A 72,089-nucleotide genomic window follows, 5' to 3' on the forward strand; every position below is an offset into this window, starting at 1 on the left:
CCTCAAATAAACTATTGTTATGTAGAAAGTCACATAACTGATTAGAGACTGCTTTCTCAAGGATCTTAGATAGAAATGGAAGGTTAGATATAGGTCTATAATTGGCTAAAACACCTGAATCAAGAGTAGGCTTTTTAAGAAGAGGTTTAATTACAGCTACTTTAAAGGACTGTGGGACATAGCCTGTTACTAAAGACAGATTGATCATATCTAGTAAAGAAGTGCTCACTAAGGGTAAGGCTTCCTTAAGCAGCCTAGTTGGGATGGGGTCTAAGAGACAGGTTGATGGTTTAGCTGAACAAATCATTGAAGTTAGTTCAGACAAGTCTACTGGAGAAAAACAGTCCAAATATATGTCAGGATTTACTGCCGTTACCAAGGTTCCTGTGTTTGGGGAGAGAACGGTGCCTGTTGAGGGCAGGAGGTGGTTAATTTTGTCTCTAATAGTTAGAATTTTATCATTAAAGAAGCTCATAAAGTCGTTACTACTGAGAGCTATAGGAATACATGGATCAGTAGAGTTATGACTCTTTGTCAGCCTGGCCAAAGTGCTGAAAAGGAACCTAGGGCAGTTTTTATTCTCTTCTATTAATGCTGAGTAATAGGCAGCTCTGGCATTACAGAGGGCCTTCCTTTATGTTTTAAGACTATCTTGCCAGACTAAGCGAGAATCTTCTACTTTGGTGGAACGCCAAGTCCTTTCCAATTTTCGCGATGTTTGCTTTAATTTGCGGGTTTGGGAGTTATACCATGGAGCTAACCTCTTACGTTTTATTATCTTCTTTTTTAAGGGGGCGATGGAGTTGAGTGTTTGTCTTAGTGAGACATGTGGAGTATTCTGTTGTCTTTGCTCCAAAGGTTTTTGTACAGAGTTTTGGTGTTTCCTGTCACTGTGGGCTGCAGAGCACAGTAGTACACAGCAGAGTCAGACACTGCAGCAGAGGAGATCTGCAGTAGAATGAAGAAACTAAACAGCCTCTCTGCTGCACAGCCCTTCTCCTCAGCATCAAGCTGATTGGGATTTTACTTCCTCAAACATTTCTGCTCTGCAGACAGAAATAATCTCATTGGTTGAGTTGAACCTCAGTGGGCGGGGCCAGGAAATCACCTCTATAGGTTGTTGAACCATCAATGACATCATGAACTTCATCACAGTTTAACACGGCTTTCAGTTCTGTTAAGTTTGAGTTGAACACTGAGATCCATCAGCCTCCTGACAAACTCATCATATTTACTTGGAGCTCCTGACAGTTATCTCAGGCCAAACACTCACTCCAACTGTTTAAAATGTCAGAAAATGTCTTTCTGTGTGCATGAAAAAGAACAGCTTGCCTGAACTAAAACTTGTTACTGATTATGTTTGTTATATTTCTGTTTCATGGAAGCAGCAGGAGACGTTCTGTTGTTCAGGAGGACTGTGTGGAAAAAGCAGTGCTGGACCAGCACAAAGGGGAGATTCTGTTAAAACAGTTTCCCACCGTGAAACTAGAGGCCTCAGTGTTATACGATACAGCAAACACTCCCTCAGTGTTTGGAATAGATCTGCAGCCATTAATCAACCAGTCAATCAACAGGAAATTAATCAGCACGTATTTTCATAATCAAATAATAATTTCAGCCATTTTTTCAATAGAAGTACCAAATATTTGATGGTTGCAGCTTCTTAAATGTGAGGATCTGAAGCTTTTCTGTGTCATACATGATCATACACTGGATTTCTTTGGTTGTCAGACTGCTAATCAGACCAAACAGGACATGTGAAGACGTCAACATAGTCTTAAAGATGTAGGGTAAAGTCCCTGCATGTTTTGAAGGCAGACAGCACAATCCTCAAGCAACAGACCAACTCTGTCTTCAACCCCCCAGGAATGCTGGCCAATAATATATAAGTGAGAGTCCCAAACTCCTCACTGACCAGATCATCTAAACCACCTCCTGCAAACAGAAAGGATCAGATAATGAACCCCCATCTCTTGCATGGTCACCAAACCAGACCACTGACCCAAACCAGCTTTGATCCTTCAAGCTACAAGAGCCAGCAAGATGGAGAGACCAATTCACACCCCAATGTGAACTGATGGTACCATCTGGATAAAAGACCCCCACCATTGGAATCTAGAATCATGAGTTGAGGGTCAAGCCGAGGAGAGCATGAGAGCATAAACCAGGAGCTCTCTTCCAATGGGAACCTTTCAAGTTCGGACCAGCCGATTTACTCATCATTACAAGATCCAGACTCCAGCTCCTCACCCCAGCACATCAGACTCGATTCTCCGTAAGAAGCCACCCCAGAGAGCAAGCAAGTATTCGTCAAAACCTTCACCAACTTGCTTAAACCCTGCTGCTTTCATGATTTCTCATTTCAATTGGCAATTCAGAACTCAGTTGTGGTACCATTGATTTGACTCACTGCTTCTCAGGTAACAGTCATCTCATCTGTTTATCAGGTCTCTCATACCAACTACACAATAGATAACTCTGCATCATGCATTTCAATCATTCACTAGCCATAGCCTTGTGTACCAGTTTCTCTTTCCCTCTTGTGTCTTGTCTGTAAAATGTTGTAGTGTTTAGTACTATTATTAGTAATAAATGTGAATGTAACTAAAGTGAACTTGTTTCTGTTGTCTTGTGCTTGCATGTCAGTCACTTAACCTTAAAAGACCTTATACTCTTGCAAAATCATAATTAAGATTAATAACAATCATAATTCTAATTGACCTTTCTTGTGTGGGCAACAAGGAGGACTATTTCCCTGTTATTATACCTACTCTAATATGAGTGTAGCCCGTCTACCCTCTATATTATGTAGATGGGGCCCTGAGTTCTTTATCCTAATTTCCTTTGTTATATTATCTCTGATTAATTTAATGTTTTTTGCTTGGGTCACTTTGGAAATCCTATACCTCTTGAATATACCTTATTGTAAGACCACAGTGTAACAAACAATTGAGTGTACTAACCCTTTAACACAGTACAATACCACACTCTAATATAAGCTGGTATAGAGTATGAAGGCTATATAGCTTTTAACCTCTGAAATAGTAAACACACTCAGAACCATTTAAAATTAGAAGTAATAATTTCCTCCTTTAATTTTAAAGCTAAATTAAATGAAAATAATATTAAATTAAATACCAGGAGTGTTCACTGCTTTTGTTTCACAAGTTTCACATGTAAAACCAGTTCAAGTGTTGGTGCCTACCTCAACTGGTACCTTCGAAAAGATGGAGAATGACCCAAACTCCTGATTTATCAGGCTACAAATCATCGGTCTGGAGTTTCAGACCATTTTAGTAGAAGTGGATATGAGACTGACTACACTTTGACCATCAGTAGAGTTCAGACTGAAGATACAGGAGTTTAATACTGTCAGGAGTTTATTACAGGAAATTCAGGATTTTACTACATTCAGCAGTGTGACAGTTTTCTGTTCACACAGTGATACAATATCATACAAAAACCTCCCTTAGCTGGAGAGGAACTGATCTGACTCAAGCTGCACAGAGATTTAATCACTAGAGGTTTGATTAAATTACAGTTTATGGTAGAACACCAACACTAAAAACTCATTAAACTTTCAGCATGATGATATTGTTCATGTTTTACATCAATGTACATTTAAAGTTACTCTTTGTGGAATTTTTATAATGCAAGTTATCAAAACATTACAGTGTTAGTAACCGAACACAATCAATAAATTAATACATTTGGGGGTAAAACTTAAAAGAAGTAAAAGCTTCTCTTTTCATCTTTGTTCTACTTTTAAAAAAGTCAGAAGCTTTATTATCTCAAACTGATTCATGCTCTCTTAAACTGCATAGTAATATTTGTAACTTTTTTAGTGTGTTTGTAGTTCATATTGTGATTCATTTTGGAGAATAATAATCGCAACACGTAATCTCAACAAACTAATACAGTAGAATCCAGTGGCGGGCAAGGCCTGGAGCATTATTTCTTTGTAAAATCATCACCTGAAATCCTTGTGACCTTAACCTTTAACCAAATTCTGTGTGCGTGGATGAAATATATCTGTTTTCAGTAGTTATAGTAACATACAGTATAACAGCAGTTATATTTTTAATAATATGGACACAACTGATTTGATGTATAGATCTGCATAGTTTTAACATATAAAGCACATCAATATTACTGCAAGAAATAAAAAAGATAATGTGAAGACTGCTGACAGAGAGAGAGACTGTGCTATCTTCTTCTCTCAGTCTGTCGCTGAAGTGGAACTTACTTATGACTTGGTTTAAATCTCAGATCAGAGACATTTTATATCACATGATGCTGATGATACCCTGATTTCTCTATCTAATGTTGAAAATGAAAAAAATATGTCCCTCTTCAAGAAGATCCATGTTTTTAACCAGATATTTAGTGGTGACAGATACCCTAGATTGGTGGATTACAGTTGCATCAATAGAGATGATACTGCTACATGAAGAACATATTCCATGGTACACAATGGAATTAAAAGGTGATCTGGGAAAAAGACTGACTTGTTTCTATCGTGGATGTGTATATTAACTGAGTTAATGCTCCTAATGGATTCTATATATGGAATAGAAAAAAGGTCAAACGACATGTCACTCTTATTGTAAAATACACCTTGACAGTTGCATTTTTGATGAAACTTTATTGTTTTAAAATTTTGAAACATTCAACATTACAGCAAACCAGAACACTTAAATGTTGAAACATGCAACGAGAGAAAGAAACAGACAAAGTGCAGACTGAAAGCAGTAGCAGAGTAAAACCAGTAGCAGAGTCCCAGTGAGTCAGGTCAGGACTGGGAACACTGGTCTCTCCTCAGTGTCTCTGAGACTGGAGTCTGGGAGCCCTGGGTGGCCTCACAGGTCACAGAGCCCACCTTCCTCCACTGGTCTGCAGGGAGCCTCAGGGTGCTGCTCTAGCTGTAGCGGCCGTCCTTCTGCAGCACCCCGGGGCTCCTGCTCTCCTCCCTGCTGCTGCTGCTGCTGCTGCTGCCGTCCACCTTCCAGGCCAGACTCCAGTCTGAGGGGTAGCCCTTGTTGGCCAGACATATGAGCGTGGCCTTCCCCTGCTGCAGCTCCTCGCTGGAGGGCGGCAGCACCGTCAGGGTGGGGGTGACTCGACCCACTGCAGGGAGAGAGATTGATCACATTTCTGCTCTACAGTGTTTCACTTCCCTCTTTGAGCTCAGTAACCATGGCAACAGAGAGGCATCACTGCTGAACCATGACAACAGACAGGTTTCAGTACTAAAGATAAAAAGTTGAAAGCGCTCTGTCTTACTCCGATGTATCATTTTCAACAACTAAACTAATTGTTTACATCTTCATCATTTCAGAAATTGCCTGTTAGCAAGAGTGTAAAACTTTAGTTTCACTATATTAACGTTTGCACAAGATACACATGTTTGCTGTCCTCATGTAAGCAGGTATCTCTACTGAATAACAAGGTTTCATTACTGGAAATATAAAAATGAGCATTTTGAACAACTTTAATTGTGTTTTTAAATCCAGTTTAATTCTAATAATCCAGAATATGATTCATCTCCTACAGTGGGATTATATTTACTGTCAGTTCTGAAATTAATCTTTCATTAGTGTGAAAGTAAGACTGAGTAAAATCAATACAACATTTACAGAAACTGTAATTACTCATTAAGCAGGTTGGAAGATTTCTTCATGTAAAATGTATAAATTGGTTGTTTAAAACTTTACAGAATGTTTCTCAGACAGAATAGTAACAGTCACTCCTTTACAAAAGATTATCTTAAATCATAATACTGTTTAAAATACTAAAAGATACTTTTAACCAATTAAATAATGAGAATTTACAAACTGTCAAAACCTTTTTGTATAAAAGTTTTTAGTCTCTTTGAATGGATTTAAGGAGAGAAGAAAAAGACGTCTTCATAACTTCAACAATGTTCAAATATAAATTGTTAAATACTGAACATGTTACATTTATTAATTAAAATATATATAATAAGATTGATCAAGTTCATGGAGAAAGAAAATGTACTTACAGTCAACATCCAGTCTGGTTCCTCCACCGAACGTGTACCACAGTGATACAAACTCATGGAGATGTTGTACAAAAACCTCTCAGTGTGGAGAGACACGGCTCCCTGACTTTGACACAAACAAACTCAACACGATTAGTCTGTTTGTAACATTTATAAGATCATTTAAAAACAACAACAACTAAGTGCCACAAATGTAATAAATGTGTCATTTTATTTATACAGTATAGTAATTTTAAATGAAATTGAGTTTCATTCTTTGAGCAATAAATTTAAATATATAACAAAATACATACTGAAGAAAAGCCCAAACCACATAAAAATAAGCACTGACACATCCTAATCAATACTCTGATAAGTTGATTGATCTACATTGTTGACATGAATTTTAATTCAACGTCATAATAGTTAATTACTAAAAGGAACATTTAAATACATATTTTGGTTAACATTTTAAAGTTAAAGTATTCTTCTTTTATCTTTTCTTCATTTCAAGCTGTTCACATATGAGGGTTTTTTTTCAATGCAATTCAATTTTATTTATATAGCGCCAAATCACAACAAAAGTCATCTCAGAGCACTTTCACATGGAGCAGGTCTAGACCGAACTCTTTAATTTACAGAGACCCAACAATTCCCCCCATGAGCAGCACTTGGCGACAGCGGTGAGGAAAAACTCCCCTTTAACGGGAAGAAACCTCAAGCAGAACCGGCTCTAGGTGGGCGCCATCTGCCCTGACCGGTTCGGTTGAGAGAGAACAGCAACAGCAACAACAACAACAACAACAACAACAACAACAGATACATGACTAGCAGCAACAAACAGCAACCACAGGAGGAACAGCTGGTGAAGGACAGGAGAAGGACGTCAACACGTCAGCATGGTTTATGGGGTTTCCTGCGGATGAGAAAGCACAAAGAACTGCAGGTTAGAGGTCAAGTTAGTAACATGCATTAATGGTAAAAGAATACATACAGATGGAGAAGAGGAGAGAGGAGCTCAGTGCATCATGGGAAGTCCCCCGGCAGTCTAGGCCTATAGCAGCATAACTAAGGGCTGATCCAAGGCGAGCCTGGTCGGCTCTAACTACAAGCTTTATCAGAAAGGAAAGTTTTAAGCCTACTCTTAAACATAGAGAGGGTGGTGGTAGCAAATATTCAAACGAGAACTTTGAAGGCCGAAGTGGAGAAGGGTTCCATGTGAACAGCAGTTGAACATGTGAGACAATAATGTTTAAAGATCAGTTTATTGAAGCTGCTCTGAGTTACTCCATGATTAAAGTGATGAAATTAGAGACACGGCTCTCTGACGTTGAAACAAACAAACTCAACAAAATTAGCCTTTAATATTAAAAGAAACATCCACCGAGTGCCACAGATTCACAAAGGTATACTTTTATTTCATAAATTTTACTGTTAAATTAATTTTATACTAAATTCTGTAGAAATAAACTTTCATACACAATCCAAGTCCCTGTTGGAGTCAGTCAGAGCATTTCCATAGAGAGACACTTTGCATCAGCGGCACCATGCTCCAGTGCTCTGGGAGAGTTTATAGTCCTGAGAGTTGAACACTGGATGACTGACAGCTGTCCTTCATCACAACAGAAGCCACAGAAATCCTCCTCATCAACAACATGACTTTGATCTCCGTCCTCATCTGGACTCTCCTCTGCTGCTGCTTCACAGGTAAAGTCCAGAGAATCAAACTCCTCTCCTCTATGAACATCCGTCCCTCTGAAATGAAGCCCACAAAACCATCAAAACCATCACGCTGCTTTATGTTTTTGTCTCTGTATCCTCAGAGTCCAGAGGCCAGATCACAGTGACTCAGCCTGCAGCAGTGACATCTGCTCTGGGAGGCTCCGCAACCATCAGCTGTAGGACCAGTCAGGATGTTGATAGTGGGTTTGTCTTAGCCTGGTACCAACAGAGAGATGGAGAAACTCCTAAACTGCTCATTTATTTCGCTGATGAACGACCATCAGGGATTCCAGATCGTTTTACAGGCAGTGGAAGAAAATCTGACTTCACTCTGACCATCAGTGGAGTTCAGGCTGAAGATGCAGCAGTTTATTACTGTCAGAGTCGCCATGAAATCAACAGTCAGTATGTGTTCACACAGTGAAAAAGCGTCGTACAAAAACCTCCCTCAGTCAGACTGAACAGAAACTGACTGATACAGTTCACTGAACACACACACACACACACACACACACACACACACACACACACACTTTATTAAGTGTGTCAAAACTAAAACTATATTCAAACAATGAAATAAAGGACTCACACAAACAGTTTTATTTATAAGGAGATTCCTCTGAAATCAGTGAAGTTTACCATCACAGCTTCTTAGCATCAACTCAGCAATGATCCCATGTTTGTCATTAATTATGAGTTCAGTGTTTCCTCTTTGAAAAGAGAGAATATACCAGTCTGCTACTGTTGGTGAGCCATGGCTCAGTATGGCTGATGACCTTTAACCAAAACCATCAAAACAGGTGATATACTGTGGTTATTACATATGTAACAACAGCTCACATGTTGTAACAAGATCATTAAGGAACAGAAACATGTCAGGTATTTGGGCAGGAAAAAATCAAGGTGGTTAAGCTGTTTCCTTAATATCAAATATTTTATTTGTTCAATCAATCAATCAATCAATCAATTTTTATTTATATAGCGCCATATCACAACAGAAGTCATCTCAAGGCACTTTTCACATAGAGCAGGTCAAGACCGTACTCTTTAATATACAGAGACCCAACAATTCCCCCATGAGCAGCACTTGGTGACAGCGGTAAGGAAAAACTCCCCTTTAACGGGTAGAAACCTCAAGCAGACCCCGACTCTTGGTGGGCGGCCATCTGCTTTGACCGGTTGGGTTGAGAGAGAGAAAGAGAGAGGGAAAGGGGGAGGGGGGACAGAAGAAAAACAATCACAACAACAACAACAAGCACAAGCAGCAACAGCCAGGGAAGGATGCCATCAGGACTGTGAAGGACCGCGAAGGTTCGGCCCGGGAGTCAGGTTTTTCTGTGAGATGAGAAAGCACAAAAAACTCCGGGGAAGAAGCAAAGTTAGTGACATGCATTGATGTTACATGAATGCATACAGATGGAGAGGAGGAGGAGGAGAGAGGAGCTCAGTGCATCATGGGAAGTCCCCCAGTAGTCTAGGCCTATAGCAGCATAACTAAGGGCTGATCCAAGGCGAGCCTGGTAGGCCCTAACTATAAGCTTTATCAAAAAGGAAAGTTTTAAGCCTACTCTTAAACATAGAGAGGGTGTCTGCACCCCGGACTGAATCCGGTAGATGGTTCCATAGACGAGGAGCCAGTTCAACCACTGCATCTGTACTAACAACTTAAAATATCCAGAATATCAAAATTATTTTATTTCCAGATTATAATTATACATGGACTTCCTCTTTCTGCACCACTCTCTACATTTTGGCATCATTACATTAGAAACATCACAAAATTTCAGGTGTTGTTTCAGTCACACCATTGAAAAATCTATCTGTATGCCGATGACATTTTATTATATTTCACAAAATCCTACATTCTCTCTGGTCATAATAATAATAATGATCAGATCTAAGAGGGAAACAATGTTGGTATCTCTTGTTTTTATGGCAGGAGCTGAAATTAAGGAGGGCTTTTAAGAAGAACTCTAATGGAAACAAAATTATCTTAGACAGTCATTTTTGTGTTATTAGCAGTTTTTTCCCTTTTTCCTTTCAGACACACATGAAAAGGTCAGAGGTCTAGTGTGGGGGGAACATGGGGAGGCAGGCCATATGCACTACATTTGTACAATGATTGTACCTACTGTATATGTACATAGTGTAACTTTAGAGATCACACTCGTGTTTTGTTATTTTTACATATTTGTTATGATTATGTCCTGCATTCTATGTCAGATCTTCATTTTTTATTCTTTAGACTTTTGTCAATTTATTGACAGGATTCAGGATATCAGCTTAATGCACATTTGCCCTTTATGAAACTGAAATAATAATAAATTACATCAAGGTCAAAGGATACCTGGGTGATTTTCCATGAAATGATCAAACCAGTTTAGAAAACTAAAATATGAGCAAACAAAGTCCTATATCTGTTTAAAACATAACAAATACAAATTTTAATTTTCTCTTTGAATAAGATAATACCCTTTCAGACATTAAAACATATTATTGCACATTTTAACATCTCAAAACCAGGGATAATTCAATAAGAACTTTAATGCAGCACATAAATAAAAACACATCAGAGGTGTTCTTTTGGTATTCTTAAAGAAACATGCAACAAACATACTGACATGGAAACCTTTGGTGTAAAAGAAGAACCAGGTGATATCACCTTTTGCTGACAATACTCTGCACTTTGTTTCTAATCCTCAAAACTCTATTAATGTAAACTACATTTTGAAAGGATTTTAAAATTATGGGATCCTTTCATCCTTCCATTAACACCATGTTTTACATAATGATTTATGATACCACTGCTAAACAGACACACTGTCAGTTGAGACTCAAAGACTTCATAGATATGTAACAATACTTTATATAATCCCAAGATTAAGATCAAGAAAGAGTTATAATCCTGCATGTATTGTTGGTGTCAAACATCCACAGAAAAATATTTGATTTCAAGAGAGAAAATGTTTATTGTTTCAAGCATCTAAGTCATCAGTACTACAGTAATGCAGTTGTTACAGTTTGAAGTTACACAATGTTACACTGTTCTGATTAGAGATCAGAGTGAGAGCAGTAGCAGAGTAAAACCAGTAGCAGAGTCCCAGTGAGTCAGGTCAGGACTGGGAACACTGGTCTCTCCTCAGTGTCTCTGAGACTGGAGTCTGGGAGCCCTGGGTGGCCTCACAGGTCACAGAGCCCACCTTCCTCCACTGGTCTGCAGGGAGCCTCAGGGTGCTGCTCCAGCTGTAGCGGCCGTCCTTCTGCAGCACCCCGGGGCTCCTGCTCTCCTCCCCGCTGCTGCTGCCGCTGCTGCCGTCCACCTTCCAGGCCAGACTCCAGTCTGAGGGGAAGCCCTTGTTGGCCAGACATATGAGCGTGGCCTTCCCCTGCTGCAGCTCCTCGCTGGAGGGGGGCAGCACCGTCAGGGTGGGACGGACATCACCTAGGAGACACCAATCAGATTAGAGGACAGCTGTCAATCCAACACCAGACACTTGGACACCTTTACTGTGAGAGGGTGGAGCCATATGAGGACTCTTTCTGTGCTGATATGCATGAGAGGTTTCTCAGAGGGAAGTGAAACAGTGTGTCAGTGAGTGACTGGTGGAGCAGAAAAAACATCTGACAGAAACTCCTTTAAGTCGTTTATATGACTGTTTAATGTATTTTATTTTACACTATACATTATATATAAATAAGGACATAAAGTTTGAATATATAATTCAGACATCTATGATTTAGTTTGAACTTATAACAACATATTTACTTTCAAAACTATCAAAAGATCAACAGTTAATCAGATTCATCAGTCTGTTAAAGGCTGAAATTAAAATCATTTTTAAAGTAGGACTGTTGTTTTTTACTCTGTCCTGCAGTTCAAGCTGTTCACATTTAACAAATTAACTTGAACATTTCAAAAAAAGTTCAGTAAAGCTGCTTCGAGTTCAACTTTAAGGAAACACAAGAGGAACAAACAATAAAACTGAGACTTTAAAGTGTTTTAGATCAGCACAGTGGAAACTTATATCTACTACAAATGTTCAGACGTAGAAATTATAAACTTAACTGATGATACAGTATTTAATATTTTAGCAGAAACTTACTTCCAACATCCAGTCTGGTTCCTCCACCGAACGTGAACCACAGTGATACAAACTCATTGAGCCGCCGTACAAAAACCTCTCAGTGTAGAGAGACACGGCTCTCTGACTTTGACACAAACAAACTCACCAAAATGAAGTAAAATTACTGAAATAACCCGAAAACTTACAAGAACACAGAGCCGCCAATTTATGAATATGTGATTTTATTTTGTATATAATGATTTTAAAACTCAAGTTATATTATCTTTTTGTGGTAATACATTTGAATATAACAAAATACATTCTAAAAAAAAAAAACAGTCGTCAATACACATGAAGTCCAAACCACATAAAAATAATCACTGACACATCCTAATCAATACTGTGATAAGTTGATTGATCCATTGATGAAACAGCATCATCAGAGTAATCCAAGTCCCTGTTGGAGTCAGTCAGAGCATTTCCATAGAGAGACACTTTGCATCAGCGGCACCATGCTCCAGTGCTCTGGGAGAGTTTATAATCCTGAGAGTTGAACACTGGATGACTGACAGCTGTCCTTCATCACAACAGAAGCCACAGAAATCCTCCTCATCAACAACATGACTTTGATCTCCGTCCTCATCTGGACTCTCCTCTGCTGCTGCTTCACAAGTAAAGTCCAGAGAATCAAACTCCTCTCCTCTATGAACATCCGTCCCTCTGAAATGAAGCCCACAAAACCATCAAAACCATGACGCTGCTTTATGTTTTTGTCTCTGTATCCTCAGAGTCCAGAGGCCAGATCACAGTGACTCAGCCTGCAGCAGTGACATCTGCTCTGGGAGCCTCCACAACCATCAGCTGTAGGACCAGTCAGGATGTTTTTAGTTGGACTCAAAGTGGGAGCACCTACCACGCTTTAGCCTGGTACCAACAGAGAGATGGAGAAACTCCTAAACTGCTCATTTATGCTGCTAATCAGCGAGAATCAGGGATTCCAGATCGTTTTACAGGCAGTGGATCAAACTCTGACTTCACTCTGACCATCAGTGGAGTTCAGGCTGAAGATGCAGCAGTTTATTACTGTAAGAGTCTCCATGAAATCAACAGTCAGCGCGTGAAAAAGCGTCATACAAAAACCTCCCTCAGTCAGACTGAACAGAAACTGACTGATACAGTTCACTGAACACACACACACACACACACACACACACACACACACACACACACACACACACTTTATTAAATGTGTCAAAACTAAAACTATATTCAAACAATGAAATAAAGGACTCACACAAACAGTTTTATTTATAAGGAGATTCCTCTGAAATCAGTGAAGTTTACCATCACAGCTTCTTAGCATCAACTCAACAATGATCCCATGTTTGTCATTAATTATGAGCTCAGTGTTTCCTCTTTGAAAAGAGAGAATATACCAGTCTGCTACTGTTGGTGAGCCATGGCTCAGTATGGCTGATGACCTTTAACCAAAACCATCAAAACAGGTGATATACTGTGGTTATTACATATGTAACAACAGCTCACATGTTGTAACAAGATCATTAAGGAACAGAAACATGTCAGGTATTTGGGCGGGAAAAAAATCAAGGTGGTTAAGCTGTTTCCTTGATATCAAATATTTTATTTGTGCAGGTTTTGAGACACACAGCTCTGAGATTTGTCAGCCCAACAAAGGAAGCGGGAGTCATTTTCACAGACCTATCTGCATGGAAAGATATCACATGAAAGAGCCGACCAGCAGTGTGTTTGAGAAGGAAAAAAACTTAACTAAACATTGACATACATTAGTATTAAACTGTATCATCCTTATGATGGTATGGTATATATGGCTGTGAAGTCAGAAGGAGGAGGATGGAGTGGATGGCAGGCGTACAACATGCAGGACTCTGGCAGCAGAGACCCGGGTTTGCATCCTGAGTCCCGTGTGTAGTTGGGTTTAGGCAACAAATCAGGGTGGGGGCGACTCCACCCACTGCAGGGAGAGAGACTGATCATATTTCTGCTCTTCAGTGTTTCACTTCCCTCTTTGAGCTCAGTAACCATGGCAACAGAGAGGCATCACTGCTGAACCATGACAACAGACAGGTTTCAGTACTAAAGATAAAAACCAAACTAATAGTTTACATCTTCATCATTTCAAAAATCACCCGTTAGCAAGAGTGTAAAACTTTAGTTTCACTATATTAAAATTAAAAATCTCTGGACCAAACCTTCAGGTTGTGTGAACCAGAGGGCTATTGCACAAAAGCAGAATTCAGAAATCCAGGATAACTGAAAAAGTGAGGCTTGACCTGGTCTAATCAGTGCATCCAGGCTTAACCCGTGGCACATTTGCCAAGCCAGGATGAGGAGGTGCGACTATGTCAAGCCAGGTGTAAGTAATTCCGATAAGTTCGCGTTCACGGCTTTCTTGAACAGACCACAAGGTCGATCACAGATTTACTGATGCAGAAATGGAGAAGACGTGTGACTCATACTTCTCCCCAAATGAGCAACAGTTTATAATGGAAACTTATGAGGAGGTGAAACATATTATAAGTGAAAAGGCAATATGGCCGCTGTAATTAAACAGAGAGAAAAAGCTTGGTAGACAATAGCAGACCGACTGAATGTGTAAGTAGTCCACTAATATACACTTATTAACCACTACTCCACTGAAACCGTCATAATTACAATTCAACGAGTTGTCATTTTCACAAATTAACAGTTGTACACTTTGCCTTAAAAGTGATCAGTGGAAGTTAATGTTACTCAGGAAATGTACCATGAAGACTAATTACAAACCACAATGCAAGAATATGTACTACAACCATATGTGCAAATCTCTGTCTCTATATCTCTATATCTCTCTATCAATGTTCATACAGAACAAACATGACTGGACAGAAGAGGATTTGGCAACAAGTAAAACTTAAATGAAAGAACATTTTGCAGGCTGGTTAGTGGCTTGATTGCTGATGATAATGTACAAATGAGTTGTATAAATTACTTAGAACGTGCCTGCTCACATTTTATTGTCTGAACTGATTTTAGGGGGGTGTTGGCCCATGGTGTTATGTGGACTGTCTTACTTTGGCTCGCCTTGCAGCATGTGGTAACACACTCTCTCTTCTGGAGCCACCAGACGATAATCTGGTGAGTATTATTCATTAAAGGTGTAGGTTTGGCACATCCTGTCAATACAAGTTCTATTGGATATGACGGGGGGGGGGGGGGGGGGCACTTCTGCAGCAGATGACGAGGAGTCTGTGTCACTGGACTCCAGAGGGCTTGAGGTATCATGTCAATCTTGTGGAAATACTTTAGTCCATAATGGATAAGAAGTCAGTGATGTAGTGCTCCATAAAAAAATATCACATTTGTAACAGGACCCAGATGTTTTACAGCCAGATAGCCAGCATGGCAACGTAGTAAGTATTGCCTAAAGGAAATCCACATTATGCACAATTCCTGCTGTGCTAATTGATAGGTGTTTTACAGAATTCACAAACTGTCAGATGTCTATACACCAAACACCTAGAGAGACAAATAGAGCTGGCAGATGTGAAGATAAAAGTCCACAAGAAAAAACTGCAGGATATGGACCTTGATATGGAGATCAAACGAAAGACACTCAGGAAACTGGACCCGGAAATCCTGAAACTAGAAAGGGAAGTGATTTCAATGCACACTGTAAGCATGACTGTAACACAGTGTATTAATCATTGTTGTTCTCTCTCCCAAGCTCCAAGCTGACAAGTGATGACTGCAAAATAAAAAGGTCAAAACACATTGTGGTGTCCTCCCAGTTTCATGAATGTACAGTACACTATATAGTTATCGGTCCAGTGAAGTGAGACTATAATTTGGGAAGATTATACAATTATGAAACCTAACAACAAACTGTGTGCTACCAATTCCAAATAAAATATATGTACACAGGGAAGAGTGACATACACTGTCCTTTATTAGTAAGGGATAGGCCTCATCAGCATTTCTAATCATCTCAAGATGTGCAATAATATACGTATTCATCAAACCTCTGACAGCAATATGAACAATAGGCCTAACAGTGATGACTATCACATGAATAATTATAAAAATGATAATGTTTACAATTAAAATAACAGTGGATCTACTTCACTGAATGGCAATGTATCTGTGGTATTTTAAAGCAGGATAATAAAAATGAAGAAAAATATATACAGAAGAACATGGAATAACTGTAAAACACACTTATTACCGATCGGAGTGACAGCTGACTGGTCAGATAGAGCCAGGATTAATCAAGCCTGGCCGTTAGCCTGGTCTGGAGCAGGCTAGCTGCACAGAATAAATCTCCATGGTAACTTATGTGCCTCTGCTTTTGTGCAACTGAGTCACGGCTAAATTCAGCCAGGATAACTGAAAAATCCTGGCTTAATCCCCTATCTGGGTTTTGTGCAACAGCCACCAGTTTCAGTTTGAAGGATAAACAGCAGCAGAGAGAGAGGACACCTTTAGTGGATGTTTCTCAAGCATTTGTTGTTTGATATCCTTAAAGTTTAACAGTGTGTGACTCCCTCTAGTGGATGTTGTGGAGTATTCTGTTGTCTTTGCTGCAAAGGTTTTTGTACAGAGTTTTGGTGTTTCCTGTCACTGTGGGCTGCAGAGCACAGTAGTACACAGCAGAGTCAGACACTGCAGCAGAGGAGATCTGCAGAGGAACTGATTTGGAATCCAGTGTAGATGAAAATCTTTTTTTAAACTCATCTGGTGTGTTCCCTTCATCCAGGTTAACTCGGCTCAGGATGAATTTGGGGCTGTTGTTTCCATCCTGTTTGTACCAGAACAAAGTGGGACCTGTGTTACTGGTCTTAAATGTACAAGCAAGTGTAACTGTGTCTCCTTCAGCAGCAATGACATCTCCTGTTGGCTGGGTCACGCTGTCTTGTCCTTTACACTCTGGGGAAGAACAGAACATGCAGAGGAAGAGATGAATCAATAAAGATGATTGATTAAAGGAGAACAATCAGCAGCTTTAAAGACTTACCTAGCAGACACTGAGACATCTAGAATAGTCTGTTTCTACTGACTGCTGTCTGTCAGACTGAACTACACCTTATTCTCTAAAAAAGTTATAAATGGAGGCAGAAATAACTTGTTTCCTTTATGATGGACATTAAAAGCACTTATAGATCAGTTCTGTGTTAAAAACTGTTGAGAAAGGAAACACATTCTGCTTTCTGTCTTACCAAAGAAAAGAGCAGCAAGAATAATCCACAGCCAATGTTCCATCTCTACAACAAGGTTTAAATCAACAGGAGAAACTATCTGATGTTCAACATTCAGTCTGAGAATTGTTCTCTTCACAGCAGCAGTTATTATTGACAGAATGGTTGAACACAGTGCAGAAGTAGTGCACCGCCTACTTGATAATGTGGCCCTCTAGTGGAGGTAAAAAGTTCAGTACAACAGTGAGGAAAAAAGGCTTCCAGCAGCTTGTCAGTGTGTCAGCTTGTGTTTTTGTACAGAGACTGTGGGTTTGCTGTCACTGTGGGCCTCACAGCACAGTAGTACAGAGCAGAGTCAGACACTGCAGCAGAGGAGATCTGCAGTTTGACTCCATGCTTGTCTTCAAACAGTCCAGTAAAGAATCTTGTTTCTGACTTCAGAGAGTCTGCTGGTCTTGTTTTGTTCAGTCCTGAGATGTACATGAGGAACTCTGGTGGTTTTCCTGGATATTGTCGATACCAGAAGAAATGATCATCATAATCAGCTTGTCTGGAGTATTTGTAGGACAGAGTAACAGTGCTGCCTTCTACACTGTTCTCTTCATTGTTGACTGGAGTGAGTTCTTGACAGCTGACACCTAAAGGAAGAGATAACTCTGTTATAACATGTTGTCAAAGACTCATAACATGAATACATACAACTTCATGCTCAGTTTTCAATCAAACATCAATAGAAGTAAATATTAAGTGTGTCACCTACCTGTTAGTGTGATCAGAAACAAAATTGAAAACAGACTTAATTGCATTGACACCATCTTGAAGATAAGAAGAAACTGTCTGTGTTGTTTAGTATGAAACACCACAGTGAAAGTTTGTGTCTTTCTGTACTTCAGTGACAGTTTTGCTCCTCCCTTAATCTCCTCCTCCCTGCTCTCACAGCTCTGACTAATAATGTGTTCAATGTGCTTTTCATATCACATTATACTGATTAGCTCATAGCTAATAGCATCACACTGATTGACAGCTGACAGTTTTACCACATGGAGTTAATGACTGTGTTGTATATTGATTGAGTCCTTTAGGATAAAACAGCAGTGAGGAGAAAGTGGACCCTTGGTGGGAGCCTCTCAGCTGTTAGTGTTTTTGTCAGAAGCCCACAAAGATAAACCCGTTACTATGTCATCGTTCTCCAGACTAAATGTATTAAACTGCTGAATAATTAGAGACTCAAAACTCATCATGCACGAAGCAAACAAGGAATCTCACATGAGACATTGTGGGACACTTTAATTAATATTCATGTTGACATAAATCTTGGTATACATATGAACTACATTTTAATATAAAAATAGTACATTTATATAATAAATATATATTCTGACTATTGAACTGTATGTAGAGTATTTTAACTAACATGCATATCCTGCACCATGGTAACACACTGTGAACCAGTCCTTCCACTGAACACACAGACAAAACTGATATCTATTCTACATCTAACTGCAGGTGAGACGCAAACAAGTTGAACTCCCAAAGAGTCAAAGTAACAGAGTGTTACTGAGCTTAGTGAGTGTAATGTAATTAGTGAGAGTAAAGTTGTAATCCCTTACACTTCAAGGTAGTGAAAAACAGTCATCACATTCCTATAACATGAAACATGAAACTCACCTCAACAACCACAAATATGTAGCACCCACCTGGGTGATGCACAGCAGCCATTTTCACCAGAACGCTCACCACACATCATCTTGAGGTGGAGAGGAAGGGAATCATTGAGCCAGTTACACTGGGGGATGATCAGGTGGCCCGATGGAGAGAGTCAGGTTGGGAATTTTACCAGGAAACTGGGGTCACATGGGAGCTTTAACGACCACAGTGAGTCAGGACTTCAGTTTAACGTCTCATCTGAAGGACGGTGTCTCCTACAGCACAGTGTCCTGTTACTGCACTGGGGTAGCAGGATTTATTAGAACCAGAGGGAAGACTGGCCCCTACTGGCCCACCAACACCACTTCCAGCAGCAACTTAGCTTTTCCAGGAGGTCTCCCATTGAAGTACTAACCAAACCCACGCCTGCTTAGCTTCAGTCATTCAGCAGAAACAGGGTACATGTTGGTATGGCTGCTGAATGCTCAGTCTTACTGCCCAAAACTTATAAATACACACATGTAATATTAATAACCTGATCAGATATCAAATAAACCATGTTGGATTTCCAAAAAGTCTTCCAGATTAAACACCAGAATACATCGGTCCATGCCCTCCAGAATGACACATAAGTATTTTTTTAAAGTCACTATAAGGACAAAATTGTTGTTTCAAAAATCAAACCTTTTTATGATGTGACCACACGATGGTTAAGGTTTGATTAGGTTAGGGCACTAAAACAACTTGGATAGGGAAACGTTGTACTTTGTTTTAAAAAATACTAGTTGGTAAAATACTCTGACTCTTTTAAACCTGCTGCTGCCTCTTTATTTGTCTTTGAATGAATTAATGTTTTACATCTGCTGCAGACTCACTTTCTTCCTGAACATAGAAAAGGTTCATTTTCGTGAACCTGCTGCTGCTCCTTTAATATTTCTATTATAAACTGAGAATGAATATTTGAAAAACTGATTTTTTGTTTTCTTTTTAGAATTTATTTCCTCTTGAATATAAATTGATAATTTTGTGTCTTTTGGTGCTCTGCAGCTGTCAGAGGTCAGATGTAAAGATGGTGGAGTTGTTGTGGAAGCTTCAGTTTTAATGAATCAGCTGATTCTAAAGCTTCAGCTGTTAAAGTGATTCTGTTGAGTTTTTCATGTGTGAAGATATAAACGAGCAGTGATTTCAGAGTTTTAATGCTTCAGTGTGTATTTGGGGTGAAGCTCAACATGTTGTCAAGGATAGTGAACAATGGAAGGAGCTGATTGTGACCTGATGGCCAACAGGGAACAAAGAGGATGAAGTCAGTCAGTCAGTGTCCATTTATAAATACCTGAAGACAACATGAAGTCAGTGACCATATCTCATTCACATTCATAGTTCAAACAGTGGAGGCAGCAGACACCCTTGTTGAATGTCTAATGGAAACAGCTCATGATAAAAACTGACAGTATGAAACAAACATTCTCATATTTTCATTACATTCACTTTTTAACCCGACCAGTAACTTCAGGTTTTTGTTCAACACACAGTTTTATGTCACTTTATGTTTGATGGTGTCTTGTGTTTGAAGCATCATCCAGCTGGTTTGTCATTGATGTGGATTTGCTGCTCATGTGAATCCTCCCACAGTGTTTCATTAGCAGCTGTAACCACAGTGACTCTGATAAAACAGGAATTAGCAGAATCCATCTGATATGAAGCTGTGGTTTGAATACCACTTCCCTCCTCTTTGAAGAGTAGTCAGATATCTGTGTTCAGGTTTTTGTACAGCCTCTTCTACACTTTCTATCACTGTGTGTCTAGAGCACAGTAGTAGAGAGTTGTGTCTGCCAGGGTTAGACTCTGTATGGTCAGCTCAGTTGATGTAGCTAATATTTGGTATTTACGTTGTATAAACTGAGGTGCCTGAAGGTCAGAATGATGTTTGTACCAGTAAAGGTCAGCACCCACTGCACTTGTCTTATAGGTACATGTGAATGTGACAGATTCTCCTTCTCTTCCACTGACTTCATCTTTTACAGGAGAGATTGTGTCTCCAGCTATTAGTCCTGGAAAAAGTAGAGAAAATGAAGCCATTAGACTAACATTGTTCATGAGGCTGAGAGGAGAAGACAGTGGAAAATGTCAACTGTACAGTGTTACTCTGTGGACACAAACTGATCAACTGTTCATTTGACTGATTTCTATAGAAATCATCTTCCAAGGTGTTACCTAGTGAAGGAAACATGTTGTATTAAAGTTCTGTTCCAGAGTCAAATATCCATCATTTGGAAAATATCACACAATGACAAAAACATACGTACCTACAAGAGCTGAAAACAGTAAAATGACAGCCAGTGTTTCCATGGTTACACAAGTGAAATGCTGTAAGTGAATGTTGAGATTGAATAAGTGTTGAGTGGTTTTGTGAGTTGTGTTTGGTCTGATGTTCACAGCTGGAATCAAACAGCTCTCTGCCATGCAGCCACCTCTGCAGTCAGTAGGAGGAGACTCATATGTCAAATGACATTCATTTGTAAAACTCTTCATCACAACTGTGTCTCATGAGGGAAAAGAATCTAGACTGTTTGATAAGAAACCACTGAAGTTTAACAGTGTGTGACTCCCTCTAGTGGATGTTGTGGAGTATTCTGTTGTCTTTGCTCCAAAGGTTTTTGTACAGAGTTTTGGTGTTTACTGTCACTGTGGGCTGCAGAGCACAGTAGTACACAGCAGAGTCAGACACTGCAGCAGAGGAGATCTGCAGAGGAACTGATTTGTCCTTAATCTCAGCGTCAAATCTTTCTTCATGGAACTCTGCAGCATTATCTCCTCCACCAGAGTAACGTTGCAAAATATACTTTGGGAAATCATTTACTTCTTGTTTGTACCAGAACAAAGTGGGACTTCCACTGGTCTCAAATGTACAAGCAAGTGTAACTGTGTCTCCTTCAGCAGCAATGACATCTCCTGTTGGCTGGGTCACGCTGTCTTGTCCTTTACACTCTGGGGAAGAACAGAACATGCAGAGGAAGAGATGAATCAATAAAGATGATTGATTAAAGGAGAACAATCAGCAGCTTTAAAGAGTTACCTAGAAGACACTGAGACATCTAGAATAGTCTGTTTCTACTGACTGCTGTCTGTCAGACTGAACCACATCTTTTTTTCTAAAAAAGTTATAAATGGAGGCAGAAATAACTTGTTTCCTCTATGATGGACATTAAAAGCACTTATAGATCAGTTCTGTGTTAAAAACTGTTGAGAAAGGAAACACATTCTGCTTTCTGTCTTACCAAAGAAAAGAGCAGCAAGAATAATCCACAGCCAATGTTCCATCTCTACAACAAGGTTTAAATCAACAGGAGAAACTATCTGATGTTCAACATTCAGTCTGAGAATTGTTCTCTTCACAGCAGCAGTTATTATTGACAGAATGGTTGAACACAGTGCAGAAGTAGTGCACCGCCTACTTGATAATGTGGCCCTCTAGTGGAGGTAAAAAGTTCAGTACAACAGTGTGGAAAAAAGGCTTCCAGCAGCTTGTCAGTGTGTCAGCTTGTGTTTTTGTACAGAGACTGTGGGTTTGCTGTCACTACTGTTTGTGGTTTGTGTATTGAACTCTGCTGAATATGGAAGTTCGTCTCTCTTCTATAGTTCAGTAACAGCTTAGCTCCTCCCTGAATCTCTCCGTCTCCTCTTAGATCTGTATTTTCACTTCTCTCAGTTACTCTTCCTCCTGGTTAACAGACTGGAAGCAGCTTTTTGTATCAGCTGGATGTGGGAAGTGTTATTTATTTATTCTTACATACAGGAAGTTACAGAAATATCCCTAAACATGAGACATCACTGTACAACATTATTCTAGTTAATGATCTGATAACTGATGGTCTGAGCTGATCTCACTCTGTGTTACTGGATATGATAAGGTGATCCTAAACGGAGACCTGAATATCCATTTTAATAAAAGAAATGATTCTAAAACTATAGAGCTCATAAATATACTAGACAGTTTTGCACTAACTCAGCATATAACTGGTCCGACTCACCAGCATGGTAATACTCTAGACTCAGTGATAGCAACTGGGTTAAACATCGATAATGTTTCAGTAACTGAATTACCTCTCTGACCATCTGTTAGTATGACTTTTATCTGACCCTATATACTTTGCTGATTTTGGGTGTTGGACATGTGACATAAACATTCCAGAGTCTGCATGTCACCTTAGGTAATATGGTATAGCCCTTCGGGGGGCCCTTATAAATACAAACAATGGGTCCATGGTCAAGTTTGGAACTGTTCCAGATGTGGTATGTTGTGACACATAATATGTTGTGAGGTAGCTGTCAATCATTTGACGGATGGCTCCCAACTGAATTAGTGCCCATGGAAAACATGTTATTCATGTGATAAGATACAGATGTGTAACCCTACATAAGCTATGCACCAACAGTGGTACGTTGCCCAGACCATCTTTGTACATGGAATGGACCCGATGGCCATCGTCTAATAAACGTCTTCTAAATAAGAACTTCGTCAGCTCTTCCTTTGAACGATATCATCACACATCCTTCCTTTCATCAATCAAAAGCAAGAGATCAAAAGCATTTTTAAGATGATAAAGCTGAAGCTAAATTTTCTGATCTTATGAGATCATTTGAGCCACACAGTCATGACTGCTCTCTAAATGACATGGTAGAAAATCTCAATGGTGCACTGTCATCTGTGTTAAATACTGTTGCTTCACTAAAAGTCAAAAAGAGGTCGACCAACAGAATCTCCCCATGGTTAAGCAATAATTATGTTAATGAGATCAAGAGAAACTGCCTATAACAAAGCTGTACGCACGGCAAGAAAGGAGTACTTCTCTAAAATTATTACAGAGAACGCTGGAAACTCTAGAGTACTGATCTCCACTATTGATCAGCTGCTCAACACTGCCCCCCACCCCCCCACCCCTCCACAGTCTTCACCAGCAGAGTGTGAGGAGCTCACACTGTTATACAACAACAAAATAACCTCAAATAGAGCTGCTGGTGTAAACACAGATGATCTCAGCAAACACTGTAATGTAACCATGGGAAGATTTACATGTATCACATGAAGTGATCTTTGCAAAACTGTCACTGAGTGTAAGTCCTCCACCTCCTGCACTGATCCTATACCTACTGCAGTTTTTAAGCGGGTGTTTAATAGTGTCTCAAGTCATGTCCTGAACATTATAAATACATCTCTTAGAACAGGCATCTTCCCAGATACCTTCAAAACAGCTGTTGTAAAACCTTTATTAAAAAAACTAAACCTAGATAGTAATCTACTGACTAACTATAGACCGATATCCAACCTTCCGTCAGGGCCGCTGCTAACCATTTGGAGGCCCTAAGCATAATTGGTCATGGGGGCCCAGTTTTCTCTTCCTCCGTTTTTCAGCTTTTTTTCAGAGATTCATGTTGTCTCTTACTTGCCATTATGCCTCATTCAGGGACAGAGCTAGACTCTCAGCACAGAGGGGACGAAGCATTCTCAAGGGGCCTTTCTAAAACAGTCATTTTAAAATGCGCAAATGTAAAATAGCTGATATATCCTATTCATAGTCACAAATTGTTATTGAGCCATGCAAGCCTATGTCTCAGGAAACATACAGTGAAGCCACTTTGAGACATCTACGGATCATTTTGTACTGTAATACTTGGTGATTGTAACTGATATAATGCACCATACTGCCAATTCATGCTTTTTCCTTGTATTAATAAATCTATTCAGACTCTATACCTGTATTCTAATTTGTCTGTTGTTTGAATCGTCACTACAAGAAATCCAGACTGTTTGATAAGAAACCACTGAAGTGATGACTGCAAAATAAAAAGGTCAAAACACATTGTGGTGTCCTCCCAGTTTCATGAATGTACAGTACACTATATAGTTATCGGTCCAGTGAAGTGAGACTATAATTTGGGAGGATTATACAATTATGAAACCTAACAACAAACTGTGTGCTACCAATTCCAAATAAAATATATGTACACAGGGAAGAGTGACATACGCTGTCCTTTATTAGTAAGGGATAGGCCTCATCAGCATTTCTAATCATCTCAAGATGTGCAATAATATACGTATTCATCAAACCTCTGACAGCAATATGAACAGTCGGCCTAACAGTGATGACTATCACATGAATAATTATAAAAATGATAATGGTTACAATTAAAATAACAGTGGATCTACTTCACTGAATGGCAATGTATCTGTGGTATTTTAAAGCAGGATAATAAAAATGAAGAAAAATATATACAGAAGAACATGGAATAACTGTAAAACACACTTATTACCGATCGGAGTGACAGCTGACTGGTCAGATAGAGCCAGGATTAATCAAGCCTGGCCGTTAGCCTGGTCTGGAGCAGGCTAGCTGCACAGAATAAATCTCCATGGTAACTTATGTGCCTCTGCTTTTGTGCAACTGAGTCACGGCTAAATTCAGCCAGGATAACTGAAAAATCCTGGCTTAATCCCCTATCTGGGTTTTGTGCAACAGCCACCAGTTTCAGTTTGAAGGATAAACAGCAGCAGAGAGAGAGAGAGAGAGAGAGAGAGAGAGAGAGAGAGAGAGAGAGAGAGAGAGAGAGAGAGAGAGAGAGAGAGAGAGGACACCTTTAGTGGATGTTCCTCAAACATTTGTTGTTTGATATCCTTAAAGTTTAACAGTGTGTGACTCCCTCTAGTGGATGTTGTGGAGTATTCTGTTGTCTTTGCTCCAAAGGTTTTTGTACAGAGTTTTGGTGTTTCCTGTCACTGTGGGCTGCAGAGCACAGTAGTACACAGCAGAGTCAGACAGCTGCAGCTTCTGGATCTTCAGAGGAACTGATCTTAAGTTGGAATCCAGTGTGGATGAAAATCTTTCCTTAAACTCATCTGGTGTGTTTCCCTCGTCCAGTTTAACTCGGCTCAGGATGAATTTGGGGCTGTTGTTTCCATCCTGTTTGTACCAAAAGAGATATTCATATGTGCCACTGCTGTTATATTGACAGTCAAGTGTTACTGCCTTTCCTTCAGCAGCAGTCACATCTCCTTTTGGTTGCAGCACGTTGTCTTTTTGTGCTCTGCATTCTGTAAAACAGCAACAAACAGTATCAGTGAGCTGTTAAAGAATCATGTCAATGTTGGATTGATATGACAGAAACAGAGCTGTGTTCATACCAAGGCACATAGCAGCCAGCAACACTGAGATGAACAGAGACGTCATATCTGCAGTGTTGAGTAACTCTGAGCTACAGCGAGTATAAAGAAGACTCTGATCTCTGTTTAGTCTTCATCAACACTAAGTTGGTGGATTTAAAGGAGGAGTCTGATCACAGTGACAGAGCTCATTCACAGCCCTGTGTTATTCCTCCTACTGACAACTTTACACTAAACACATGTTTGTGCCTCTCTCCTTTCCTAGCATAGCTTGTCTTGTATGTAGTCATCACTGGAGATTTAATGTTTCCTGTTTTACATCTGGTGCAGACTCACTTTGATCCTCAACATATAAAAGGAGATAATATTCCTGAACCTGCTGCTGCTCCTTTAATGATTTTCATCTTAAAAGCTGTAATAACATGAACAATGTTTGACCGTCTATATTCTTTTTAGAATTTGTTTCCTCTTTAATCTTTTGAATATAAATGAGCAGTTTAGTGTCTTTTGGTCCTCTGCAGGTCAAATGTAAAGATGGTGGAGTTGTTGTGGAAGCTTCAGTTTTTATGAATCAGCTGATTCTAAACTTGGTAAAAGCTTCAGCTGTTAAACTGTAATCCTGTTGGGTTTGTCATGTCTGAAAATATAAATTACCAGTAATTGCATACTTTCAATGCTTTAGGCAGTCAGTTCCTGTTCATTATTATGGTGTCTTGTGTTTGAACCAGCTGCTGAAATTACAGGAATTTAAATGAACGTTTAAACATGTGTCGTCTGTATTGACCCCTGAGGTACACCACAAGAATTCACTTCTTCTGAAAGAACAGCTGAGAAACTGGTATCACAGAGAAAATAATAAAACCAATCAGAAGTTGAGTCTTTGATGTCAACACATTTATGCAGATGATTGAATATATGTCAAATGAAACAAGAAAATTAAACTAAACCTTAAATCTGCGATTGCAAACGATGAAAAATTCAGTCTATACTCCCTTGTATGAAAATCAAATATTTATAGAAGAATGTTTAACATCAACGGACAACTTAACAAGATTAGATTTCATTTGATCAACAAGATTTCAGAGGAGTTACAGGATCTCAACAGCACTTAACATGTAATAAACCAGCTGCAATAATGACTGGATGTTAATGGAATATATAATCTCATATGATCAGAAAAACAATAGAAATTGGTGCCATGTTTAATACAAATTTGATCCAAGACAACATGTTGATTAAAAGTGAGAGGACCTAGGATTGAACCCTGTGGTACACCACAAGAAATCACAGTCTGAGAGAACAGAGAAACTTGTTTTAATGTGTGTGATCTGTCAATAATGGAGTTCAATAATAACAAAATAAAATGTTGACACACTATTATATATGATAACCATGTTATTCTGATATTCAATATTTAATTTTTTTACTCAAATATATTGTTCACATTACTAATAATGTTACATATGTAGCAGTTGTAGAGTGGTCGCTGGCAGGGTGAAGAATACCAGTCACACCGGGAACCAGGATCTGCATGTTTATTCCATGGGAGCAGCACGGAGCACAGTCAGTACTCAGACACACAGTGGCAGCTCTCTCTCAATCCCCAGCACACAAAAGCTGTCCAACTTTTGCTGGGAGTTTGTGGCTACGTCACTCATGTGTCTTTTGTGTGTCGTTAATTAAAGCCCCCCCTGCTACAACAGGTAACCCGGAACTATGAAGATTCACTCACTCATTCAATAAATTATATCAATACATAGAAATTTACATTGCATAGATTTTGAGAATGTTCACCAAAAAAATAAAAAAAATAGAAAATAGAAATAAAATGAACAATGAATGGACTCAGCTACACATAGTTGGAAAGTCATGGATAAGAGTGTCTCATGAAAATAATTGATTCACAGAGTTGAACTTGAGCTCTATTAGATATCAGAGGATTTGCTGTTACACTCAGTTACAATGAAATATTGTTTATATAAATCACACATTTTATCTGTTATGCTTCATTTTCTGTTGTTTTAATCACCACTACAAGAAATCTAGACTTTGATAAGAAACCACTGAAGTTTAACAGTGTGTGACTCCCTCTAGTGGATGTTGTGGAGTATTCTGTTGTCTTTGCTCCAAAGGTTTTTGTACAGAGTTTTGGTGTTTCCTGTCACTGTGGGCTGCAGAGCACAGTAGTACACAGCAGAGTCAGACAGCTGCAGCTTCTGGATCTTCAGAGGAACTGATGTCCCGTTGATTTTAGCATCAATCCGTTCTTCAGCTGCAGTATTAGCTGCTGTTCCAGACATTAAACGTCTCAGCATAAACTTTGGGGAATCATTTACTTCTTGTTTGTACCAGAACAAAGTAGAACCTGAGTAACTGGTCTTAAATGTACAAGCAAGTATAACTGTGTCTCCTTCAGCAGCAATGACATCTCCTGTTGGCTGGGTCACGCTGTCTTGTCCTTTACACTCTGGGGAAGAACAGAACATGCAGAGGAAGAGATGAATCAATAAAGATGACTGATTAAAGGAGAACAATCAGCAGCTTTAAAGAGTTACCTAGCCAGAGAGTCAGAATCAGGATGTTTCTCAGCCAGTGTTTCATGTCTGCAGTGAGAGGGGAGGAGAGAGAGGAAGAACATTGATACTCTGATGGATCTGGGCCTTCACATCATTGGCCCTTCCTCTTTATCATCTGTTGAGGAACTCTCAACATTTACATCACATTTACATTTCAGCTGTTCAGCTGACGCTCTTATCCAGAGCAGCTCATCATGAGGAGATTCAACCTGTTAACTAACCTAACCAACCTAAACATCAGAAGTGTATAGTGCTTTCAGGTCTAACAGCTGCTAAGAAAATGATTGCAGTATGTTGGAGGCCCCCAAACACTCTGACCATCAGACAATGAGTTCTCTCTTTTCTTGATGTTATAATGATAAAAACGATATAAACGGGGATAAAGAGGTGAATTTGAATATGAGGCTCTCAGCTGCTGAGACATTGAAAGGCCTGTTGTGATTCCTGTATCTGTCATGATCTTCTGCTGCCTGCTGTGTATTGATCCACACTCACTGTGGTCATCCTTGATCATCCAATGAGTCCACACTAACTGTTCCACTGGTCCTGGGTTTATTTATTTATTATTTATTTATTGTTATGTGGGGGCAGACAGGGTTGGGGGAAGCTCTGCTGTGGGGTGATATGTTTCATTGTTACTTCAAAGGAGATGTTACATTATGTTCAATGGCTGAACATTATTAGTGTTTGTACTCTTGTTAAGAAATATTTTAAAAAAGATTTGATAAAAAAAATAAAGATTTCATTTGATCAGTGAATCATGTCATCAGTGTCCACCTGATGGCGCTGTTGTTCAATAAAAGGAGGAGTTGAAGTGTGTAAATGTTCTGGTACTTCTCCACCTCAGCGCAGCCTTTGATACAGTTGACCATGAAATTCTTCTTAAGAGCTTTGAACACTGTTTAGGCCTTAGAGGCACTGTTCTTAACTGGTTTTCTTCTTACCTTACTGGTAGATCTTTCTCTGTTTCTGTTGGTAACTTTGAATCAGATGAAGTCAGCGTTCCATATGGAGTCCCTCAAGGGTCAGTTCCTGGTCCTCTACTGTTTAATCTGTATATGCTCCCACTTGGGTCCATCATTCAACAATACAACATATCATATCAGTCCTATGCTGACGACACACAGTTATACATATCTGTTTCTGCCAACCACCTTAACCCAGTGAATGATCTCATCCAGTGCTTTACTGATGTCAAATATTGGATGGCCAAAAATTTCTTACAACTAAATGAGGACAAAACAGAGATTCTTTTAGCAGGTCTGAAGGCTTTGAGGCACCAGATTCACTCTTTGTTAACTCCCCTGTTGGTAAAACCCTGTGAGCATGTCAAAAACTTGGGTGTGATTTTGGACGCTGATCTTAACTTTCAGAAGCACGTATCCGATATCTCTAAGACTGCTTTTTATCATCTTAGAAATATATCCAAAGTTAGATCTTTCCTATCACAGTCAGATTCTGAAAAGTTGGTTCATGCATTAATTTCCAGTCAACTAGATTATTGTAATGGACTCTTTGCTGGACTGGCAAAGCAAGCGTGTAATAAACTCCAGCTTATTCAGAATGCTGCAGCCAGAGTATTAACCAAAACCAAAAGCTGTGAACAGAAAGAATTGATTTTAAAATACTTCTTATTGTTTTTAAAGCTATGAACAGTCTAGCTCCCTCCTACGTCATTGACATGCTCTCTGAATACACAGCAGACAGACCCCTGAGATCATCAAGTAAAGGTCTCCTCACTATACCAAGAATAAACTCTCAAGCTGACCTGTCACGTCTTCAGCTTGTACAAAATGCAGCAGCGAGGCTATTAACTAGGACTGGCCGCAGATCCCACATCACTCCTGTTTTAGCCTCACTGCATCGGCTGCCAGTGAAGCTCAGGATTGATTTCAAGATTCTCTTCATCACTTACAAGGCCTTACACAGTTTAGCTCCTGCCTATGTATCCGAGCTACTAAGCCCGTATACTACCATGCGGTCAGTTAGGTCTTCCAACCAAAACCTGTTGGCCGTACCACGTGCCAAACTAAAAACCAAAGGTGACTGTGCTTTTGCTGCCCTGGCACCCAGACTTTGGAACAATCTCCCCACTTCCATCAGATCAGCTGAATCTGTTGACTGTTTCAAAAAAACACCTAAAAACCTCCTTTTTTAAAATGGTTTTCTCATAACATTTGATCAATTCAAGTGTGTGCTCTGGGTGATGACTGTATGCTTGCTGTGTTCGTATGTGTGAGATGTCTGTATGTGTTCTTGAATGTGTCTTTCAAGGTTTTTGTGTCCTATTTTCTTTGTGTCCCAACGTCACTGTAAAGCACTTTGTAACCTGTGTTAAAAAGGTGCTATATAAATAAAGTTTTACTTACTTACTTAATCAGCTCATGGTGCCTTCAGTCATTATGGTCCTACTCTCTGGAATTCTCTACCACATGAACTCAGGTCTGTTACAACAGTGTCTTCCTTTAAAAGCAGACTAAAAACATCTTTTTTCACAAGCTTTTAGTTAGTTTAAAGGGTAAAACCTTCATTTTATAATCAGTATTATTATTGTTATTTCTTTTTAATAATGATAATAATAATACCTTCTCACCCTATTCTCTTATTGCAATACCTTCTTACCTTCTAAGTTTATATGTTGACTTATGTGTTTTTATATATGTAACATCTCCTTATTTTATGTTTTATCTTATATTTTATATATGTAATGTTAATGTAATATTATAGGTTTTTATCATTTATGATCTTTACTTTCTTTTGTTTTGTTTTGCTTTTGTTTTTAAGCACAATGAGTTTATGCCTGTTGTGTGAAATGTGCTATATACATAACAGTTTATTTAATTTGACTTGACTCGTAGTTCAAACAGTGGAGGCAGCAGACACCCTTGTTGAATGTCTAATGGAAACAGCTCATGATAAAAACTGACAGTATGAAACAAACATTCTCATATTTTCATTACATTCACTTTTTAACCCGACCAGTAACTTCAGGTTTTTGTTCAACACACAGTTTTATGTCACTTTATGTTTGATGGTGTCTTGTGTTTGAAGCATCATCCAGCTGGTTTGTCATTGATGTGGATTTGCTGCTCATGTGAATCCTCCCACAGTGTTTCATTAGCAGCTGTAACCACAGTGACTCTGATAAAACAGGAATTAGCAGAATCCATCTGATATGAAGCTGTGGTTTGAATACTACTTCCCTCCTCTTTGAAGAGTAGTCAGATATCTGTGTTCAGGTTTTTGTACAGCCTCTTCTACACTTTCTATCACTGTGTGTCTAGAGCACAGTAGTAGAGAGCTGAGTCTGCCAGGGTTAGACTCTGTATGGTCAGCTCAGTTGTTGTAGCTGATGTTTGGGATTTATATCGTTTATCAGGAATATATTCACCACCCACTGATCCTTTCCAGAGTATAAACTGAGGTGCCTGAAGGTCAGAATGATGTTTGTACCAGTAAAGCAAAGGAAAAGTATCAGTTGTATCATAGGTACATGTGAGTGTGACAGATCCTCCTTCTCTTCCACTGACTTCATCTTGTTCAGGAGAGATTGTGTCTCCAGCTATTAGTCCTGGAAAAAGTAGAGAAAATGAAGCCATTAGACTAACATTGTTCATGAGGCTGAGAGGAGAAGACAGTGGAAAATGTCAACTGTACAGTGTTACTCTGTGGACACAAACTGATCAACTGTTCATTTGACTGATTTCTATAGAAATCATCTTCCAAGGTGTTACCTAGTGAAGGAAACATGTTGTATTAAAGTTCTGTTCCAGAGTCAAATATCCATCATTTGGAAAATATCACACAATGACAAAAACATACGTACCTACAAGAGCTGAAAACAGTGAAATGACAGCCAGTGTTTCCATGGTTACACAAGTGAAATGCTGTAAGTGAATGTTGAGTTTGAATAAGTGTTGAGTGGTTTTGTGAGTTGTGTTTGGTCTGATGTTCACAGCTGGAATCAAACAGCTCTCTGCCATGCAGCCACCTCTGCAGTCAGTAGGAGGAGACTCATATGTCAAATGACATTCATTTATAAAACTCTTCATCACAACTGTGTCTCATGAGGGAAAAGAATCTAGACTGTTTGATAAGAAACCACTGAAGTTTAACAGTGTGTGACTCCCTCTAGTGGATGTTGTGGAGTATTCTGTTGTCTTTGCTCCAAAGGTTTTTGTACAGAGTTTTGGTGTTTCCTGTCACTGTGGGCTGCAGAGCACAGTAGTACACAGCAGAGTCAGACACTGCAGCAGAGGAGATCTGCAGATGAAATGTCTTTCTTTCTGTGTCATGTTTCAAAGACAACCCTTCTTTCTCTGAATAATCCGTGATGAGCAGCTGTGGAGACAAACTGGACTTCTGTTGATACCAGTAGAGTCTGTTAACAGAACCAGAATAGTTGCAGGAGAGAGTCACATTGTCTCCTTCCAAAGCCAGCATTACATCTTTAAATGGTTTCAGTAAATCCTCAGAGGATCCTGAAAACAACAAATATATATTTCACCATGAAATTTGTATTTTTAAAATGATAAAATATATTTAAACTGAGTAAAAAAAGAATAAATAAATCTTAAAAAAATTGACAGTAGTATATTGAATGATGTCTATCATCTCTTGTTACATGCTGATTGGTGTCCTGAGTACTTACCAGTATGAAAAGTGAGCATCATCATCCAAATGAAATGAAGTAACATTATTTGACTTGTAGTGAATGAACAATAGAAAGAACACAGTATCTCTTCAGTTCCAAATGAAGCCTTTCATATTCAGTTGTGTAGCTCCTCCTCTTGCTGTGGTCTGTTTACATTCAGGCTGATGAAAGCTTTAGAAATGACAGTGATGCTGCAGTCATCATCATCCAAGAAGGTCAGACTGAAGGAGGAATCTGCAGAAAATTCACCACAATCAATCTGTAGAGAAACAACTTTCTGACAAGTTGAAAAGTCAAAACTGCAAACTGTACAGAAAGTCTAACTGATATTTCTATTCTCAGTTACACTTCCTCTACCTTCAACTCTGGAAACTCTGATGATCCACACAAACATCCAGCAAACAATCAAACACATGTTTTGACTGTTTTTATCTCTTGTTTTCTATCTTTTCTTTTAATTCATTTATTCTTAAGCATTTTCATTTTAGTAAAACAACCAATATTTTACTGTGTTTATTAAAAAATATTCAGGATTTTCTGTCATGGACTCACGGTTTGGGACTCTTTGTGTTTTTTGTGTTTTACTATGTTACACTTATGTTGCCTGGTCCTTTGGGTCATTTGGTTTAGCTTGTTGAAAGACTTTCTTGCATTCTTGGTTGGATTGTGGTGTTGTGGACCTGGGTTTATGTGTTCTGAGACGGTTTGGTTTATGCTGGGTTGTGGTTTGAGTGTTGTGTGTTCTGGTTTTGGTTTGCTCTGTGTTTCCCTTGTGTGTTCCTCCTCTCATCTGCCCTGCTCTGTGTTTCTCCAGCCAATCAGCTCCCTGTTTATTCTCCTGTTTTGTCACCTCACTCCCCTCTCCTGAGCTTCTCCACCCATCTCCCCACCTGCACCTCATCTCCTCGTTAGTTCAGTTAGTTTTTAAGTCCTGGTTTTCTGTTCAGTCTTTGTTGGATCCTTTGTTTGTTCTGTATTGTTGAGTCTCTTCTATTCCAGTTGTGTCTTGTATTCTGTTAAGCTCGACCAGTTTTGTTTTTTGCCTACACGAGCCTCAAAATAAAGAAGGTTTTGCACTCTTTTGCGCCTGAGTTCATATAGAAATATGACAACACAACAATATAACTGGGTCCTGTTGGAATGTCAGATTTTCATGTGCAGCATCATTTGTGTTTCTTCATGAAGCTTTAATGTTCTCCAGCTCGTCCTCCTGCTGTGGTCTGCTGAGAGTGTTGCTGATAGAAGGTCACAGTTATTCTAGTTAAGTATTAAACAATACCTGAAGACAACATGAGGTCAATGACCATATCTCATTCACACTCGTAGTTCAAACAGTGGAGGCAGCAGACACCCTTGTTGAATGTCTAATGGAAACAGCTCATGATAAAAACTGACAGTATGAAACAAACATTCTCATATTTTCATTACATTCACTTTTCAACCTGATGAGTAACTTCAGGTTTGTTTTTCAACACAATTTTACGTCACTTTATGTTTGATGGTGTTTTTCAGAGTAAAATGAAAACGGCTAAAGTCATACCCATATATAAGGCTGGAGATAGACACATACTCTCAAATTACAGACCTGTTTCTTTGCTTTCACAATTATCTAAAATATTGGAAAAAATATTTTATTCGAGATTAGACGACTTGATCACAAAACACAATATACTGTGTGATCAATAATATGGATTTAGAAACAATAAGACTACTTCATATGCACTCATGGACATTGTGGAGGAGATAACAACTGCTATAGAAAATAAAGAATATGCTGTAGGAGTATTCCTAGATCTGAAAAAAGCATTTCACACAGTTGACCATGACTTATTATTAATGAAACTTCAAAAATACGGAATTAGAGGAGTAGCACTTTCTTGGCTAACCAGTTACCTAGAGAATAGGAGTCAATATTTCCAAATTAATCGTGTTAAATCACAACCACTGAAGGTTAAGTGTGGGGTTCCCCAAGGCTCAGTGTTGGGACCATTGCTGTTTATTTTCTACATTAATAATATATGTGAGGTTTCCAGAACACTTTTATTTGTAGATGTTACAAACTTACTCTGCTGTGGGGATAACTTGGAACAACTTTTGGATACAGTAGGAAATGAACTGAAGAAACTGAAGACTTGGTTTGATTCAAATAAAATAACACTAAATTTATGCAAAGCAAAATTTATAATATTTGGGAATCGTTCAACTAACTCATGCAAGAAACTCATGATAAATGATGTACAAATCAATTTCTTGGAGTAAAAATAGACAATAAATTATTATGGAAGCCACAAATAAATTATATTAAAGCAAAAATATCAAAGTCAGCTGAAATATTATACAAAGTCAAAGATCTCCTAAATCAACCATCACTATACACCTTGTACTGTTCCTTCATACTCTCATACATTACCTACTGTGTGGACGTGTGGGGGAACACATACAAAACAAACACAGATCCAATTGTCATCCTCCAATAAAGAGCCATAAGAATCGTAAATAAAACCACTAACAGAGGACCAACAAACCAACAAACTCTTCATCAAACTAAATGCACTGAAATTGAAGGACCTGGTTGATTTCAAAACTATTCAAATCATGTACAGAGTAAAAAATATCAGCAGTTACCAAACAAACATTATCCAAAGGCTGTTTCAAATGAGGGAAAGTAAATATGATTTCAGAGGAAGATGTATGTTCAAAAAACAATTAGTGAAGACAAATGCAAAACTTCACTGTATCACAACAAAGAGAGTTAATCTATAGAGCAACTGTAGTGAAGAAATGACAACATGTGCAACATTAAGTAAGTTTAAACAAATCTTTATATATAACTTATTGAACAGATAAAGAATGAATGAACAAAGAGGTGGAACAATATGATTTAGTACAGAGTGTCTTTTTGACTTGTGTTGTTTTTATTTGTTGTTATTGTTTCTATGCAAGTTATATTTATTTTCTTGTGTTGTTCTGAATGTTTTTTTGGCTTTGACTTGATCAATAAAGTCAATTAAAAAATAAAAAATAAAATGAAATAAAAAAGACGTAGGACTAGAAAAGTTCTCTACTACATCCTACACCCTTTTCGAACATTGAAAGGTTATTATTTGTGTGGTTTACTGAAAGTTTGCTGTTATTTTTGTCATTGATGTGGATTTGCTGCTCATGTGAATCCTCCCACAGTGTTTCATTAGCAACTGTAACCACAGTGACTCTGATAAAACAGGAATTAGCAGAATCCATCTGATATGAAGCTGTGGTTTGAATACCACTTCCCTCCTCTTTGAAGAGTAGTCAGATATCTGTGTTCAGGTTTTTGTACAGCCTCTTCTACACTTTCTATCACTGTGTGTCTAGAGCACAGTAGTAGAGAGCTGTGTCTGCCAGGGTTAGACTCTGTATGGTCAGCTCAGTTGATGTAGCTGATGTTTTGGATTTATATCGTTTATCAGGAATATATTCATCACTGAGTATAAACTGAGGTGCCTGAAGGTCAGAATCATGTCTGTACCAGTAAAGCCAAGGAGTAGTATCAGTTGTATCATAGGTACATGTGAGTGTGACAGATCCTCCTTCTCTTCCACTGACTTCATCTCGTACAGGAGAGATTGTGTCTCCAGCTATTAGTCCTGGAAAAAGTAGAGAAAATGAAGCCATTAGACTAACATTGTTCATGAGGCTGAGAGGAGAAGACAGTGGAAAATGTCAACTGTACAGTGTTACTCTGTGGACACAAACTGATCAACTGTTCATTTGACTGATTTCTATAGAAATCATCCTCCAAGGTGTTACCTAGTGAAGGAAACATGTTGTCTTAAAGTTCTGTTCAAGAGTCAAATATCCATCATTTGGAAAATATCACACAATGACAAAAACATACGTACCTACAAGAGCTGAAAACAGTAAAATGACAGCCAGTGTTTCCATGGTTACACAAGTGAAATGCTGTAAGTGAATGTTGAGTTTGAATAAGTGTTGAGTGGTTTTGTGAGTTGTGTTTGGTCTGATGTTCACAGCTGGAATCAAACAGCTCTCTGCCATGCAGCCACCTCTGCAGTCAGTAGGAGGAGACTCATATGTCAAATGACATTCATTTGTAAAACTCTTCATCACAACTGTGTCTCATGAGGGAAAAGAATCTAGACTGTTTGATAAGAAACCACTGAAGTTTAACAGTGTGTGACTCCCTCTAGTGGATGTTGTGGAGTATTCTGTTGTCTTTGCTCCAAAGGTTTTTGTACGGAGTTTTAGTGTTTCCTGTCACTGTGGGCTGCAGAGCACAGTAGTACACAGCAGAGTCAGACACTGCAGCAGAGGAGATCTGCAGATCAACACGTTTCTCTTTCTCTGTTTTGTTAATGTGAGCTGAGAAAACAGAAACAGTTGGATAAATCGATCCGTCCTCTGTGATGTAGAGCAGGAACTCTGGTCTGGATCTCTGGTATTGTCGGTACCACTGGATATTGTTGATAGAACCCTCATATTTACAGGTCAGGTTGATGTTTCCTCCCTCTGCAACACGTTCTTCAGTATTTTCTGGCTTTATGCTGTTCATGGAACCCATGGCTGCAAAATGAGTCATTCATGTCAGTTAGTGTACAAGAGAGATTTTAAAAGAGACTCAACAGAGGTTCTTGACTTTTACTGTCATCTTTCATCATTTTTAAATACATTAAAAACCCAACATATTCTTTCTGTTTGTGAATTTACTTCCACAAAATCATCCAGCTATGAAAAACAGATATCTGGTTAATACATCAGGTAAAATGAGACTTTCATCTCTGTTCTAACACTCACCTATAAAGTGAGATAAAAGTATAAAGAGGTAAAGCAACATGTCTTTGGAGTTGTTGAAACCAAACAGACAGCAGATGATCAATGTTCTTCCACTGCAGTAGAATGAAGAAACTAAACAGCCTCTCTTCTGCACAGCCCTTCTCCTCAGCATCAAGCTGATTGGGATTTTACTTCCTCAAACATTTCTGCTCTGCAGACAGAAAGAATCTCATTGGTTGAGTTGAACCTCAGTGGGCGGGGCCAGGAAATCACCTCTATAGGTTGTTGAACCATCAATGACATCATGAACTTCATCACAGTTTAACACGGCTTTCAGTTCTGTTAAGTTTGAGTTGAACACTGAGATCCATCAGCCTCCTGACAAACTCATCATATTTACTTGGAGCTCCTGACAGTTATCTCAGGCCAAACACTCGCTCCAACTGTTTAATATGTCAGAAAATGTCTTTCTGTGTGCATGAAAAAGAACAGCTTACCTGAACTAAAACTTGTTACTGATTATGTTTGTTATATTTCTGTGTCATGGAAGCAGCAGGAGACGTTCTGTTGTTCAGGAGGACTGTGTGGAAAAAGCAGTGCTGGACCAGCACAAAGGGGAGATTCTGTTAAAACAGTTTCCCACCGTGAAACTAGAGGCCTCAGTGTTATACGATACAGCAAACACTCCCTCAGTGTTTGGAATAGATCTGTTGTTTGTTTGTTTCATTGCTGGACTTCTGCTGTGTGATTTGGTTTCATGGTGTTGAATGGAAAACTCCTCTAAAGTGTCATTTATATACATCATTTAAATCTGTTTAGTAGACAAAACATTTATTTCCATGAATCAGTTACATATGATGTCATTCTAATCTGATACCTTGAATTTTTAATAAGAGTTTGTTTTTCAGTGTTTTCAGTGTTCATTTATTATGTTTGATGGTGTCTTGTGTTTGAAGCATCATCCAGCTGGTTTGTCATTGATGTGGATTTGCTGCTCATGTGAATCCTCCCACAGTGTTTCATTAGCAGCTGTAACCACAGTGACTCTGATAAAACAGGAATTAGCAGAATCCATCTGATATGAAGCTGTGGTTTGAACACCACTTCCCTCCTCTTTGAAGAGTAGTCAGATATCTGTGTTCAGGTTTTTGTACAGCCTCTTCTACACTTTCTATCACTGTGTGTCTAGAGCACAGTAGTAGAGAGCTGAGTCTGCCAGGGTTAGACTCTGTATGGTCAGCTCAGTTGATGTATCTGATGTTTGGGATTTATATCGTTTATCAGGAATATATACATCACTGAGTATAAAGTGAGGTGCCTGAGGGTCAGAATGATGTTTGTACCAGTAAAGGTAAACAAGACTCTCGCTTGTCTGATAGGTACATGTGAGTGTGACAGATTCTCCTTCTCTTCCACTGACTTCTTCTTTTACAGGAGAGATTGTGTCTCCAGCTATTAGTCCTGGAAAAAGTAGAGAAAATGAAGCCATTAGACTAACATTGTTCATGAGGCTGAGAGGAGAAGACAGTGGAAAATGTCAACTGTACAGTGTTACTCTGTGGACACAAACTGATCAACTGTTCATTTGACTGATTTCTATAGAAATCATCTTCCAAGGTGTTACCTAGTGAAGGAAACATGTTGTATTAAAGTTCTGTTCCAGAGTCAAATATCCATCATTTGGAAAATGATAACACAATGACAAAAACATACGTACCTACAAGAGCTGAAAACAGTAAAATGACAGCCAGTGTTTCCATGGTTACACAAGTGAAATGTGCTGTAAGTGAATGTTGAGTTTGAATAAGTGTTGAGTGGTTTTGTGAGTTGTGTTTGGTCTGATGTTCACAGCTGGAATCAAACAGCTCTCTGCCATGCAGCCACCTCTGCAGTCAGTAGGAGGAGACTCATATGTCAAATGACATTCATTTGTAAAACTCTTCATCACAACTGTGTCTCATGAGGGAAAAGAATCTAGACTGTTTGATAAGAAACCACTGAAGTTTAACAGTGTGTGACTCCCTCTAGTGGATGTTGTGGAGTATTCTGTTGTCTTTGCTCCAAAGGTTTTTGTACAGAGTTTTGGTGTTTCCTGTCACTGTGGGCTGCAGAGCACAGTAGTACACAGCAGAGTCAGACACTGCAGCAGAGGAGATCTGCAGATGAAATGTCTTTGTGTCTTTGTCATGTTTGAAAGACAACCCTTCTTTCTCTGAATTTTCCATGATGAGCAGCTGTGGAGACAAACTGGACTTCTGTTGATACCAGCAGAGGTTGTAAACAGAACCAGAATAGTTGCAGGAGAGAGTCACATTGTCTCCTTCCAAAGCCAGCATTACATCTTTAAATGGTTTCAGTAAATCCTCAGAGGATCCTGAAAACAACAAATATATATTTCACCATGAAATTTTTTATTTTTAAAATGAAAAAATATATTTAAACTGAGTAAAAAAAAGAATAAATAAATTCTTTAAAAAATTGACAGTAGTATATTGAATGATGTCTAGCATCTCTTGTTACATGCTGATTGGTGTCCTGAGTACTTACCAGTATGAAAAGTGAGCATCATCATCCAAATGAAATGAAGTAACATTATTTGACTTGTAGTGAATGAACAATAGAAAGAACACAGTATCTCTTCAGTTCCAAATGAAGCCTTTCATATTCAGTTGTGTAGCTCCTCCTCTTGCTGTGGTCTGTTTACATTCAGGCTGATGGAAGCTTTAGAAATGACAGTGATGCTGCAGTCATCATCATCCAAGAAGGTCAGACTGAAGGAGGAATCTGCAGAAAATTCACCACAATCAATCTGTAGAGAAACAACTTTCTGACAAGTCAAAAAGTCCAAACTGCAAACTGTACAGAAAGTAACTGTGTTGTGAGTGTGAAACATGTTCAGGTTAACAGCGTTTTAGTCTCATACAGTCTGCCTGCTGGATGAACACATCATGGATACTGAACTACATGACTACTCACTTTCATTTCATTTATTAGTTGATTTGTCAGGGACAGTGCTCATTGATGAACATATACATATTAATGAGCCAGTGTTAGTCTGAGAGGATTAGTTTCATCTGTTGTCTCTGACCAGATATTAAAGCCTATAACTACATGAACAGAATAAGGTAATAACTGAAGACATATGATAAAACAGAATTACATGTATCACATTAAAAACACAAGATGGCAGCAGAGAGGGCTGTCGACAGACTAATGTCGGCAAACCTGGTTTTCAATGAGCCACATCGTCAGCTGGTCTGTGAAAGTGTGATATGTATGAATTTCCTTGATGAGCTTGAGGAGCGAGTTCCACTGTTTAGCTGCAATGACAGAATACTGACTGACTGAAAGCACTTTTTCTGATGGGAACGATGCGTTCTGTGTTGTGTTCATCTACTGACACATCATGGCTGAATAGTGACAACAAACACTTGAAATCTTGATACAAACCAAAACAAGGAAAAATGAACAAGGCTGCAAATATCAAAACTTTAATGTGAATAATCTGTTGATTTGTTTTTCTCATTTAATCTTTTGTTCCATGAAATGGTTTTGAGTTTGAAGCATCATCCAGCTGGTTTGTCATTGATGTGGATTTTCTGCTCATGTGAATCCTCCCACAGTGTTTCATTAGCAGCTGTAACCACAGTGACTCTGATAAAACAGGAATTAGCAGAATCCATCTGATATGAAGCTGTGGTTTGAACACCACTTCCCTCCTCTTTGAAGAGTAGTCAGATATCTGTGTTCAGGTTTTTGTACAGCCTCTTCTACACTTTCTATCACTGTGTGTCTAGAGCACAGTAGTAGAGAGCTGAGTCTGCCAGGGTTAGACTCTGTATGGTCAGCTCAGTTGATGTAGCTGATGTTTGGTATTTACGTTGTATAAACTGAGGTGCCTGAAGGTCAGAATGATGTTTGTACCAGTAAAGCCAAACACCACCCCTTGCACTTGTCTGATAGGTACATGTGAGTGTGACAGATTCTCCTTCTCTTCCACTGACTTCTTCTTTTACAGGAGAGATTGTGTCTCCAGCTATTAGTCCTGGAAAAAGTAGAGAAAATGAAGCAATTAGACTAACATTGTTCATGAGGCTGAGAGGAGAAGACAGTGGAAAATGTCAACTGTACAGTGTTACTCTGTGGACACAAACTGATCAACTGTTCATTTGACTGATTTCTATAGAAATCATCTTCCAAGGTGTTACCTAGTGAAGGAAACATGTTGTATTAAAGTTCTGTTCCAGAGTCAAATATCCATCATTTAGAAAATATCACACAATGACAAAAACATACATACCTACAAGAGCTGAAAACAGTAAAATGACAGCCAGTGTTTCCATGGTTACACAAGTGAAATGCTGTAAGTGAATGTTGAGTTTGAATAAGTGTTGAGTGGTTTTGTGAGTTGTGTTTGGTCTGATGTTCACAGCTGGAATCAAACAGCTCTCTGCCATGCAGCCACCTCTGCAGTGAGTAGGAGGAGACTCATATGTCAAATGACATTCATTTGTAAAACTCTTCATCACAACTGTGTCTCATGAGGGAAAAGAATCTAGACTGTTTGATAAGAAACCACTGAAGTTTAACAGTGTGTGACTCCCTCTAGTGGATGTTGTGGAGTATTCTGTTGTCTTTGCTCCAAAGGTTTTTGTACAGAGTTTTGGTGTTTCCTGTCACTGTGGGCTGCAGAGCACAGTAGTACACAGCAGAGTCAGACACTGCAGCAGAGGAGATCTGCAGATCCATTTGGGTTTTGTCTTCACTCACTTTAAAAGACAGTCTAGGTACTGCAGCTGATATTGGATTTCCTGTGCCATAATGAGAAATAAGGAATTCTGGTGGTTTTCCTGGATATTGTCGATACCAGAAGAAATAATCAGCTTGTTTGGAGTATTTGTAGGACAGAGTAACAGTGCTGCCTTCTAAACTGTTCTCTTCATTGTTGACTGGAGTGAGTTCTTCACCGCATACACCTAAAGGAAGAGATAACTCTGTTATAACATGTTGTCTCAGTAAATGAATCACATCCAGATACTATTAGTATTCAACTTTTATAAAATACAGAATCCAACATACCTGCAAGAATGGCCAGAAATAGTAAGTAAAATACGGAGTATTGCAAAGCCAGCATGTTGAATGAAGGTAATGTTTGTGGTTTGTGTATTGAACTCTGCTGAATATGGAAGTTCATCTCTCTTCTATAGTTCAGTAACAGTTTAGCTCCTCCCTGAATGTCTCCGTCTCTTTGTAGTTCTGTATTTATAGTTCTCTCTGTTAGGAAAGGCAAGTTTATTTGTGTAGCACATTTCAACAACATGGCAATTCAAAGTGTTTTACATAGAGCATAAAAGGCATCAAAACAGAATATAAAAGCAACACAAGTAAAAAGACATTTAAATACAATTAAAATGTGTTAAATTTGGAAATAAAAAGAAGCTAAAAAAAAGAAAAAGACAGATAAAACAGGAGAATAAAAGTTACAGTGCAGTGTAAAATATTGACCCTTAAATTTGGTTTAATAAAAGTCAAACAGAAAAGTCTTCAGCTGTGATTTAAAGAACTGAGAGTTGCAGCAGATCTGCAGTTTTCTGGGAGTTTGTTCAGATATGTGGAGCATAAAAACTGAACGCTGCTTCTCCATGTTTAGTTTTGACTCTGGGGACAGAAAGCAGACCTGATCCAGACGACCTGAGAGGTCTGGATGGTTCATAATAAAGCAGCAGGTCAGAAATGTATTTTAAACCATTCAGTGCTTTAGAAACATACAGCAGTATTTTGACATCAGTTGTTTAACAGACAGGAAGCCAGTGTAAAGATCCAAGAACTGGAGTGATTTGATCCACTTTCTTGGTCTTAGTGAGGACTCGAGCAGCAGCGTCTGAATCAGCTGCAGCTGTCTGATTGTTTTTTAGGGAGACCTGTGAAGACAGCGTTACAGTAGTCGAGTCTACTGAAGATAAATACATGGACAAGTTTTTCCAAATCCTGCTGAGACATAAGTCCTTTAATTCTTGATATATTCTTCAGGTGATAGTAGTCTGACTTTATAATTGTCTTAATGTAGCTGTTGAAATTCAGGTCTGAGTCCATGACTACACCAAGATTTCTGGCTTGGTTTGTAATTTTTAACATTATCGACTGAAGCTGAATGCTGACTTTTAAACGTTCTTCCTTGGCTCCAAAAACAATTACTTCAGTTTTGTCTTTGTTTAATTGAAGAAAATTCTGGCACATCCAATCAGTGATTTGTTCAGTGCACTTACTCAGTGCTTGTATTGGACCATAGTTTCCTGGTGATGTGGTTATGTAAATTTGTGTATCATCTGCATAACTAGTAACATATTTAGTTGTTTTCCATAACCTGAGCTAGTGGCAGCATGTAGATGTTGAACAGAAGAGGCCCCAGAATGGAGCCTTGAACAGACAAACACTGACACACTACATCAGTATCTGCAGTAATACTCAGGTGATTCATCAGATCAAGTATCTGCCATGATGAGACCAATCTACATGTAATACAGTCTCTTCTTCCATGTCATTATAACATTTCAGTGTTTTCACTACCAGTTATATTCATTCAGTCACATCAGCAATCCATGACCTCATGAGACCTCATGTTGAAGTTGTTCCAATGAGTTTCAAGCAGTGGGGTGCACAGATTTGAATGTGGGAAAAAGAGAGCACTGCTATGGGATCAGTACTCTGCATCAGCAGATACTCTGAGCTGAGAGACAGGAATCCTTATCAAGAGAGAAAGAGTCGGACCCATTCATCCCTTCTGTTACACTTCTTTGATTCAACTGTGGAAATGACACTGATGCTGCAGTCACCATCATAATCCAGGTTTCACACATGTTGGATACAGATGAGTCTTTTGTAGGGCTGAGTCAAATATGTGAAGATTCAAACCACTGAAGTTTAACAGTGTGTGACTCCCTCTAGTGGATGTTGTGGAGTATTCTGTTGTCTTTGCTCCAAAGGTTTTTGTACAGAGTTTTGGTGTTTGCTGTAACTGCCACAAGGAAACCTTACAAACACACAGCAGTGAAAACAACATCAATAAATCCAAAAAAGCAGCATCATATAAAATAGGGTTAAAATAGTAAATAGAAGTATAAAATCATCATCAATGCAAACTTGATTTGAATGAAGCAATCAGAGGGAATGAGCCACTTTGAAAAGGTGCGTTTTGAGACGGGATTTGAAGGTTGGGAGAGAATCAGTGTTGCGTATGTCTGGGAGACAGAGGTCCAGAGGTGAGGGGCAGCACAGCTGAAGGCTCTGGACCCCATGGTTGTCAAGCAGACAGGAGGTGTAGTGAGGAGAATGGCAGAGGATGATCTGAGAGTACAGGAGGGTGTGAAGGTGTGAAGGAGGTCAGAGAGATACAGAGGTGCTAACTTATGAAGGGCCTTGAAGGTGAGAAGCAGAATCTTAAAGTCAATACGGTGTTTAACAGGAAGCCAGTATAGTTGCTGGAGAACAGAGGTGAAATGTTCTTTGGAAGAGGTTCTGGTAATGATACAGGCGGCAGAATCTTGAACCAGTTGAAGTTTATGGAGGAAGTTGTGAGGAAGACCAGAAAGGATAGAGTTGAAGTAATCGATACAGGATGTAATCAGAGCATGAGTGAGAATGGCGGTACTGTTGGATGTAGAGACAGACAAAGATGAGAGATATTGTGTAAGTGGAAGGCAGCAGACAGGGTGATATTATTGATGTGTGGCTCAAAGGATAATGTGCTGTCAAGGATGATACCCAGACTCTTAACCTGGGGGGAAGGGGTGACTGTGGAACAATCAATAGTCAGTGAAAAACTGGTGAGTTTGGATAAAGTAAATTTTGTACACATGAGGAGAATCTCTGTTTTATCACTGTTAAGTTTGAGGAAATTATGTGAAAGCCAGGATTTGATTTCCAGCAGGCAAGCGGAAGAGGAAGAGGATGCAAGAGTGGAAGTAGGTTTGGTAGACAGGTAGAGCTGGGTGTCATCCGCATAGCAGCGGAACTGTATTCCAAATTTTCTGAGAATATGGCCAAGTGGTAAGAGATAAATGATAAAATGAAGGAGGCCCAAGACAGAGCCCTGAGGAACACCGCTAATAACAGGGAAGGACTGGGATTTTAGATTTTTAAGTTGGACAAAATGAGGGCAACCAGAGAGATATGAATGAAACCAGGAAAGTGGGATACCAGTGATTCCAGTGGAAGCTAATCTGTCAAGGAGGATGGTATGTGACATGGTGTCAAAGGCTGCACTCAAATCCAGGAGGACAAGTATGGCTGAGAGGCCAGAGACTGCTGCTATCAACAGGTCATTGGTGATTCTGACCAAGTCTGTCTCTGTACTGTGGGAGGGACGGAAACCAGACTGAAAATGTTCATACAGGTTATTGTCTGACAAGTGAACCTGAATCTGAGCTCCAACTGTTGTTTTGAGTATTTAAGAGAGAAATTGTAAATTTGATATTGGTTGGAAATTATTCAAATTGTGTTGACAGATGAAGGAACAAGACCAGAAATAAGGGAGGAATGTACGATGTTGGTTATTAGAGAGGACAGGCGGGGTAGACAGGCTCTTACCAAGTGAGTAGGAGGAAGATCTAGTTGGCAGGCAGAAGATTTGGATTTTCGAATGAGGCCAGATATTTCAGCAACAGTTGGTAGTTTAAAACTAGAGAGTGTAGAAGAGGGGGAGCACAGACTGGTGGATAAAGTGAACTGCATGTTATATTTCTTGAATAGGTCAGTTGCAGGTGGATATTTTTAATTTTGACACTAAAAAACGTTTTTGTACTTCAGTGACAGTTTGCTCCTCCCTTAATCTCCTCCTCCCTGCTCTCACAGCTCTGACTAATAATGTGTTCAATGTGCTTTTCATATCACATCATACTGATTAGCTCATAGCTAATATGATACTGAAATATAATATTGAACATTTTAAAGATTGACCTTAATGTCAAATTATGATTTTACAGCAGAACCTAAACAGCTCATGATAAAAACTGACAGTATGAAACAAACATTCTCATATTTTCATTACATTCACTTTTTAACCCGACGAGTAACTTCAGGTTTTTGTTCAACACACAGTTTTATGTGACTTTATGTTTGATGGTGTCTTGTGTTTGAAGCATCATCCAGCTGGTTTGTCATTGATGTGGATTTGCTGCTCATGTGAATCCTCCCACAGTGTTTCATTAGCAGCTGTAACCACAGTGACTCTGATAAAACAGGAATTAGCAGAATCCATCTGATATGAAGCTGTGGTTTGAATACCACTTCCCTCCTCTTTGAAGAGTAGTCAGATATCTGTGTTCAGGTTTTTGTACAGCCTCTTCTACACTTTCTATCACTGTGTCTCTAGAGCACAGTAGTAGAGAGCTGTGTCTGCCAGGGTTAGACTCTGTATGGTCAGCTCAGTTGATGTATATGATGTTGTGGATTCATATCGTTTATTAGGAATATATTCATCAGTAAAGTCTCTTGCTCCTTTCCTGAGTATAAACTGAGGTGCCTGAAGGTCAGAATGATGTTTGTACCAGTAGAGGTAAACACCTGGATAACTCGTCTCATAGGTACATGTGAGTGTGACAGATCCTCCTTCTCTTCCACTGACTTCTTCTTTTACAGGAGAGATTGTGTCTCCAGCTATTAGTCCTGGAAAAAGTAGAGAAAATGAAGCCATTAGACTAACATTGTTCATGAGGCTGAGAGGAGAAGACAGTGGAAAATGTCAACTGTACAGTGTTACTCTGTGGACACAAACTGATCAACTGTTCATTTGACTGATTTCTATAGAAATCATCTTCCAAGGTGTTACCTAGTGAAGGAAACATGTTGTATTAAAGTTCTGTTCCAGAGTCAAATATCCATCATTTGGAAAATATCACACAATGACAAAAACATACGTACCTACAAGAGCTGAAAACAGTGAAATGACAGCCAGTGTTTCCATGGTTACACAAGTGAAATGCTGTAAGTGAATGTTGAGTTTGAATAAGTGTTGAGTGGTTTTGTGAGTTGTGTTTGGTCTGATGTTCACAGCTGGAATCAAACAGCTCTCTGCCATGCAGCCACCTCTGCAGTCAGTAGGAGGAGACTCATATGTCAAATGACATTCATTTGTAAAACTCTTCATCACAACTGTGTCTCATGAGGGAAAAGAATCTAGACTGTTTGATAAGAAACCACTGAAGTTTAACAGTGTGTGACTCCCTCTAGTGGATGTTGTGGAGTATTCTGTTGTCTTTGCTCCAAAGGTTTTTGTACAGAGTTTTGGTGTTTCCTGTCACTGTGGGCTGCAGAGCACAGTAGTACACAGCAGAGTCAGACAGCTGCAGCTTCTGGATCTTCAGAGGAACTGATGTTTTGTTGATTTTAGCATCAATCCGTTCTTCAGCTGCAGTATTAACTGCTGTTCCAGAGAAGCGTTGAAGTAACAACTTTGGGAAATCATTTACTTCTTGTTTGTACCAGAACAAATAGGGAGTTACACTGCTCTTATATTGACAGCCAAGTATAACTGTGTCTCCTTCAGCAGCAATGACATCTCCTGTTGGCTGGGTCACGCTGTCTTGTCCTTTACACTCTGGGGAAGAACAGAACATGCAGAGGAAGAGATGAATCAATAAAGATGATTGATTAAAGGAGAACAATCAGCAGCTTTAAAGAGTTACCTAGAAGACACTGAGACATCTAGAATAGTCTGTTTCTACTGACTGCTGTCTGTCAGACTGAACCACATCTTTTTTTCTAAAAAAGTTATAAATGGAGGCAGAAATAACTTGTTTCCTCTATGATGGACATTAAAAGCACTTATAGCTCAGTTCTGTGTTAAAAACTGTTGAGAAAGGAAACACATTCTGTTTTCTGTCTTACCAAAGAAAAGAGCAGCAAGAATAATCCACAGCCAATGTTCCATCTCTACAACAAGGTTTAAATCAACAGGAGAAACTATCTGATGTTCAACATTCAGTCTGAGAATTGTTCTCTTCACAGCAGCAGTTATTATTGACAGAATGGTTGAACACAGTGCAGAAGTAGTGCACCGCCTACTTGATAATGTGGCCCTCTAGTGGAGGTAAAAAGTTCAGTACAACAGTGTGGAAAAAAGGCTTCCAGCAGCTTGTCAGTGTGTCAGCTTGTGTTTTTGTACAGAGACTGTGGGTTTGCTGTCACTGTGGGCCTCACAGCACAGTAGTACAGAGCAGAGTCTGTCACTGCAGCAGAGGAGATCTGCAGATCCATTTGGGTTTTATATTTAATCACATTTACAGACAGTCTAGGTACTGGATTTTTAACCACATCTCCGCTTTCCATGTGAGAGATGAGGAACTCTGGTGGTTTTCCTGGATATTGTCGATACCAGAAGAAATAATCAGCAGCTCCTTTAGTATATTTACAGGACAGAGTAACAGTTCTGCCTTCTAAACTGTTCTCTTCATTGTTGACTGGAGTGAGTTCTTGACAGCTGACACCTAAAGGAAGAGATAACTCTGTTTTACTTCATGTTTATCAGTAAAACTCCTTTAAAGTCAATATTAGAAAATATTATTTAGTAGTTCATCTGCTCACCTACCTGTCAGTGTGACGAGAAACAAAGTCAGAAACAGACTAAAGTGCACTGACAGCATCTTAAAAACCAACCGTGTTTGTGTTAAAGTCCACAGTGAAAGTTTGTGTCTTTTCTGTTCTTCAGTCTCAGGTTTTCTCCTCCCTCCTCTCAGCTCTCAGCTGTTTTTTCTTCCTGCTGCTGTCTTCTTCTTCAGGATATTATATAACTACGATCAGGTGATAAAAGGATAATTATCAGACTTTGTAGCTTGTTCATTAAATTTTTAAATGTTTCTCTGTGAGAACAGTGAACGAAATAAACTTTGGCTTCAATCTACATGTTTTCAGACATTAATGTGATCATTATTTTGCAGCAGATACTGCTCCATTAAAATATTTACTTCTTTAATTCATAAGTTGAGATGTTTTTAAGTGTGTGATGTGCTAAAAACATTAGTTTCCAGAGAGGGTCTCTTATATTTCACAGATGCTGACTGATGATTTTAATGCAATAGTTCATAATAAATTAATATTTGAATGTATAACTGTTTAGAGTAAAACAGCAGTGGAGAGAAAGATTAGACTGTAATCATTATCTCAGAAACACATGTACAATATTTTCATAATACAAAATGTTTTCATGTTACAGCAGAGCAGGAAGATGAATCACAGAGTTGTTACAAATACTCAAGAGCCCTCATGGAAGTCATTTATTTATAATTTTGAGAATTATTTTAAAACAACAAACAATATTTTTCTGTACTGAAAGTTATGAATACACACCAGAAATATTAACTGGATGAATGTAAATATCCTCTAATAAGTGAGATAAAGGCAAATATTGAATAGATAAAGCAACATGAAACCAAACAGACGGCAGGTGATCAGAGTTCTTCCACTCTGTCAGGTTTTTGTGCAGAGACTGTTGGTTTTCTGTCACTGTGGGGCTGCAGCAGATCCACCCGACTGTCTGATCTGTTCACTTCTAAACCGCAGTGAGTTCTTCACAGGAGGAGAACAGACCTCAGTGTAAGGTTAGGGTTAATCTTCCTCTTTTTGATTTAAGATCTGAATAGATCCTTAAACTGTAGAGTAGTGGAAGAAGTACTCAGATCCTTCACTGCAGTAAAAGTACCAATACAGCAAAGTAAAAATACTTCATTACAAGTAAAAGTCCTGCATGAAAAATCCTACTACAGTAAAAGTATTATGAGCTTGATGTAGTTAAAGTATTGCAGTAAAAGTACATAAGTATTATGAGCTTGATGTAGTTAAAGTATTGCAGTAAAAGTACATACGTATTCTGAGCTTGATGTAGTTAAAGTATTGCAGTAAAAGTACATAAGTATTATGAGGTTGATGTAGTTAAAGTATTGCAGTAAAAGTACATAAGTATTATGAGCTTGATGTAGTTAAAGTATTGCAGTAAAAGTACATAAGTATTATGAGCTTGATGTAGTTAAAGTATTGCAGTAAAAGTACATACGTATTCTGAGCTTGATGTAGTTAAAGTATTGCAGTAAAAGTACATAAGTATTATGAGGTTGATGTAGTTAAAGTATTGCAGTAAAAGTACATAAGTATTATGAGCTTGATGTAGTTAAAGTATTGCAGTAAAAGTACATAAGTATTATGAGCTTGATGTAGTTAAAGTATTGCAGTAAAAGTACATAAGTATTATGAGCTTGATGTAGTTAAAGTATTGCAGTAAAAGTACATAAGTATTATGAGCTTGATGTAGTTAAAGTATTGCAGTAAAAGTACATAAGTATTCTGAGCTTGATGTAGTTAAAGTATTGCAGTAAAAGTACATAAGTATTATGAGCTTGATGTAGTTAAAGTATTGCAGTAAAAGTAGTGGTTTGGTCCCTCTGACTGATATATTATTATATATGACATCATTAGATTATTAATAGTGAAGCATCAGTGTTAGAGCAGCATGTTACTGTTGTAGCTGCTGGAGGTGGAGCTAGTTTACACTACTTTATATACAGTTAGCTAGTTTAGTCCAGTGGTTCCCAACCTAGGGGTCGGGCCCCTCCAAAGGGTCAGCAGATAAATCTGAGGGGTGGTGAGATGATTAATGGGAGAGGAAAGAAGAAAAAACAAAGTTCTGATACACAAATCTGTTTTCAGTTTTTGGACTTTTTCTCTAATCTTTGATTTTTGCTGAAATATTGGATCATTTGAACATTTATTGAAATGAAAGCATGTGAGAAGTTTAGAGGGAAAAATCACTATTTGGTGGAGCTGTTAACAACTCATAGACATGTGAAATGTGACCCCGACTACACACTGCTTTTTGTAAGACGTCAAAAGACAAAAAGGTTGGAAACCACTGGTTTCATCTTTAACAATGTGTTGTATTTTAAAAGCTTGTTATATTATCCATTGTGTCAAATCTTCATCTGAAAAGTAACTAAAGCTGTCAAATAAAGTTCTTGACTCAGATACAAAAATTACCAGTATGTATTTATTTTTATTCAGCTCTCTGTGGCACTAAAAGCAACATTAATATTCTGGCAGTGACTCTGATTCAGTGTGATGATGCTGCCACCTGCTGGTACATCAGTTCTCCACAACTTATCAAAAACAAGAACAACAAAAATAAGCCTATTATAGCTAAACTTCCTCCCTAAAACACACTCATTCCAAAACTTTAATTATCTGACTGTGGAAAGAAGAATGATTGAAACTAAGTCAAACTTCACTTTCAAAACAATAAAGACCAGCTGCCAGTTACTGACTACTATAGTCTATCACACATCATCACATTTTACACACTGCTGCATGCAGTAGACAGAGAAGAGTTTTAAACTCTTGAAAGAAGATGGTTGATGAAAAGTCAATCATATGTTTGTCTGTTGGTTTGGTTGAGTGTATTGTTATTTCATATGTTTTAACCGATCTTCTCTGACCTGAATATCTGCCGTCTAACCCCTTTTCCCCCTGAGAGGACCACAGTGGAGATAAGCTTTGAGCGTTATTGTGTTTCTAACCTCCGTAATTTAATTTTACGTCAGGACTGAGTGACTGCAGTCTTATACTTTTCTATATATCCACTTGATATGACTAACTCAGACTGCTGAAGCCTGAAGGTTCTCTTTTATTCACCATATGCATAAATAATATCATCTCTGTCACCCCAAATTGTAATATACATTTTTATGCAGATGATACTATTCTATATGTCACTGCTCTTCTCTTAAAGGACAAGTTGACAATTTCTTAAATGTGTCTTAAACCAACAGTCAGTCTTCAAATGAACATTAAAGCTGTTTTTCTTGCTGTAATCATTCCTCCTGTTCATACTGACCATTAGAAGATCCCTTCATAATGACCTTACAATGGAAGTGATGGAGGACAAAATCCACAGTCTGAAGCTAATATGAAGCTTCAGCGTCCAAATGAGTCAAATCAAGTAGATATCTTTCAACGTTACAGTCTTTTTAGTGCCAAAGTTCCTCTTTTTGTTACTATACTTCCACCTGCAGCTCAACAGGGAAACACTGTCCGAAGAAACACAAAGAGGGAATTTGATGCTAAAAAGACTGTAAATGTGTCAGATATCCACTTGATATGACTAACTCAGACTGATGAAGGCTGAATAGAAGCTTCACACAGACTTTAAATGACTGTGTGGACACACTGTGGATTTTATCCTCCATCACTTCCATTGAAAGCACATTTGAAGGATCTTTTAATATCCAGTATGAACAGGAGGAATGATTACAGACACCTAGTTTAGTCCAGTGGTTCCCAACCTAGGGGTCGGGCCCCTCCAAAGGGTCAGCAGATAAATCTGAGGGGTGGTGAGATGATTAATGGGAGAGGAAAGAAGAAAAAACAAAGTTCTGATACACAAATCAGTAAGAACAGGAGGAATGATTACAGACACCTGACTGCTGGTTTAACACACTGGAAACACTGGGAACACTGGGAACTCGTCCTTTAAGTAAAAGTAGAAATACCACAGAATAAAAATACTCCATTACAAGTAAAAGTCCTGCATTCAAAATCCTACTTAAGTAAACATATTTGTATCACAAATGAAGGTACTCATGATGCAACATGTCAATAATTTAGTGTTATATTTATTTTATATAAACAGCAGAAAAAGGTTTCACCCTTCATGGAATATTTTATGTTTTATTGTTTTACATCATTGAATCAAATATCTAATTTATTTATTTATTTACTCTGCTCATCAGAAAAAGATCCTTTAATGAAATAAAATAAAAGTTTAATAAAAGTGAAAACAAATCTTTACAAAGTGATCTCAGTGAAATATGAAAAATATCAAAATACAAAATAATTTTACATGTAAAATCAAGATAGAAACACAGTCTCGGGAAGTTTTGTGTCTATTGTGGAGGAAGAAATGGCGGGAAGCGTTTGACTGACAGGTGGTTACATCTGATATTATAACTTTATTCTGGTAATCTCAAAAAATAATAATAATTTTCTCCCAGCGTGGCTCTAATAGTCTGTTGTAGAAAAGTATCTACCCGAGAAATAAATGCAGTGCAGTAAAAATATAAAGCAGCATGAAGGTAAATATTATTTATAGGTCTGATAGTTTAGTAAATTAATTATTTTATTTCAGCTTTTTGTTATGAAGCTCTGGCGCTGATCCTTCAGGGTGTGGGACCTTTAACTCTAACAACACCGCAGCTCATTGGTCAGAATGTGGGACCTTTAACTTTATCAACACCGCAGCTCATTGGTCAGCGACATCAGGTGGCTGCACGCCATCCAATCACAAGCCGTGGTGTTGATACGTCACCGCCTTGGTCGCTTTTCAGCAGGAAGAACGGCCACGATTTATTTCCCGTCGGTGTAAACAGCTTCATAAAAGCGTTTTTTTTTTTAAATTTAATTCAGACACAGATTGACTCTGGAGTCACGTGTTTCCGCTTCAGCCGCTGCTCACTAACGTTACCGGACAGTTCGGGTTCATGTCGGGCTGACGGAGGGAGAAGCTAACCGGACAGCTAACCAGCTAACAGCAGCTGCTATCCCTGCCGCTTCGGTGCCGGTGACCGTCAGAGGTGAGCCGTGTTCGGGTTATAGCTCCTCCAGACGGAGCTGCCGGCTTCAACACAGCTGCTCTGATCCGAGACAGGCCGCCTGAGAGCCGGTCTGACCGGCTGACGGCACCGCGGCTGCTGTTTGTAGGAAGAAGTCAGTAGAAAATCTGACAATTTAACGCGAAACTGCTGACAAGAGACTGAACTCACACACACAACACTCACAAATCAATCCCTGAAAACATGCGAGGCTTTTCTGGTTAATTCGGCAAATGTCTGATCCTCCTATAACCGTTATATTATATTATAAATATATATATTATATGTACATTATATATTATATGTGTGTTATATGATGACAACAGGTGGGTCTATCATGTCAAATTACTGGATTGGATTAAAGCTGCAGCCATAAACAAATCAGTGAGTTGATTGACAGGAAAATAAATTTAAATACAATTATTTTTAAATAATCATTTTAAGGAATATGAAGTTTGGAAGCTTTTTAACACTGCAATGAATATTTCTGGATTTTGAACTGTTGATCAGACCAAATAAGACATTTTAAAGATGCCATGTTTGGTTCTTTGGTTCACTGTTTTCTTACAAGACAAAACAACGAACTGAGAAAATAACTGTCAGATGAACTGATAATCTGACATTTTAAATATTTGATGATATAATTTCCGTTGATGAAGCTTGCCGGGATGCGACAGAGCTCCACCTTGTGTTCATTATCAGTCATTTCTCTGTCAGTCAGTCAGAACCACACACATCACCTGAACCACATAAACAGACTCTGATGGAAACGATGTTGCTTCGGTGTGTTTTGAGTCGTGTTTGTCGCTGCCGTCCTCAGTTCAGTCGTGCATGGGTGAGTGAAGGGCAGCCATGATGAGCGCGGAGCCGGACGCCCTGGCCGTGGTCAACCAGCTGAGGGACCTGGCCGCAGACCCCATGAACCGCAGGGCCATCGTCCAGGACCAGGGCTGCCTGCCGGGACTCATCCTGTTCCTGGACCACCCCAACCCTCAGGTGGTCTACTCCGCCCTGCTGGTGAGCCGCTCTGCAACCGACACGTCCAACCTGCGTTTTGTAGCTACGGCAGCACATGGAGACGTACGTTAGCGTCTTCCGTCAGAAGCTGCTTCAGTCGCTCAGCTTCGTCTGAGGGCGTCTGTCAATCACAGCTGTCAATCATGACGTCACGCCTCGTTTTTATATCATCAAATAACTAATTAAAGATAAACTTGTCAGAAAAATGAGCACAAGAACAAACATCAGCCTGATAAGAACAACAGAAAACGACAGAAACCATGTTTGGTAAAAACGTATTTGATGTGTACTTTGATTTTGTCCCATCCGCTAACATGGAGGGGGCGGGACTTATGACCTATACTGCAACCAGCCACCGGGGGGCGATCCAGATGTTTGGGCTTCTCTGTAGAGGAGCAGCCATGTCGACCATCTTTAGATACAGTCTGTGGTTCAGACATGGATGTATAATAAGAGCTGGATAGGGCGCCGCCGCTCAGTCGTGCAGCCAGTTTTTCCCAGTGGTCACTCGCGGTGTTGCAGCGAAAAATCCCCCTGCGGTCCAGAAAGCGTTTTCCATGGAGGTTTTATGTTTGTGAAACTTTTCCTCGAGCCGAGAAAAGCGATTTAAAAATCCGTGACGTCATCACGATGTAATGTCTATGGGCTGAGTGGGAGCTTGTGGGCGGGGCCAGCGGGGGAAACACTACTGCGCATATTCAGTGGGGCTGCACAACCCGGAAGCTAGAAACTTTTTTTTTGGCGTATCGCCAGGGGAGCAGTTCCTACAGGACCGGTATCCAGCTCTTATAAAACATCCATGGGCTCAGACTGAACAGACTCGCCTGACATCACCTGGGGTCCGTTTCACAAAGCAGGTTTAGTGAAAACTCAGAGTCTGTTAACCCTGAAATGAGGGAAACTCTGAGTTTTCCGTTTCAAAAAGGGAGGTAACTCAAACCAGAGAAAGAGGGATAACTCTAGCCTGTTTCAGAGAGAGGGGTAACTTAAGCTCTTGGTCAGTTACCATAGCAATAGACTCTATGAACCTAACCTGGTCGGGACCAGGTTTTTCTCAATGAACCTCGAGTTTCTCTCGGTCTCCGCCCTCTTTCAGAGCCACACACTCCATTTGATTTCCTCATTCATTCAGGCAGCAGGCGAGTTTTGGCGAAGCCTAGTTCTGCCGTCTGTCATTTAAAGAAATCATTAAAAAAATCAGAGTCAGTATATTAGAAGTCCATTAGGCACAGTAACAGGCACAGTAACATTTTTCACTAACATGGCATGTCCTTTTGATAACGATCCCGTGGATGAAGGTGCAGCATTACTGCGCAGAGAATTAAATATTCGTTGAGAGATGGTTATCAGACCGCGCATAGATGTTCTAGCATTTCCAGACAATTATCTTTTTGAGCGGTACCGTTTCACGTCACAGTCCATCATCTACATACAAAACCTAATCCGTCCTTACATTTGCAACATTACTAATCGTAGTCATGCTCTCACATCCCAGCAGATATTGTGTGTTGCGCTGCGTTTCTGTCGGAGCCAGCCACTGGCCTTCCTAAATTCTGGCTTAGGGCCAGCTCCTCTGCCTCCGTTAGAGGTGGCGGTGCTGGACCACCACCCGTTTTACGGACATCTGCCTTCTTTCTGTTGGCTGAGTAGAAGTCTGTGTTAGTTTAAATAGGATTAATTATTTAACAGAACATGATGTAGATGAGAAGACATTTATGTGTGTGAAACCAGCATTATGTTGGGGATAAAACAGCTGCACAGTCAAACAGCCACTTAATATTTACTTTACATTGTAAAACATGATCAAAATGAGGTTCCCCCATGAGATTATGCCGAGGTTTTACTTTTTGTGTTGCACTTCTTTCTGAAAACATGTTGAAACTCGCCGTATGAGCGAATTAAGATTTCTAGCCCTAGTGGGGCGCAGCCCTCCGCTTCCCCGTTGCCATGGTGACTCGTTGACTCGGGGCTCCATTGATGCTGGCTAACTCCAGGTGAAACTACTCCGAGTTGATTAAACCGACTCAAATCAGCTGTTCTGGAACCAGAAACTCAGAGTTTCTTATCTCAGAGTAGATCAACTCAGAGTTTGTTGAACCTGCTTTGTGAAACGGAGCCCTGGTCAGATGACTCGTATAAAGTGTTTATGAGTCTGATTGGAGGACGACGGTGTGTCCTGTTGTCTGATTTGACTGTGATTGGTTGTTGTTGTTCCCAGGCGGTTCGTTACCTGGCAGAATGCAGATCCAACCGGGAGAAGCTGAAGGGAGAGCTGGGGATGGTGCTGAGCCTCCAGAACGTCATGCAGAAGTGAGTCGTCGTACATCAGAAAGTTTTTCATCCGTTGAGTTTGTGTTTGAAAGGCCACGTTTGTAAGTGAAAACTCATTAATTATTTTGATTATTGGTAAATCTGCCTCATTTACTAAACAGCCAGCGACTGTGTTGGAGGTTCTGTGGAGACCATCATCAGTTTTCTACTAAAGCATTTCTGCAATAACGTAAATACAACTAAAGACATTATGGGATGTGATATTTAAATGGAAACACTGAGGAGGCAGCACAGAGAGGAGATAAATTATAGTCATTAAAAAGCTGTAACAAGAAACTGGTGTAAATGTGATCCTGCAGGGAAAAAGGATGGTTTAATATCGTCCAGATGTTTATTCAGCAGAAAGTCGACCCGCCTGCTAAAGAATCAAAGGCAGCGTTATTGACAAGAACTGAGGAAAGTGGATCATTTACATGAAACATGATGCCAAACAAATGGGTGACAGACGAAGGTTGGCGGCGGCGTCCCGTCGCCTCCGATGAGAAAGTTTGTCCAAACTTTTGACCGGCGCTGCTGCTGCGGTCGATTCGTTCTGAGTGTCGTGTTGTTGTTCTGTCGTCGTTCAGGTCGACCACCCCGGGGGAGACGAAGCTCTTGGCGTCGGAGATCTACGAGCTCCTGCAGGCGTCCGGCGGCGCCGAATCGGAGCCGGCCGAAGAGGCCGTCAGCAGCCGCCGGAAAGCTCAGTTCTTCCTGGGCTCCAGCAACAAGAGGGCCAAAACCGTCATCCTGCACATCGACGGACTGGACGACTCGGTGAGCAGGAAGCCCCTGAACGATGACATCATTCATTCATTCATTCATCATCAGCTGTGAAATAACTCGAGCCAGACGTCTGGACAACAACCACACCTGCGTTTACATCCTCCAGCTGTGTCAAGTTTATAGATTATTGAAATAAAACCATAGAGACGTGTGGTTTCTCTTCCTGTTTAGAGTCGGAGGAGTCTGTGTGAGGAGGCGCTGCTGAAGATCAGAGGAGTCATCAGCTTCACCTTCCAGATGGCCGTGAAGAGATGCATCGTCCGAATCCGATCGGACCTGAAGGCCGAGGTGAGACGAGGACCCGTTTACAGCCGACGCTTCATCTTCCTCCTCCTCCTCCTCACTCTCCAGAGTTTAAACCATCAGCAGCAACAGTTCAGATTATTCTAATTATCATCTACTGTTATTAGTTTATAATTGATTAATTGTAGATTTTGTAAGTTTGACTGTTTTTCCAGCGAACGAAACCAAAAGTAGAAAAAGAAAAACTAGTAAAGTAACAGAACTGCTGAAGTTCTACATCGTCTGACTTAATTAAAATATAATGATCATCAAAATAAGATGAGAGTTATATGAGCTGTGATGGGAACTGATGTGGTAACTCAGTTTATACAGTGAAGTTATGAACTGATGAATACAGGAAGTGTCCCCGGGGTAAATAACAGGAAGTGTTGTTGTTCTTCTTCTCAGGCTCTGGCGTCTGCCATCGCGTCCACCGAGGTGATGAAGGCTCAGCAGGTGGTGAAAGGAGAAAACGGAGACGAGGTCAGTTTCAGATCTGTTGATGTCAAGTTTAAATGTAGCTGGGAAACTGAAATAGTTAGACGGTAAAGTTTGGTGCTCGAATAAAAGGATAAATAAACTGCTACAGTAACATTAATACCATCGTTTTAATAAAGTTAATCCTCCTCTAACATGAACATGGATGAAGTTTTAGAAATAATCCTTCATACCAGCAGGTGGCAGCAGAGTCACAGTGATTTACTCAGTATCTCTTCTTCATGGCAGTTAAAGAGACTGTTTACTGCATGTTTATCTCCCTGAGACTCCAATAAACAACAAACCAACTTCACTAAATCATTCAAGGAGACATTGAAGGTTTTAGGAAATCTTCTTCTCCTCTTCCTTGCTGAGAGTTAGATGTTCAGATGCTCTCATGTCTCTACATTAAAATATATAACTACAGCCAGCAGCTGGTTAGCTTAGCTTAGCACAAAGACTGGAAACAAAGGGAAACAGCTAGCCTAGCTCTGTCCAAAGGTTATAAGTCTGGTTCTTAAGTATCTGCCGGTTGAGATGAAGTCCAGTTTACAGCCTTCATCATGGTGTTACTGGTTTAATCTGAGAACAGACCAGTTTGATTCCCCTTCACTCCCAGTGGGAAAACAAACGGATCATTGATTATTGATTTCCTTCTCGGATCAATGACAGAACGGTGCTTTACTTCCTGTTTCGGAGGTCGTGTCGTTTGTGGACACACTTGTATGAATGCCTTTTATACTGAACTTTTATTTTGAAACTCCCTGTGGATCAGGTCCACTCGTTTAACGGAGCGATGTTCCCTGAGCTTCTTCTTCTCTGTACAGGAAACGTTCACAGTGTTCTTCCTGTCGCTGTCTCCAGGTTTTGATGCCGTTTGCGGAGGACGGCTCGGTGGTGGTGGAGGAGAACGTGGACCTGCCGGACTACCTGCCCGAGGACGAGAGTCCGTCCCAGGAGCCCGACAAGGCGGTGAGCCGGGTGGGATCCGGTCAGGACGGGGCCAGCTGGCTGGGGGCCGCCGCCAACTTCCTGTCCCGCTCCTTCTACTGGTGACCCCAGCGTGGGCCGCCACACCCCCCACCTCCCCCTCCTCCCTCCCCCCTCCGTTAAAACCTCCCGCCGCCCCCCCTCAGAACCAAAATCTACCAGCTGCCAAATCTCACCGCTGTCCGTCTCAGCCGGAGAGACGAGCGCTGCGACAGAACGGTGACCTCGTCACTTTAAAAAACGCTGCGATGAAAACACGCCGCTGTTACAGAGGAGAGGAGTTGATCCTTTAGACCAAACAACAGGATCTTGTGGTTTCTTGGAGAGAGAACTGCGGCGGCGTTCTCTCTGTAAACGGGTCCATCTGTTACAAACCAAATTGTCTTAACGGAGCGGCGGTTTGAACAAACACCAACAAGTTAGAAAAACAAGAGGACTGAACAGGACGCCCCTCTCCTCCTTTTACCTTCTGATTATTTATTTGACCGACAGACGACTGAGTGACGTTTCTTCTTCCTGCAGTTTGACGTGTTGTGAAAGACGAGTCAGTCAGCTGTGCCTTTTAGTTTCTCTGATCCACAGACGACTCTTAACTTCCTGCTGCTTCACCCAACGATTTAGTCTTTAAAATGTCAAAACGACGACAAACGCCAACGAGTATCATCATCATCACGCACAAACGATGTCCAAACAATCAATGACAAGAAAAGAAAATCTACTTCCTGTGACCAAACCATCAGTCTGAAAACTGAAAGGTTCAGATTTTTATTATTTTATCATCAAACCTTTTAAAAACGTTCAAATTCAGACTCATTTTCATAGTAGTATTTTGCCAGTGATGTCTGCTTCTCCACCAACGAAGAAGAGGAAGTAAACACTAACAGCTGTTATTCACAATTAATCAAATTACCGTATTGACACGAATATAAGACGATATTCAGGAAACGATGTTTGGAGAAAGTAGACGTGGACGAGATAACGAAGTGTAAAATCAGATATTATTTCTTTATTAAATGGAAACGTGACTCCTACAGAGAGTGTTGCATTCTGGGTTTGTTTGTAGCATTAATGTTGCTAAGCTAGCTAGTTTTCTTCCAGTCTTGTGAGAGTCAAGTCAGTTTCTGATTCACTAACGAGGGATTTAATGTTTCCGTGACGGAGGGATGAAGAATCTCAGGAAACGACTGTCAAAGTGTTTTAATCTGAAAAAAAGGGGCGTCGTCTTATATTCAGGACAATACGGTAATAAAAGCAAAGTTATACGAGTTTTAAACTGGCTGATGTTGATCATTAAAACACAAACAACCACAGGATCCCTGAGATCAATACGACTGATCAACATGTCGTCTGTGATCCTCGTAAACTGAATCGTGGCGTTTGTCATCGTTTTAGACATTTTTCACAGATTAAACCGTAACGGTGTCGCCTCGCTGTAACGTTACTGCATCATAGTGTTTAATGGTTTAATCAGAGAACAGACCAGTTTGATTCCCCTTCACTCCCAGTGGGAAACAACAAACAAACGGATCATTGATTATTGATTTCCTCTTCGGATCAATGACAGAACGGTGCTTTACTTTCTGTTTTTCGGAGGTCGTGTCGTTCGTGGACCCGCTCGTCGTGTTTACACCAACACACCCGTATGAATGCCTTTATACTGAACTTTTATTTTGAAAAACTCCCTGTGGATCACGTCCGCTCATCCACCGGTTGAACGGAGCGATGTTACCTGAGCTTTCTGTTACTTTTCCCTCTTCTGGTGACGTTTGACATCCGGAGGGTTGACTGGGATTCAGTTTGTGACCATTTTGCACAGTTTGATCCGAGTTTGATGTAACTGAGTAGAAATCTGAACCATGTTGGGAAAGAATCCAGATGTTTGTTGTTAAAGAGCTGCGTGAACATTTCTCTTGACAGTCAGGACAAAAAAAACTGAACTCTGAGCTTCAGACAGTTTTAACTAAAGGACTTTTTTTTTAAAAGCTTCATTCCCTCAGAGCTCATCATGGTGTTTCACATTCCCTTCTCCTCCCACGCCGCCTTCTGTTGGCTCTCGTGAACAGTGTCGGTGATTGTTTCCAAATGAAATGAAGCTTCAATTCACAGCAGATCAATAGAGAGAAAAACTCACTTTCTCAACAACACTTAAATCTTGTTTATTGAAGAGAAACAGGAAGTTTCCATGACGACCTGCTGACCAACAACATCCAACACATCATGAAGCTCTTATGTTATTGGTAGTTTTTTTTAATTAAAGACTAATTAACTCTCTTAATTTGTTAAACCATTAACAGCTTTCTGTTGATGTTTGAGTTTAAAAGCATCAGCAGTGAGTTCAGAGGTTAATCTGGTGATTCTGGGACGAGTTCAATAATATTGATTGGCTGAGATGAACCTCAGTGGGTCAATAACTGAAACTTAAAGTCTGATTTATATTCTAACTGGACTCATCAGAGTCCAGAATCCTCCAGCGTCGGTTCTTCTGGAGCGACCTGTGTGATGCTGAACTGATCAGAGGCACATTTATGAAATCCATATTGATTGATAAGGAGACATCGAGAGCGTCAACGACGACTCGATCAATCCGTCAGTCAATCGACAGAAAATTAATCGCCAACTGTTTTTGGTCTCCACATCCTGTAAAGTCAGTTTGGATGTGACTGATCATTGATTACATCTGACCGTCAGTGATAATGATGACATCACTAGTTTATAGATACATGTGATCGATTACTGGTATGGATCCTATAAACAGACACAATCTTGAGTTCAGATGTGTTTAAAGAAGAAAACAGCTGATTCAGGTGTCTCTTTGGCTCCACCCACTGAGGTTCAAATCATCCAATGAGATCGTTCCTGCATTTAACAAATGATGATATGATTATAGAGCTAAAATAAGAACCTGTGATCTCTGCATGACATGGACCCCCCCCCCCCCCCCCCCCCCCCCCCCACACACACACACACACACACACACACACACACACCTGTTGGACCAAGTTTGCCTTTTATTTTGGAAGTCCTGCAGCGTTTCCTGTGACCTTTTAATGACCTTTAATGATGTACAGATTTTTACTGTCCCGCTGTGATACTGTTGTTGTCATTCTGTGAGTTGGTCTGAATCCAGATGTTCTTCCTCCAGACCTGCAGACCGAGTCCTCCTGGACTTCAGTCGTACCCGTCACATGTTCGCCGTCACATCAAGTCTGCGACGGCGCCGGGCCGCAAGGGCTAAAACTAGAGAAGGGGTCTATCTGCGGTCTTGCAGACCTACTCAAACCCCCCCCCCCCCCCCCCCCCCCTCCCCCGATGCCTAAACCGAACCAGGCCAGTACCAACCTAGTGCAGTGTGTGTGTCGTGTAGATACTGCGAGACCTCCAGTGAGCGTTTCCATGGAGATACATTGAAATTCCCCAAAGTGTTTTTCTGAACGGCTCCTCGCGGTTCTGATGTGTGAAACAAGCAAATGTCATTAAATGTGAATATTTTACAGCCTATTATTATTATTATTGTTGTTGTTATTTATCATTAACAATAATAATAATAATAATTAGTGGCCATTGTTTTGGTCGCTCTATAGCCTCCGTATCGCGGGTCTGGACGGACCTCAGCGCTCGCAGACTCAAAGTCAAGCGAGTCTGCGAGTGTGATGAAGTTCGGACGTTTGGATTCAGCCTTTGTGTGTTTCATGTACCTGTCAGGTTGTTGCTCATAGCTCCGCCTCCACCACAGACTGTCCAATCACATTCTGAGTTAACCTGCTGTCAATCACACCTGATGTTTAGTGTGAAAACGGTATCGGCCCGAATATAACGTGAATAAAACACAGATACACACAGATAGTTTTAATGTGTTTTATTTACTGTCACGTTTTAATAAAAATATAAGAAATCAATCTAATTAAAATGCTAATGAAGTCTTATTTTGAAAACCAAACTTTGAGCTGAATTATCGCTCAGCTGACGCTTCCTGTCGGGTTTTTACAGCCACGATCTTATATTTGGGCCAATACAGTGTTTGTTTGTTTCCCAGATTTATTTTGTGCTGTGACATTATTATTATTATTATTATTATTATTATTATTATTATTATTAAAGGTATTAAAACATTTTTACAATCAATCACCTACAAACTCTTCTGCACCTGCAGGAGCTGATTTATCTGCGTTTTCTTTCTTCTACTCAGGCGACGTGTAATCATTCAGATTTATTATGAACAAAATTAGTATTATTTTCCTTTTTTTTAATTTTAATGTGATTTTATTTGAGTTCTTCACTGAAACCTGCTGACACATCATCATCATCATCATCATCATCATCATCATCAGTGTGCTGCTGTCTGTGTGTTTTTTTGTTCACAGCTGCTGGAAATAAAATCTGTGTCATGAAAGTTTTTTTATTGTGATGTTTATCTTCACAGACTCGTGTTTTTACTGTCAGATTAAAAGTCACAAAAAATTGTTGAACCATAAAATAAAAGCAGAAGAATAAACGTTAACGAAGCATATATATATATATATATATATATATATATATATATATATATATGGTGCACAATGTACAGATTCTTCTATCAGTAACTAAAGTTGCCAAATAAATGCAGTGGAGTGGAAGTATAACGTAGCAGCTTATGGAAATACTACAGTAAAGTACAAATACCTCAAAACTGGACATTATTACAGTATTTGAGTAAATGTACTGAGTTACTTTCCACCACTGTGGATCCTAACAGGCTGGTATTAACAGGATTATTTGTATTAATGTGAGCCAAACCTGCATCAACTTCCTATAATTAACATTTTACTGTTGACAGTAATTATTACATTTAACACCGTGTTTCTCTGTTGCATCACTGTGTGTATTTTATTATATTTTCACTGTTTTCATGCTTTGCGGCTCATTTTATAGTTGATGATTTATGAACTGAAACTTTCTGAATATAAAACATCAGATTAAAGCTGAAAGTCCTCAAAAAGTTCTTTTCTCTAAAATTTAAACTAGTAGGAATCACCTTTATAATCCTGGACTTTATTGTATTTAATCGAGAAAAACATAAAATGCTCATAAATGTGACCTTTAATAACAATAACTGTAGTTTATAGGGTTAAAAATATGATGATATGATGTTTATGTTATTTCATTATTTTAATTTAATCTAAATCAATCAGCTGTGGACTCTGTTTCATCTCGGTACCAGTCGACTAGCAGATTCCCAGACGGCCAGGAGACGTGTCTCCTCGCCTTCAGGGTAGATCTCCTCCAGGGAACTGAAGGTCAACAGGTCACGCACATCTGTGTACCACCTGCAGCAGGTGGGTCAGTGGAACACTCTAATCAAACCCATAAAAACATGATACAGAAACTAACTGAAACAGTATGTCCGAGAGGTTCCTCATATGGCCCGGAGGCCCGCAGGAATGCTGGATCTGGACAAAGAAGTCTGGGAACTACAGCCATGTCCCCACGGATCCAGAACAACTGGTCTTCTTCACCCCAGAAAGCGCTGCTGCCCTTCAGGAGTGGAAGAAGGAGAAAATAAACATTTTGACAAAAACCAAACAGAAATGGTTTCAATCAGTCACAATATGAAGCTCTAATGTCAAAACATCAAACAAACATGTGTGTGTGTGTGTATGTATGTGTGTGTGTGTGTGTGTGTGTGTGTGTGTGTGTGTGTGTATGTGTGTGTGTGTGTGTATGTGTGTGTGTGTGTATGTGTGTGTGTGTGTGTGTGTGTGTGTCTGTGTGTGTGTGTGTGTGTGTGTGTGTGTGTGTGTGTCTGTGTGTGTGTGTGTGTGTGTGTGTGTGTGTGTGTGTGTTCTCCCCTATTTGAATTACGGAATTTGCTTTGATGTGATGTGATGATGCATAATAATAAACATGGTACAAGGACAAAAACAGGCTGCGAGTACTGCAAAATACAAGAATCATAAGTGACAAATTAACAACAGAAGGTATAAAAAAGTGCTATAAGAATTAATATGAATTGTCTGTTTTTCTTTGGGAATGTACAAAAGATTCACAGTATGGAGTATAAGGACATGTGCAATATATAATATGTGCAAGATGTGCGTTAATGTAACGCATAAGTCATTTGGTGTCAGTGGGGGTCAGGATAGCAGTCAGTTATGCTGCATATTTCATCCACATCACCATGACAACCCACAGCATCATCAGGACAACATCATCACATGTTCTTCAAAGTGTCAAAGAATCAAAATCTGTGAATATTTTTAAAAAGACATCTGAACTTTTGGACTCTTGGTCAAACAGAACAAGATGTTTCACTGTTTTCTGATGTTTATAGACCAAAAGATTAAACATTTAGTTGAGAAAATAATAATAATAATAATATAATTGTGAGTTGTAGTTGTAGTTTATATGTTTGATAATATTCACTGATCAATAAGTTGTATTGTCTGAGGAATCAGAGCACACAGAGACCTTCACTGGTAGATGATCCACAGCTCTCATAAATGGAAACAGTGTTTGAGTGAAAGTGTGTGTGAAGGTGTGTATGTGTGTGTTAGTATCAGTCCAGACTCACTCTGATCCTCTGGAGCTGCTTCTTCACTGGGAGATCAGTGGGTGGAAGTGATGGTGAGACTGATCTGTATCCATCAATATAGAACCATATTGTCCATAATCCAGACCGTAAGTGTCCTTTCCTCTGGTCAGACTCTGATAACACACCCAGTTCCCCAGTCTTTACTGTCTCCAACCTCGACATCCCAGCTGTGAGTCCCTGAGTCAAAGCCCTCAGAGCCCAGAACAGAGATGTAGTCTCTAATCCTCTCTGGATTATCAGGAAGCTGCTGTTTCTCAACTCGTCTCAGACTGGTCAGATCTTCAGACAGGATGAGTTGTGGATTTGCAGTGTTTGGATCCAGAATGACAGGAGTGTAGGAGACCATCTCCTTCATGTTGTTCCAGATGTTGAAGGTCAGGTTGCCCAGGTGTTTGGCCTGGTCTATCAGAGCTCCTGAGAGCAGCTGTGGATCATCCAGCAGGGGGCAGCGCTGGACTCTTTCCACTGCAGCCTTGTAGTTCTGCAGGAATGAGACGTCTTCAGCTCTCAGCTCCTCCTCTGTGGCTCTGACTGTGTGTGAAAGAGCTGCTATCTCTCTGCTCAGAGCCTCCATCTTCTCCTTCATCATCTGACTCTTCTGCTCTTCTTCCTCCCTCAGAGCAGCCATCCTGACCTCCTCTTCCTCTTCTAGAAACTGGTGAAGCTTCTTAAACTGCTCCTCGATCTGCCTCTCTGTGCGTCGGGCCTGGACCTTCATGTGTTCTGCTGTTTGATTGAACTTCACTTTAACTTCTTCACAAACCTTTAACTTCTTCTTTAAAAGCTCCAGAGTTTCCTCAAGTTTCTTCTTGTGTTGTCGTGCAGCTTCATCGATGGGTTTGAATCTGTGGTTGGTGTGTTTTTCTGAATCTCTGCAGACGAGACACACTGGCTGCTGATGGTCCAGACAGAAGAGTTTGAGTTTCTCAGAGTGCAGACTGCAGAGAGCCTCAGAGCCTGCTGAAGCTCTCTGATCTCTGTCCTGCAGGAAGCTCTCACACAGGTTCTTTAACGCCAAGTTACAGGGTGGTTCCATCTTTGAAGTTTTTCTCTCACAAACTGGACACTGTTGGATTGGTTTCTCTCTCCACCAGCTCTGCAGACAGACTTTACAGAGGCTGTGGCTACATGACAGGAGGACAGGATGTTTAAAGATGTCATGGCAGACAGGACAGCAGAGATCCTTCTCTGATCTGGAAGCCATTTTTGTCTCTGAGTCCAGCTGAAAACAAACCACTCAAACAGCAAGACAGTCACACCTTGTTCCCAGAGAGTTTCTTTCACTCCGAGTCTTTGCTCTTGTGAAACTCTTGTTCAGTGTGTGAAGTCAGTAGCAGGTTGAGGTGGTAGTACCCCAGTATTCCAGTATTCCAGTATCCCAGTGCGTCTCCTCTCAGTGAAGCAGAATAATAACATCTGTTTCCTGGTTTATCTCAGGTAAATCAGTAAGGGGCGGGGCTTCATTCCAAACTGATTATCATCGTTTAAGAACAGATATAAGTCTGATCCCTGTACCGCGTACTACTTGTGTCCTTGTTTTGAGTATGAACTCATTCACCTACAATATTTGTTTTAAATAATCTCAGCGTGCAAACAGACTCACTTGGTTTTTAAAACCAAAAGAAAAATAGGTAAATGAAAAAACTGAATATTTTGGGATCAACTATGTGGTGGGATGGTTTTGGTATTAACATGCATTCTGGATTAGGAAAAACATGTTAATCTGCATTTAATATTATTGGTTTTAATAATTAATAACTATCTCTGAAAGCAAAATTCTGGGAAAACTAATGGCAAGCAGACATTCATGTAAAACTATTGAACAATTTATTTAAAAAATGAAATATACAAAGTAGTGTGCTGGTAAGTAATGAAGTCAAAATAACAGTAAAGGTTGATTCAGTTTGTCCAGCCTGTTATATATATACAGACAAGGTGACAAATTAAAGGAAAAACTGGTAAAAGTCTGGATTTTTAGGAGATTTTAAACTCAAAGTACAGGGAAAGTTAATTGAAGATCATCTTCAAGGAAACTGGATATTATATAGATGCTACAGGTCAGGTTTTCAAGCTGGTAGAAACTAATGAGTTACAGGTAAACAAAATCATCAGCTCCTTATAAAGCTTTAAATATAGAGATGCTTTCCAATTTGACACCATGTTTGTCAAATCACACAAAGGTATTTTAACTCCCCCTATTGCTCATTTAATTAACTTGTCTTTTAAACACAGCTCCTTTCCTGATGACTGGAAACGTGCCGTTGTCACGCCTGTTTTTAAATCTGGAGACCGCCTTGAAGCCAGTAACTACAGACCAATAAGTATACTGCCAGTACTCTCAAAGGTTGCTGAGAAAGTTGTCATTAAACAACTGACAACATTTCTTAATACAAACAATTTTGGTCTACATTGTATGCAATTTGGCTTTAGAGCAAATCATTCCACTGAAACTGCTACCTTGCACCTAATAGAGCAAATTAAATCAAGACTTGACAAAGGAGGAGTAGTTGCTGCTGTATTTTTAGATCTGCATAAAGCATTCGACACAGTCAATCATGATGTTTTAATATCAAAACTCTCTAAATGTAACTTCTCATCTAGAGCACTGGCATGGATGTCTTCATATTTATCTAATAGGAGACAATGTGTTAAAGTTGGTGACACACTGTCCAGTAACATGAAGTGCACAATGGGTGTTCCACAAGGGTCAGTGTTAGGTCCCCTATTATTTAGTCTATATATTAATGATCCCCCTCAACAGTGTCATGATGCAGAACTACAAATGTATGCAGATGACACCGTTGTGTACACACATGCAAAAACAGCTGAGTTAGCTGCTGCTAAGCTAATGATTGTATTGGAAAGGATCACACATTGGCTTGATCAATCATGTCTGAGTCTAAATGTAAACAAGACAAAGGGTATGTTTTTCTCTAAGACTATGATACAACCTCCTAACACTGATATTCTCATCAAAGGTGAAAAGAAGGACATAGTTACTGATAAAGTACAACTTAATAAATAATGGCAAGCAGACATTCAAGTAAAACTATTGTACAATTTATTTAAAAAATGAAATATACAAAGTAGTGTGCTGGTAAGTAATGAAGTAAAAATAACAGTAAAGGTTGATTCAGTTTGTCCAGCCTATTATATATATACAGACAAGGTGACGAATTAAAGGAAAAACTGGTAAAAGTCTGGATTTTTAGGAGACAACTTAGCAAATTTTAGACATATTAGAAACTGTCTCTCTTTGGACGCTGCAGATATTTATGCAGCTGTGATTCTTTCCCAGATGTCTTATTGCATCACATGTTGGAGGCAGGCTGGAGAAACAGCCATAAAACCTCTTGAGTCCTTATACAAACAAACTCTTAAAAACTGCCAATGCATTTCCATCACTGTAGGGTTCGGGAGAAATACAATTTACTGAGCTTTGAGAAATTTAAATTATTCTCGAATTTGTGCCTAGTTTATAAATGTTAAATGGTTTGGCCTCCTCCACTATGTGACTTTGTGTTCACTCGCTCAGTAAGTTCTATTAGATCCTCCAGAATATCCTCTACACAAGATTGTACCATTTAATCACACTGCATTTGGACAATCAGCTTTCTCTGTGAAAGCCACAACTCAGTGGAACGTCCTACCTGATGATATGAAGAACTGTAGTTCAATCAATACATTCAAGGCCAAATTAAAAAAATCTACTAATATCTACTCAGCTCTGTAACCACTGACTACATTTTATCTCATGGTCTTCTCATGAAGCAAATAATCTGGCTTTTAATTTGACAAGTTTACATTATTAATTTCTAGTTGACATTGTGGGTGTATGTGATGTCTTATTGTGTGTAGCTTTGTATTTTGTATTATGTGTCCTGTGTGTTTTTGCTTTGTACTGTCTGTTATCGTGCTGCTGCGTATTTTAAGGGACTGAAGCTAACTCTGGTACAGTACATCAAATGGGAAATAAATACATTATAAATTATGTTGAATGTTACACCTTGAATTAAATGTACGGTGCTACTTTATGTGACACAAAGCACTTAATGCAGTTTGTGCAACGGTCTGGATGTTCTGTATGTGTGAATACAGCTGCAGGTGAAGCAACATCTAACATCATATCAAACGCTGCAGCTACCTGCAGCAGGTGAGTTCTGTTCATTGTTTGTTACAGCTGCACTTATGTAACTAATGTCAATATGGACAAAACCAGACACACTTTACTAGTCAGTTATGAACATACATAACTCATCCTGTACATCTGCAATGTTTTATCCATTTGTCCACAAATGGATGTTATTGAATCTATGTTTATTATGTCAATACTTTGGCCAAACCTTTAATCATTTTCTAACCTTCACAGTAACAGAAAGTCATGGAAACTGCATCTTACACACACACACACACACACGTTTCATTTCTTTTATTTGCATTCATTCATTCATTTTTAAAGTAATATCACCACCTACCGGACCTTTTAACCCTTTCATGCATGAATTATGATAACCTCAGTCAGTGTTTTTATTTCTCTTTATTTGAACTTCATTTTTTTTAAACACGCATTTATCAAGGAGTTTGTCCAACTTAGCGGACAGATGATTCATTGTCATTTTCTCCCAACATAAAATCAATACTTGGAAGTTTTAACAATTGTATTACTCCTTAGTTGTTACTTGATGTTACAAAATTTTATTTACCTGTAAGGGTCTGTTACTATAGAAGGATCAGCAAGATGTTCCTGAGCTGTGGAGCATTTCCGGCCGGCAGGCGGCCATCTTGGTTTTGAGAAATTTGTGTTGCGCTTACAAAGGCCGGCCAGTGGATGGCAGCGTATGGGACGACACACTAGAGTCCACTGTGTTGGCTGATGTGCAACTATACCATTAAAACCCCCATGCATATATAAGAAAACAGCTTTTGAACAGCTGTCCGCTGTAGTGACCGCTATGCATGAAAGGGTTCAAAAGAAAATCAAGTGATCTAGAACTACAATGAACTATGTATAATGATCTATTATTAGATGGTTTCTTACATACTTGTATTAAAATGGTAACACTAGCACAATAAAATATATTGAATCATAATTATGGTAAGAAAGGGAATTTATATTTATATATATATACTCAAGTTGTCTACAGGACACATTAAAGCCAGAATAACTGATTCACTCATGTATTTGAACAGTTCTGGTCAACTGTTATCTATAATTAATGCAT

General features: G+C 39.4%; 2 protein-coding genes, 1 long non-coding RNA gene, 1 pseudogene and 3 gene segments (V, D, J or C); 2 read left to right on the forward strand and 5 right to left on the reverse strand.

Moving 5' to 3' along the window:
* Positions 1-4,625: 4,625 nt before the first annotated feature.
* LOC122994097 lies at positions 4,626-7,219 on the reverse strand (annotated as a pseudogene).
* Positions 7,220-7,656: 437 nt separating this feature from the next.
* LOC122993839 lies at positions 7,657-8,148 on the forward strand. The segment is given in 2 exon segments: positions 7,657-7,708; positions 7,825-8,148. Coding segments are annotated over 2 exon segments (375 nt in total).
* A 2,524-nt stretch (positions 8,149-10,672) lies between these two features.
* On the reverse strand, positions 10,673-17,064 carry LOC122993829 (immunoglobulin lambda-1 light chain-like). Its single transcript, XM_044368299.1, has 4 exons — positions 17,022-17,064; positions 16,408-16,731; positions 11,827-11,862; positions 10,673-11,165 (listed from the first exon to the last, which is right to left on the reverse strand). The coding sequence occupies exons 1-4, from the start codon at positions 17,062-17,064 to the stop codon at positions 10,837-10,839; spliced, it is 732 nt and encodes a 243-aa protein (XP_044224234.1). The 3' UTR covers positions 10,673-10,836.
* Positions 17,065-17,327: 263 nt separating this feature from the next.
* Positions 17,328-17,815, reverse strand: LOC122993859 (the record flags this gene model as incomplete). The annotated part of the segment is given in 2 exon segments: positions 17,328-17,638; positions 17,761-17,815. Coding segments are annotated over 2 exon segments (366 nt in total), but the record flags the coding sequence as incomplete, so codon positions are not given.
* A 2,067-nt stretch (positions 17,816-19,882) lies between these two features.
* Positions 19,883-26,077, reverse strand: LOC122994098. The segment is given in 3 exon segments: positions 19,883-19,919; positions 25,413-25,737; positions 25,828-26,077. Coding segments are annotated over 3 exon segments (408 nt in total).
* A 28,045-nt stretch (positions 26,078-54,122) lies between these two features.
* Positions 54,123-72,089, forward strand: part of LOC122993600 (armadillo repeat-containing protein 1-like) — an 18,106-nt gene continuing 139 nt past the window's right edge. Inside the window, exons 1-7 of one of the 2 annotated variants that reach the window (XM_044367905.1) lie at positions 54,125-54,419; positions 55,258-55,454; positions 57,673-57,764; positions 58,352-58,541; positions 58,722-58,838; positions 59,241-59,315; positions 60,174-64,693. In XM_044367905.1, the coding sequence (XP_044223840.1) occupies positions 55,290-55,454; positions 57,673-57,764; positions 58,352-58,541; positions 58,722-58,838; positions 59,241-59,315; positions 60,174-60,365 (831 nt within the window). In that variant the 5' untranslated portion in view covers positions 54,125-54,419; positions 55,258-55,289 and the 3' untranslated portion in view covers positions 60,366-64,693. Of the gene's footprint in view, positions 54,420-55,257; positions 55,455-57,672; positions 57,765-58,351; positions 58,542-58,721; positions 58,839-59,240; positions 59,316-60,173; positions 64,694-72,089 lie in introns of those variants that run through there. The other variant, XM_044367906.1, reaches the window with a different exon arrangement.
* The window catches only part of LOC122993601, a 14,605-nt gene continuing 13,486 nt past the window's right edge, over positions 70,971-72,089 (reverse strand). The window contains exon 4 of the long non-coding RNA XR_006406418.1: positions 70,971-70,983. This is a non-coding gene — a long non-coding RNA (uncharacterized LOC122993601). The remainder of the gene's footprint in view (positions 70,984-72,089) is intronic.

This window comes from Thunnus albacares, chromosome 12 (genome assembly GCF_914725855.1).
Source record: "Thunnus albacares chromosome 12, fThuAlb1.1, whole genome shotgun sequence".
In the NCBI taxonomy this organism is placed as follows: Eukaryota; Metazoa; Chordata; class Actinopteri; order Scombriformes; family Scombridae; genus Thunnus; species Thunnus albacares.

What these genes read in the sequence shown, in the direction of transcription:
- LOC122993829 (XM_044368299.1), bottom strand. Translation starts at nt 17,064, where the DNA reads ATGGAACATTGGCTGTGGATTATTCTTGCTGCTCTTTTCTTTG. An exon ending in TCTTGCTGCTCTTTTCTTTG is followed by an intron (nt 16,732 to 17,021) that starts GTAAGACAGAAA and finishes GTTCTTCCCCAG; the next exon opens with AGTGTAAAGGACAAGACAGC. An exon ending in AACCAGACTGGATGTTGGAA is followed by an intron (nt 11,166 to 11,826) that starts GTAAGTTTCTGC and finishes GGTGTCTCCTAG; the next exon opens with GTGATGTCCGTCCCACCCTG.